The sequence below is a fragment of the Aythya marila genome (genome assembly GCF_965140915.1).
Source record: "Aythya marila genome assembly, chromosome: 3".
Classification (NCBI taxonomy): Eukaryota; Metazoa; Chordata; class Aves; order Anseriformes; family Anatidae; genus Aythya; species Aythya marila.
Window position 1 is genome coordinate 95473843 of NC_139044.1, and position 72089 is coordinate 95545931.

Here is a 72089-nt window from a genome sequence, read left to right on the forward strand (position 1 = left end):
GGCTGGGACCAATGACTGCTTTGTCCCCCAGGTGCGCCTCAATAAGTTCGAGAACCATCTTCTCCATGATTTTACCAGGCACTGACGTGAGACTGACAGGCCTGTAATTGCTAGGGTCTTCTTTCTGACCCTTCTTGAAAATCGGCACATTTGCCAGCTTCCAGTCTACCGGGACCTCTCCAAATTCCCAGGATTGTTGAAAAATAATTGAGAGAGGTTCCGCGATGACGTCCGTCAGCTCTTTCAGCACTTTCAGCTCTTTCTTTCTTTTTTTTTTTTTTTCCTTTAATTTATCCTTATCTCAACCTCTGAGCCTTTTTTTTTTTTTTTTTCCCCATCAAATTTTCTCCCCCCACTCTTCCTTTGGAATGATAGAGGGGTGTACTGGAGATTAGTTGGCTGTCTACAGTCCTTCAGTGACTGTTGTTAGCCACCAGAAAAAAAAAAAAATATCTAACAAATAAAAATATATATATTTTTTAAATAAATTTATTAAAAAAAAAAATCTAATCTAAATAAATCTGCAAACTTATGGAGGGTACACTATATCCCATCATGCAGATCATTGATGAGATATTGAAGAGACGTGGCCCCAATACTGAGCCCTGGGGGACACCACTAGTGACTGGCCTCCAACTGGATTTAACTCCATTCACCACAGCTGTTTGGGCCCAGCCACCCAGACAGTTTTTAATCCAATGAAATGTACACCCATCAAAACCTTGAGTGCCAGCTTCTTCAGGAGAATGCTGTGGGAAACACTGTCTAAAACCTTACTGAAGTCTAGGTAGACTGCATCCATACCCTTTCCCTCATCCACTGAGCACGTCATCTTGTCCTAGGAGAACAGGTTCATCAAGCAGGGCCTGCCTTTTATAAACCCATGCTGACTGGGCCTGATCTCCTGGTCGTCCTGTAAGTGGTGTGTGATGGTTCTCAAGATAATCTGCTCCATGAGCTTCCCCAGCACGGAGGCAGACCAACAGGTCTGTATTTTCCCAGATCCTTTTTCCAGCCCTTCTTGTAGGTGAGCATCCCATTTGCTAGCCACCAGTCTAATGGGACCTCCCCTGCTGGCCAGGACAGCTGATAATGATGGAAAGCAGTTTGGCAAGCCCTTCCAACAACTCCTTCATTACCCTCTGGTGGATCCCATCTGGCCTCATAGACTTGTGTACATCTAAGTGAAGTAGCAAGTCTCTAACCATTTCCTCTTATGAGGGCTTAATTCTGCCCTATGTTCCTATCTACCAGCACAGGGCGCCAGGTACCCAGAGAACAACTGGTCTTACTACTAAAGACTGAGGCAAAGAAGGCATTAATTACCTCAGCCTTTTCCTCATCTCTTGTCACTATGTTTCTCCCTACATCCAATAAAGGATGGAGATCCTCCTTAGTCCTCCTTTTCTTGTTTCTGTATTTATAAATACATCTTTTATTGTCCTTAATGGCAGTAGCCAGATTGAGCTCAAGTTAGGCTTTCCTAATTTTCTCCCTGAACAGCCTCATGACATCTTTGTAGTCCCTCTGAGAGGTCAGCTCCTTCTTCCAAAAGTCATAAACCCTCTTTTTTTTACTGATCACAAGCCACAGCTCTGTGTTCAGTTAAGCTGGTCTTCTTCCCCACTAGGTCATCTTTCAGCACACGGGGACAGCCTGCTTCTGTACCTTTAGGATTTCCTTCTTGAAGAGTGTCCAGCCTTCCCGGACTCCTTTGCCCTTCAGCACTGCCTCCCAAGGGACTCTGACAACTGGTCTCCTGATGAACCAAAAACAAAATTGATGTGGTTTATTGTTCAGTGGTGGTTGCTACAGTCATTGTAATTGTTTTGCAGCTGGTGTATGGTGTGAAGTTAAGCAATGACATTTCTAATTGCCTTTCATAATAAAGGTACATACAGATATATATAAAGTGTCCATTGGTCCAAAATGGAATCATTCATTCAAAACCAGTTCATTTGGTTCGGTAGAGGATTAACTCAGTATTTAGTGGTTAAAAACATCTGTTAACAAATGTTAGCAAAAAACAAGTGGTTAAGCATTTTCAGAGGATCCTCTCAAATTACAGTCCTAATGCCTTCCCTCTCACCAGTACAATAGTTCTGTAAAAGCCAAAAGCCAACATTGCTTCCCAGATTCCCAGCATTGTGCATTTGAATTTACTTTATTAAAACTTTTCATCCTTGCACTGCATGATGCTTTTTGATAAGAAAACATCAAATCAGATGTAGCATCTGGAATATTCCATTAACTATTTTGTTAAACTATTTAGATATCTGCATTTACAGTAAATGAAAATGAGATTAAGTATGATAGTATGACTTGTTTCATATAATTAAGTTATTATATATGAGCAGAAAAAATACAAAGTAAGTTGGGGAAATGACTATCTTGTAGCATTTATGTTTCAAAACAGCTTTTTACAGTCTTGCCCTTTCACCATGTTGTGCTTTCCCATCAGAATTGATCATGGGCTGCTGAAGATAAGGAAGGACCAAAGGAGGTTAACACCAGTGACAGGACCCACGGGAACGGGGTTAAGCTGAGGCAGGGGAAATTTAGGCTTGACATCAGGAGGGGGTTCTTCACAGAGAGGGTAGTTGCACACTGGAACAGGCTCCCCAGGGAAGTGGTCACTGCACCGAGCCTGTCTGAATTTAAGAAGAGATTGGACTGTGCACTTAGTCACATGGTCTGAACTTTTGGGTAGACCTGTGCGGTGTCAAGAGTTGGACTTGATGATCCTTAAGGGTCCCTTCCAACTCAGGATATTCTATGATTCTATGATTCTATGAGGTTCTAATGTCGATAGTTGGCTCTTATATGGTACCTGCACACTATCTCTAATGTTATTTAATATCTTCCCTGCATTTAAATGTTCAAATAAGTTGTCTTTATGGTTATGTAACTGGGATCACTGATTTATTTCTAATTCATTGAGAGATCACACCCAGTTATATGGGAAGTTACTTGCAACACTGTTGTAATCATTTAACCACCTGAATTCAGCTTGATTGCAACCAGAAGTGAAACCTCCTAGAACATGTTTTCTGTATGTAGGTGACCTCATAGCCTAACACACTAAGAAGAACTAAATTCTTCTGCATCTTATGGTGAATGAGAAGTATACAGATAATTTTACATTTCGTCTTTGACCTATTCATTGCACTCTCATAGATTAAATAAATGTGTCTGTATATGTATGTATTTCAGGCTCTAAATAGTTTCCACGTATTTTCTAGTACATATGCTTGTGCTTACAAAAGTAATAATTCTATTTTCAAAGTGTTTTTGACAATCTCCTTTTTATTATTTTCAACCACGTCTTTTGTAATAAAGACATACTGTAGCTGTATAGAAGTCTGATCCCCTGTTAATTTAGTTTACCAAAGGGTTACATCCAATTGACCAGCTACTACCTCCTTAAATCCAATTAGCTGGCTGTGACCTTTTCTATGGCTGTGTTTTTGTATTTTCCTTCAGAAATTGTCTTGCCTGCCTCCAAATAATTTCCTCAAAAAGTCTTTTCTTTAAAAGCCAGACAGAAAAATATTAACTTGATAATGCTAGCTAAAGTGTCTCAAGATTTTCTCTTGCCATTGAACATCAATTACTCATGAGTATGGGCTTTCAATAACTATCATTACTCAAAATCCATCTGAATTTGTAACTTCATTTTATAACAAGTATAAAAACAATCATGGAATTACAAATAAATAAATCTGTTTCCTGCTGCATGTTAGTCTTATACTAAAAACAAAAAAAGGGTAAAACCAACCAACCAACCACCACCACCAACAAAACTTCTCTCTCCTTAAGGTACTGAGGTCAGTGTTGCCAGTATAAACATCAGAATTTGCTGTGATTGTTAATTTCTTTTTCTTAAATTGCCATCAAATGGCTTGTTGGTATCTGCAGTTAATTCTGTAGTATACATTTCATTTTGAGATGGTTTGTTACCAGCTCAGGAACATAATGGCTGCCTGTTAAAGAGGATAAAATACTCAAGGCTGAATTTATCCCATCTAATTTGTTTACAACCACATTTGTCTACAGATTTTTAATCTGCATAGTCATGCGCTTGGGCTAAAAAGAAAAAAAAAAAAATAAAAAAGATAAACACTGCCAGGGCATGATTCATCTCATCCAAGTAGAAATATGACAAGTTGCTGATGATCCAGATTTATTTAGGGTTTATAAAAATGAAAGCTGAGCACGAACACCTGAGGAAGAACTTCATACTCCTAAGGATAAAATTTCTAGCATCAGGCATAAATATCCACAATGCAAACATGTCTGAGTCAGTCCATTTTGCAGTTAGTGGACAGAAATAAGTACCTCAAGGACGTAAGCCCTTTTCTTCCAAGGTAGCTACTACTAATGTAAAACTATATAAAACTGTATTTCTGCCAACAGTTAAAAAGAAAGATGAGACAAACCCCACCCTACCCACTCTATAAACCCTATAGATCTATCTTTGAAAAGCTGCAGCTGTGCCTATAATATCTGTAGCATTTTCTGCTGTAAATTTGCAGGACTTTATCATAAATTTATAAAAATGAACAAAACCAGCATTCAGACTTCACTTCCATGCTGAAATTCAGCCTGTCTCAATGCAAATTATTCATGCAAGCAGAGACCATTGTAACACCACCTTTTAAATAGAAAGTATAAAAGGAAATGTGCAGTCTTCATGGTTTTTGTCATTCAAAAAAAAAAAAAAAAAGAAAAGAAAAAAGATATAATCCAGGTTAGAATATCTCTTTAATAGTTGCTTTGCAAAAAGGATTTTGTTTGTTACTGTACATTGCTTCTTCAGGTGATGGAACAGTTTAGTGTACTATTTGCTATTCCCAAAACACCAGATTGAAATCAAGCCTTCATTCTTAAACTATTTTTACATTGCTTTGTGCTTTTTTTAACTCCATTTCTGCAAAAACCTATTTCAGCTCACACCATCTAATTCCTACTCATATATAGCTCCGTTAGTGCTTGATTCATTCTGATGATTCTTTTTTTAGTTGCTATCTAGCTTTTCAGCAGAAGCAAGGATAGAATTTAATCCAATACTTACTACATTTCTCTTCTACCAAATAAAAACAATTAGGTAATACATGGGAGAGGGTTTGGATTATAACTGTATTCTTTTTCCTAACATACTTACTAAATCTAAAACAAGTACCTCGGACTTGTACCATTGTGGACTGGTTTGCCCAGCTTCTCAATGACTGTAGTCACTGGAAGGATACTCAAATGGTGAATTTGGAAAAAAAAAAACACACCACCACCACCACCACCACCAACAACAACAAAAAGAAATATAGAAAAGAAAGTGACCTTTCTATCCCTCTGAATGACTAGTTATAGTTTCAGACCCCTATGCTATCTTGAAACAGCACAATAACACTGAAGGAATATATTAAGCTCCACAGTCTAGACTCTGATATTCCTCTAATATTAAAGTGAGCTATGGAACTGAGTCAGAACAAGGTCTTTTTTAAAATCAGGTCTTTTTTTAATTTTTTTTTATATATTTATTATCATTTATTATTCTGGAAGATCAGAGAATTCTAACATCTTCCAGCTCCAATGTGTACTGTACATATTTTATACTGAAACAACAAATGCAGTTTGTTCACAGATAAATCAATCCTATATATTTATACTGGAAAAAAGTCTGTTCAACCCTTCTAGGACTAAAATGTTCCTGCTGGTGAGAAGAAAAAAAGAAAAAAGAAAAAAACGATTAAGAGGCTGCTAAAACTAGCAAGAGCTAAGAAAAGAACTAATCAGCTTCCAGCTCGGCATTTCAACACTCACTGCCAATATGCAAGATCTACAATTCTGAAATAAACACAAAATAATGAATCTTGTTTAAATTGCAGTTCAATTTTCTTGGAGTAACAGAGAGAAGGTTTCCAGCTAAATATATCTTTTCATGGAAAACACAAGCAATAACAATTCGCATTATAATGTTATACAAGAACTAGTAAGGTTTTCTGTAGTGGTTTCCATCTCAAAAGACACAGAAAATTGAACAAATACTCCTTGTGACCAGTTTCCACACAGGCTTCAGTCTGACTCAAGATCCATGTTACCATGCAATGCTGTGGCAAAGCCTATCTCTTCCTCCCCACAGCCCTGGCCTGGACCCCACTGGGGCTGGTCCAGCCTTGTCTTGGCTTTATCCCCAGAGAGAAGCATGATGCCTGGGGCTGGAGCTGTCCCAATGCCCCAGCTACCCTGCTCCTGGCAGGTGGTGGGATGGGCTCTGGTTCCAAGCCCTGCCTTGCTGCTGCAGAGAGCTCCCACTGCTCCTGGACCCCCATGGAATTTCCATCCCTGACATTTCCATCATCAGACCTAAATCTCCTTCTGAAACCTTCTGAAAAAGATCCTCACTGCTCATACACTTGCACCTGAAGCTTCCCCCTCCCTCTGACCTTGTCTGCCTCCTCTGCTTCTACTTCATTGCTCCGTTATGATCCATTCAACATTGCAATCCCCCACCAGTGGCAGTTCCACTTCCAATAGTGTTAAACGCCTGGCACTTAACTTTAAGTGCTAATTGCCTGGTAATGAAACCTTTAATCATCAGGTGATTAAAATTTTAATCACTAAAAGGCCTGTGGAAATCCACTACATAATGCTGAAGATTAGTTTCTAAGTTTCTTTAACATGTGCTTCTAGTGAAAATTGCCTTATGTTGTAGAGACCAACAGACTACAGCATGTGAAATTTGAAGTTCTTCAGCAACTTCTGTGCCAAGAAAATGGTTAAGGAAGTGAAAGATACAGATGTAAATGTAGACTATAGTTAATTTTAGATTATTATATTAAATGGATTTTTCTTTTTAATCTTCAGGTTTCCAAGTCACTAGGAAAAAGATATTCTTGCATTAACCTCCTAGCAACTAGACACAATCTGCTTCTCCAATCAAATTGTAGAGGACAGTTGAAAATCTAGCTTGAGAAAATATCTAGAGGAAGCTTTAACTACTTTGTTGTACTGAATGAGAAAGAGTAGCTATTGTGCACATGGATCAGATCTTTTCATCATAAAAAATTTGCATTTGCACATGGATTCCAAATTAACATGCTAGACTGTAATGACACTAGTAGTTCAATGAGCCACGAACTAAGAAGGATTTACCAGACAGAACAAGCCATCTGCTACAATCTACTGTATCCACTTTCAGAAAAAAAGAAAAAAAAAAAAAAAAAAGAAAAAAAAAGTCTATATTTGAAAAGTTCCCTAAACTCAAAGATGTCAGTATGCACATTTCAGATGTCTGTCTTGGCATTTCATAACCATATATTAGCTGGTGCAGAGTAGGAAATCCTTTACCAGTCAGACAAACAGACAGAATAGATTTTCAAAACTGCATTTAGGAGCAATGCAAGTATCTCTGAGGACTTTCAACATTCTCCCACAAAGATATGTTTTTACAATACATTAATCATCTGGGGTTACCTTACACTAGTAGCAAGAAAATATAAAACATGCATCAGAACGGCAGCATCTGACGTCAGGCAACTGTAGCTAATACGGAGTAAAGAAGAAGCTGGTCTGCACTTCTAAACCTTTGCAAATAAGCTTTCCTGACATTGAATTTGTTGCATTCCCTTATTCCATGGCTTTATTGCTTTTCAGGCTCATAGACTGCTTTTCCTTATGCATGTCCTTTGCTTTTCTAGCAAAGCAAGTGCTTCATGCACTCTTTGTTACCATGCTGTAGCTTCCTGTGATCATGAGCATACCAAGCAATGCAGCTGCTAGAAGTCTTATTAAGCATAATACAATTCTGTGTGAATATAAAGACATGTAAGGCAGATAATGGCTTTGCAGGCTCACAAAAAAATTTGAATGTATCAGCATATTGCTCCATCACTTCTGAAGCATTAAAAAGCATTTAAAGCATTTTTAGTCTTTCAGATGAAGAGTATGATGATAATTCTTTACCTCTATGCTATCACAGAAGTATCAAGAAATTGAGAGGAAGTAATGGAGCTGAAAAAAGTTTTCACATGGTCAACAGGAAGCTTTGCAGAGATAGATATGCAAAACACAGCCTCACACATCTTAAAAACAACTGCACAGATTTGCCTTAAACTAAGCCTGAAAAAAAAGAACAATTTTTCATCTGGAAGAAACAAAATATTTTTAAATCCAAAAGAATGGATCAGTGAAAAGCATTACATATTGATTTATAAAATAGCTTAGTGTATTCCAAACACGCAAAATATTTTCTGTAATGTTATGATTTAAATGTAAAGGGAGAAAACTCCCAAATACAAGCAAACCATGTGTTTGTTGTTGTTATTATTTTTGTTTTGTTTTAGTAATCTTGTATCAAAGGCTAAAAGTATTTACTGCTGCCTAATTTACAACTGTGTTTCTATTTGCCTATACATTAGCTTCATATTATTATTGGTTTATCAGTGATTGGAGACATCGTCAGAATGAAAGGCATTATAAAAACTAAATTTTATTCTATTCTGGTCCATTTGTAAAGGTCAACTCAGCAATGAATCAATGCAGTACTAGAAGGGGGCAGATCTCCAGAGACTGGAGATATCAAAAGGGCTGACAAACTGTGGTGTTTCGCAAAATCAATTCACTACAAGAGACATGTTATGCCAAATCCATGCCTCCTACACTAAGCTGGTCGTATTGCATTGATATCAAGGGAGTTGAACCTGCTTACATCAGGTTCAAATGAGACTCAACACGACAGTCGTCTGGGATACAAATTCCTCCTAATATATGGAGTTATACCAAGGATCAGTCTGGCCATGTTGCTTAGCATTGCAGGTTACTTGCCTAGTTGTTTGTGTGATGATCACTACGAGTCATACACTGCACTCTGCATAGGACCTTTTGGGTCTAGTCTTTTTGGGTCTAGTTACAGATTTTTCATCTGCAGGACCTCCTGTGTTTTCTTTTATATAAAACCCTGCAGAAGAATAGGCCAGCATTATAAAGGGTCTCATCTCACTTATGATCTGTTACTTTTACTAGATCAGGTGCAAAGCAATAGGTTGACAAATCAAAACCAATATATCCTTTGTTAGAAAACATCATTTAAAAAGACACCATTCTATGAACATTCTGTAAAACAAAACGTGGCAAGGGTTAAGGGCTAGTGGAGACTTTGGCATTTAGTTCTTTGAAGCACTAGTGTTCCTGGTAGTTGAGACTGAAGCCACTATAAGTAGCTTTATTTCTGCTTTTTTCCTTATTAAATTTATTCAGCTTGTTTGCAATGCCAAATTCTATACTGTTTTAACTCTTTAGTTCCTCTTTTTCATCTTGCTATAAAATTTCCTATAAAACTTTTAAACATTCTGGTGTTTCAGTATGTACATGATGAAGCTGTAATTGTGTGACCTACTCTCTCTAAACTATTAAAAATACTACACATTTCTATTACTAGAATAGCTTCCTTCATCTTCAAGAGTCACACTGCTAAGAAGTTTTTTTTTTTTACTAAGCTTATTATTCTCTATTTTTATAGTGATCTGGTTGATTTCTGGTTTTGCTTATATTAGGGATTGGAGCTGTGTTCAGTGTGTCTGGCTCTTTTAGTTTCAGACTTTCACTTCATATTCCAAACATTCTCTCTGTTTTTCACCTGTTTTAGCCCTTGATTCTTCCTTCCACTAATGCATGGGGCTCTGACCATGTGTTTAAGTCCTCTTCTGCCTGAAAAAACTGAGTTGTTTGCAGATTTTTTTTCTTATCAAGGCAGTCATAGAATTCTCTAGAAGCATGTGTATATTGGTGTATTTTCATTTGCTCATGAAATTCAAATTTTGATGTAACATCGTGTCTTATTTTTTTTTCTTTCTGAAATTGTGGTATTCTTATCTCCATTCTTTTTGTCTCCCTCAGTTTTCTTGCTCCTTTAGATTGTCCAGCCTGAGGCTCTTGTTTATTAGTGCCAGCTATCTTGACTTTAACCACACTGCACTTACCTCATAGTTCCTGATTTCTAGCTCAGAGACTCCCATCAGTGATTTTGTTCATCTGTCCAGACACATACTTTCTTCTGTTTATTGGCATTGACAAAACTCTGGGCAATCAGACCTTTTACCAGCTGGACTACAAACTGAAAATATGTAATATACCTTTAATAGTTGAAGTGTGTGTGTAGGTGGTGACTGAAATGACTTTGTTTTCTAATCTATATCTCCCCTAGTAATTCAGCAAGGCTCTTAAAGCACTACCATATTGCCACCTTAGGGAAAGTCAGGTCAGTACTTAGGTTTATAAGATGTGTGCAACCTGAGCACATTAAGTATATTCAGTATTTTGTGATTTTCCAGAGGAAAATGTGTTGGAAAGAAATGCCTACTAGCCTTCATGTGCAAATGATCACCAATAATAATTAGGGATTCAGACAGAACTGACATTGCCAAAAAAAAACCCAACTAATTCTTATTTCTTGGTCATTCCTCAGAAATATAAGCAGAAATATGAAAAAAAAAAAGTCAGAAAAAATATATTTGATTACCAACATAAATTTAGTAGCAGGTACTTACAGTGTACAAAGAACAAACGGAATGTGCAAATCAGCTTCTATGAGTCCCAGTGAAAAACTCAGTCTGAACACATACCTAAGTCATTGAAAGGCTCTCTTGCTTTTGTACATGATACTAGTATTCTAATGTCATCTCAAGTGATATATAACGGAACCAATTGGATACATGTAGAAGGGTGGCTAAAATAATGTCTTCTTTTTTTTTTAGCAGAAAAAAAAAAAAAAAAAAAGGAAAGCATCTTCTCATCTGATATTTTTTCTTATTTCTTTGTACAAGGTATTCTACTTCACAGTGGTCAGTTTCTGCAATGACCATCATAAAATATAAGTGTAAATAGATGTTACAGTTACCATAAGTATAGAAGTATACAGCTACCATAAGTATAGGAAATAATATAGGAAATTTAAGGTATCAACTGCTACTGTATAGCTTTTTATATGAAATATTATACTGTAGCAAAGGTTATTTTCCTTTTCAACTTTACCATGCATTTCTGGCTATTATGCATCTGTCAATCAATGTAATGATTCTGGATTAGAAAACTGAACATAGCAGGGGAGAAAAAAAAAAAAAAACAAACCTACAACAAAACTCTTCGTCTTTTTAAAAAAAATGAAGCTTTCACATACAGGGAAGAATTTTCTATTTCTGAAGAAGGGTGAAGAGCTAGCACATTTACCTCTAAGCCTCTAAGCTCAATGGTAATTTGAAAGGCAGAAAAGGAAGCAGTAATTTCAGAAGTGAAATATATAAGGTCATTCAGAAGCATGGGCTATGATATATAAAGCCATTCAGAAGCAGTGGCAAAGCAATCTGATGATGATCTGCAGATGCGGTGTGAGCTTTCGGCCCTCCTAGCACACTGCCAGATGCTTATGCAAATTATCAGGCATTTTCTCATACCTATGGGTATCTTCCCTTATGATCTGTCTGTACCAACCAAAACCATATTCTCCAGGTACACTGACACACAGCACTCTGTGAAACACACATATGCTTCTATCATCAGAGTTAACAGGGAAATTTTAATGCATATGTATTGATTGTCCACTGTTAATTCAAATGCAAGTGAGAATAAAAACAAAATTAATTAGACTTGGAGGAGGACTTTGTTTTGATCTCTGTCCAATATGAATCAGAAATAATTCAGCTGAAGCCAGCAGAGGCAGCCTTGTACTGAAACACTGTAAGTGAGATCTGACCCAGGCCCATGGTGTATGTTACAAAAGTCTGCAGTATTCCCTAACTGGGATCTTTGAAGTGTTTGGTGTTCTTGGCTCCTCTGCCGAGAGAAGAGGGATTTCATTACTTGAAAGTGTGAACTGTAAAGATTTTAATAGCAATCATTGGATATTTGTAGAAATGCACATTTGTCTCTTTTACCTGATCTTAGCTACTGATTAATGCACATCATGTTACATAAGGCAATTGACAAGGGGATCTCCAAATGTTTTCCTGTGACTGTGGCTCTGCTGAAGTCAGTGGATTTATCCTTGTAGTAAACTCATCCTTTTTTGCTTATTTGTGTACCTCTGCCTCTTATTCTGTACCAGGACAAATAGCCTGCACATTCAATACCAAGTAGTGAATCATATCCTTAATCATCTTGTTTAGTGAACTTTAATTTTGGCTTTTTATTCACAGATATGTATGTGAACTGTGATACATGAAAAGTGTATAACGCACGATACTAGACCATGCAAAATTTGATGTGTCATATTACCCCTCCTGAACTCAGCCACAGTTCATTGTCGGTGAAACGTTGTACAATCCCACTGGCTTCCCTTGACTGGTTTGCAACCCCTCTAAAGTTGGCAATTTAGTCAAAGGCAGAATTTGGTAATCCGTTTTTAGCATGTGTCAAGGTTTTGCTACTCGGTTACCACCAGGTGGTAGCATTTTAAAGCATTGCTGCTATTTTAGAACAGCTATCCTGTATTATTTTGGCAATTTTTCTGTGGTTTCTTGTAAAGGTTAACATTAAGGAGGTTGGCATGGTAACCCACTTAGAGTGGATCGAATTGTCATGTGGAGAGTCCAAGCATGAATTAAAACATGGAAAGGTTTCCTTCTGGGCAGGGACCAGAAAGACTGGGATTGTAGGTTGTCCCAGTTTACGTTCCCATAATACCAGAAAATGGTTTCAGCACCAGGAAAAAATGCAGTAGAAGAAACTCAGTAAAAGAAAAAGTTTCATCTTGATTTTAATATGATATTAATTTATGGGAGAGATTTTATTAAACTCCATAATACATTGTAATGGAGGCAGATACTTTGATTTTTCAAGGCATAGCTAACCATTAAATGTCTTCATACAAAAACATTGAAATATTTTTGTACATCGTTTGAGGGAAGATAGTGGATTTGATGGCTCTCTTAAATAATTTCTTTTTGTTCACTTGAAGAGTTTTGCATCGGTGGTTGATGAGAAAGTTATTTTCAAGCGCTACCTTGCTGACTGTTCTGATTATGTTTTAGGTTTTGTTTGCTGATTTTTCTCCTGCCCACATTATGAGCCAGAGAATAAAAAAGCCTTTGTAATGAAGGAATAACGAACCAGCACTGTAACTAGAAGTTTTGATACTTGGAACACCTTTTGCATTTTCCAGTCAGCTCTTCCTTGCTCTTTATCCTGAATGCTTTTTAACAGTTCTGACACCTCAAACACTTTATTTTGCTCAGATACACTTTCCCTCTGGCATGTGCTCTTAAGATGTCCCCCTCCCAAGCAATAGTCTGAGTCCAATGAAAGTCATCCTCTGGATGCTTCTCTAGGTCACTTCACTACTTTATCTTGTTAACCCAATGTTGAACCCTTGCTTTGTGGAATTAGAAATGATTTAGAATAGATAAATGTGGGACATTTGAGCCTGAAATGTGACTACTAAAGTTTACAGGGGAGACTAGACAAAAACTGATGGATTATATGTGTTCAATATTAGAGACCTAGCCTACAGCAACAGGGCACTTGTCAATAGGCAGGATCAGAGCTCGGTTTCTGAAACTGTCAGGGGCTAAGACCAAAAACATACCATTCGTATTATGCTAGTATATGTTCTTATCTTTTCATTTTTTATTTCTCTTCTTGTTTCCAGTTTGAGAGATAAAGTCTGGATCAGTCTACCTTACTTAGGCTTGTGTATGTTTTCAGTGCCTTCTGAAGCAATCTGTCTTACTTAAGTGTATCAGATCAGTAGTAGCATTGCCAAGACAGGCACCTTTCAAAGTCTTCTGAAGGAATTGCGTAGAAGCCATGCTGAGACAGAAGCCATTTAGATTAAAAAAAAAAAAAAAAGGATGAAATGCAGGCCTCAAATAAGAAGCAGTTTTCTGAGAGCAATGGAAAATCAAAACACATCATTTACATTGCATGTGTATAGAATATGCAGTAGGCAACAGCTCTGCAGGGATAACTACAGACTCTAAAGCTTTGGAGAGTATAAGATTGTATTGTGTCTTGCTGGAATATTTCAGATCAATGTTTTGCAGCTTGGGCAGAGGTTACTATTTTTAGTGGTAGACACAGTGGTATTGCTATCTGAGAGAATTTATTCAAACACAAATAAATAAATCTAACTGCTTTTGCTAAATCCAGCTTATATCTGTTGAGTCTTGCTTCTTATGTAAATTAAAATATATAAGATGAAGATTGTCTGTGGCTTTTAACTATTGTCTTTTATTCTTTTCTTTCTGTTAGGATCATTTCCTCCAGTTTTGAAGACCACCATCTACTTCTGTTTCATGGCTTATAATCATCTAGGTAAGAAAAAAAGTGTTATTAAAATAGATGTAACTTTATTCCCTAGAATTAACTGTATTCCCAAGAATTCAGTTCCATCAGAGCTGTAGGACTGTGCTTGTAGAAACGCTTCCCCTGAAATTTGAACTTTAACATATACCAGCAATTATCTTTCTTCCATAATGGATTTTTTCCTTCTCAAAATAATCATTCTACATGTATGCACATCCTGCAGACTGTTCCATTTTCATTTCTTTCCCTATCAGAGAAATGCATTTCAGTGTTACCAGATTTAAAATTCATTTTATGCATTAATTAGAAAAGAATGCAGCTCTTACTCTGCATTAGGATAAAATGCAATTTGCCCTCTTTTACTGTGTGTTTCAGTTAGGAAACTTAATCTTTTAGCTAGTGCAACTGAAAGTTCTGCCTCTTATGTTGCTGCTGCTGGCTCAGTTGGAATGCAAACAGCCTGTCTTTGAATTGTTTTCTCACTGCAGACTTGTGGACTCTTTAGCCTTTCCTATAAGAAAGCAAAATTTGGAGATTGAAGTGTGTTCAACATGATTATACGCTAAGCCTAATTAGAACTAAATTTCTAATAGGAAAAACAAAGTCTAATGTTTTCTTGAAATTTCTGTTTTAAACATGTGAGAAAGATCCTATACATCTTTACAGTAACTGCATGGGTTCTAACGTCCCTTTTATCTACTACTGGACTTTCATGGGAATTGTTCATTGGATATTGAATGATCCTGATGGATGTGGGAAAATATTAATATTGATATCTATCATAAATATTAGTGAGCTTAAGAGATTTCAGATGCAATTTTAAGAAGAAAAGTCCCATTATGTGGCAGACAGTATTTTAAAAATAACTTAAAACTAAAATTATGGTTCAGCCCAAAAAGTGTTCATGTTTATATGTGTTCATGTGTTTTTCTCTTGGGATTAAAAGCATTAAATTATGTAAAATACCCAGTAAAGTAACCTTTCTTTTAATTTTAACACATGTATTTGTGGTAAGTGTCCCATGCAATTGGTAATACTGATGTTTTGAAAGGGATATCTGCTTACTGATATTCTCTTCAAGAAATTATTCAGTGAGGTTTTGTTGTTGTTTTCATGGCTTTTAACTTACTTCTTGAAAACTAATTAATCAAGTGTAATCATTAGGTTGTGTGAAATATTTATAAACTGTAATTTCCATTGCTGCAAATGTTCTTCAGCATCTCAGTACTGTCTCTTAATGACAAGACTAAGGAGAGGGAGAAATACATATGTATAGGGAGCAGTTATCCCTTTACTCTAAACAATGAATTTTTCCTATGAATATTATATTTCTACAGAGAATACTTCAGAGATGTAGAGATGTTGATATTTGAAGCTTATACCAACATTTGGCCTTATTTATTTATTTATTTATTTATTTTCTGAAACAATTGGCAGGAATTATACACTAGGAAATTATACACAGGAAATGTTAACTCTTTCAGGAAGGTTTTAATTGTACTTGATAATAAAAGAAATCTCTAATGTTTTTTGGCTAATATTAGGTCTCAAAATTGTGATGATGGTATTCAAAAGCATTACAATCCACAGTTTAGAGGATTCTATTTAGTTTCTCACAGTATCTGTCTTGTTACTGAGAATAACTCTGGGATTAAGACAGGCCACTTTTACCCTGAGAAGCTATTTAAGAAAACAGCTTAACTTCTGGGAAAGTGCCACAAAGTGTTAGTCTGAATGAATTTTAGATAAGCCTAGAGATGGCTCTGCTGTAAATAGTAAACAATTCTGCTTTCATTGGTGCAGACTAATGCAAACAGGTCTGTAATGAGCAAATCAGAAAAGCAAACTTGAAAATGGCAAGAAAGAGCAAAACAATCTTCAGATCTGTATTGTTTTCAGAAGCATGACACCAGAAGCAAAATGGTGATACCTGAGTTACAATACAGAGCATATTAATCAAGGATTAATCAACAAGAGGAAAGAAAGTTTTTCAGTAATGATTGTTCATTTACCTTTACTAGATGGTCTTATTTACCAGTTGACAAATGTCAAAATGTGTATAAGAAGTGAACTGAAGCAAATTATGTTGCCTAAGAAACACAAATGGAAGAGAGTTTGCGGAGCTAAGAGAACAGTTCTGTTAAGGTCAAATAAAAGCAAAATTGAAATGTCTTAGTTATTCTTAGGGAAAAACAAGGAGGAGTTGATAGAGATGTAAGCAATTTTAACTTTAGGATTATTTTTACTTACCTATAAAGCAGCAGAAGGTTTTGCTATTACCAAAGGAAAAAAGTTTATTTAGAATCATAGAATCATAGAATCATTAAGGTTGGAAATGTTGTGCTTTAACCCAGCAGGCAGCTGAACACCACACAGCTGTTTGTTTACTCCTCCCCACCTCCCATAGGATGGAGGGGACAATCAAAACAAAACAAAATAAAAACAAACAAACAAACAAACAAAGGTAAAAAATCATAGGCTGAGATAAAGACAGTTAAATGGGACAGAAAAGGAATGGAATAATAATAATGATAAAAGAATATACAAAGCAAGAGATACACAATGCAATTGCTTGCCACTCTCTGACAAATTCCCAGCACTGCTCCCAAGCAGTGCTCCCCCTGCCCAGTTTTATTGCTCAACAAGATGCTGCATGCTATGGGACGTCCCTTTGGCCAGCCTGGGCCAGCTGTTCTGGCTGTCCCCTCCCAGCTCCTTGAGCATCCCTACTCCCTTCGCTGGCAGGGCAGCATGAGAAGATGAAAAGTCCTTGGCTCTGTGTGAGCACTGCTCTGCAGCAACTAAAACATCGATGTGTTATCAGCATTATTCTCATTCTAAGTCCAAAACACAGCACCATACCAGCTACTAGGAGAAAAATTAACTCTATCTCAGCTGAAATCAGGACAGAAACTAATCAAACAATGTATTATAATTTTCTTTAGTTTCCCAGGCTCAGCTCCACACATCAGTTATACTGCCTTAAGTGACCTTTTGGACCTCACTACATAATTTATTAAATCAGATAAAGCAAAAAAATCAAGATTTCAGTAATGATTAATTATTTATTTAAGTATCAGTGGATTTGCTCTTTCTAGTGCAGCATATTTATCTTATTCTGCTGGATTTACCCTGCTATGCAGCTGAACTCCACTACAACCTCTCTCTCACTCTCCCTCCTCAAAGTAAAAAAGGGGAGAAAATATGATGAAAAGGTCTCAAGGGCTGAAATAATGACAGGGAGCTCACTCAACAATTATGGTCATGGGCAAAACAGGCTCAGAATAGGGAGATTAATGTAATTTACTGCCTATCATTTGTGGACTACAGCAGTGAGAAACTAAAATAAAACTAAACATACTTCTCCCCCCTGACCCCTTCCCATCCACCCTCTCCTACCTCCTCTCTTGCGAGCAGCAAAGGGAAATGGGTCATGGGTGCTGCGGTCAGCCATTGACTCCATGGTCACTCCCTGCCCCTGCTCCCCATGGCGTCCCTCCCACGGGATGCCATCCTTCCCCAGCTGAGCCTGCAGGGGCTGTCCACAGGCAGCAGCTCTCCAAGAACTGCTCCCACATGGCTCCATACCACGGGGTCCATCCCCCACGAGCAAACTGCTCCAGCACGGGTCCCCCATGGGTGGCAACTCCCCCCAGACACCCTGCTCCTGCGTGGGCTCCTCTCCACGGGCTGCAGCTCCGGCTGGGACCTGCTCCTGTGGGGGCTCTCCATGGGCCGCAGCCTCCCCCAGGCCACATCCACCTGCTCCACTGGGGGCTCCTCCACCAGGGCGCTGCATTGTGGAGATCTGCTCCATGTGGGACCCATGGGCTGCAGGGGGACGGCCTGCTCTGCCAGGGGCCTCTCCACAGGCTGCAGGGGAGCTTCTGCTGCGTGTCTGGAGCGCCTCCTGCCCTCCTTCTGTACTGACCTTCAGGGCTGTAGGGCTGGTTCCCTCCATATTTTCTCTCTCCCGACTCCCAGCTTCTGTAGCACACCATTTTTTCCCTTCCTTCAATCAGCTCTCCCACAGTCTCACCCAGCATCACTCTGTGGCTCGGCTCTGGCCAGCAGCAGGTCCCCGTTGGAGTTACCTGGAGTGGGCTCTGAGCTGACATGGGGCAGCTGCTGGGCTCTGTTCACAGAGGCCACCCTTACAGTCCCCTGCTACCAAGCCCTTGCCACATAAACCGAAGAAACTTATACACGCATATCAATAAATATCTGTTAACTTTTATAGCTTTTGTATTTTATATTCACTTTCAATGATTCCTATATATATGCTTCACTAATCGTGTTACCAAATGCAAACATCCCTGCAAGCCAACCATGAGTTCTTTAACTATCCCTTCTGTTATTAGCTGAATTTCCAAACACAAGCAATGCTAAACAATCCATTTTGTAAAGAAAAACAGGGAGGCAGCCATTGAAGTCATTGACACCATGCATTTCTATGGGATGTTAGTGTCACACCAGGAGCAGGTGAATCAGTGGTAAAAGTACAAATGAGTGTACTGGCATAATTAGAACCATTTCTTGAAAATCTGGAATGCCAGTCAACAGACGAGCAGTTAGTGTCAGAGTCAACCTACAGTGTAATTGTGTACTGTTGCTTGCAAAGCAAATAAATAAATAAATAAGGATTCTAGTACCAGTATTTATTCTCTGTGAAGACCTTTATGTTTCAACACTGGAAGTAAAGCTCCCTGAAATCACTGTAAAGTTTCCCATTGGCTTCAGTGGACATTTGATGAGTGTTTTTATGCATTGATTGATTTCATGCTATTTTGGCAAACCTTCTTTACAAATATAGCTTGATAAACCTCTCACATTAGTTAATGTGAAAGTTAATCAGCTTTATCTACGAGACAGGTGTCTCCATTAATTTCAATAAGATGACACAAAGGTTCCCAATTATTGTTGCTATAGTTTCAGGCATCTTTTCTTTGGAAACTTTGTATGTCCAAATCAAGTTATCTTAATAACATGTTTGTTTTACTGTCATATTTTCTCTTCTACCTGAGAGTCTAAATTTTCTTGTTATCTGGTCATTTTGTTAATAATGCTTTGTGGAAGTGTAGTCATTTGTCCTACTATCTAAAGCAAAATTAATGTAATTTATTTCATTCTACTCTACTTTAAGACCTCTATTCAGAGTAACATATATCCTGTTTCATAAAACTACACAGAATCATAGAATCCTTAAGGTGGGAAAAGACCTCAAAGATCATCTGATGTAACCATCCCCCTAAATTTTGAATTTCAAAACAATTACATGCAATAGTTTTGATTCTCATCAGGAATAATTCAATGCCTTGAAGTAAAAAAAGCTACATCAATGCTTATGGAATATAGCAAGATATACACTGTATATCAAGATATGTTTGCAGGTGGAACTTGAAATTATAGCAGGGGAAATAAAACACAAAAAGCAAAACATGGGGGAAAATGGTTTATTCTACTTGTATATATCAGAGACAGATAAAACTATTTTTTTTTTCTTAATTTTAAAAATTGGTCCGTTTCTAAAACTTACAAGTCAAAGCATTTTCAGCTAAAAAATATCAAACGACTTAATATCAAATATGGTTTAAACATGACTTTCTACATTCATTTTTTTTCCATGACAACATGGATAATTCAAGGTGGATTTTCAGATTTTAAAAATATATTTTAATCCTACCACAAAATGCATACACTGGATGTATATAAATTACATTATAAAAGGTAGACATTTTTTTCTTGTCGATTTGGTAGAAAGAGCAATAGCAACAATAGCCTGACTGCTGAGCAAAGCACTCAAAAATAAATGAATGCCTAAGTTAAAATTGCCTTTTCAATATGAGTCTTGTGCATATTGGTTTAATATTCTTTCACTGCTCTCTGTATCTGTATTTCTACCTGTGGTATATTTCTGTTGAATCTTAGTTCAGGTAATGAAAGAGACAGTGGTGAATTGTTTACTAATCATTCATTAAATAAACTTCTTCTACATTTACATGTCACCGGCATTATTCTCAATATGTACATACATTGAACAAATTATAAATGTGATAAGAATTAATTTTATATTATTCCATTTGCTATTTACTGCTTCAGATATTTGTTGCTTACTGCTTAATTTCTACATGGTATTAGGTGAGTCAGGGATAAAAAACAACAACACAAAACCATAGAATGTTATGCAATTAACTTGTCTGACAGAACACTGGTGCAATAGGACAGCTGTATTTTGAGAAGGCTCCTTGTCTTTGGAATAACTTGTGCACAACTGCAAAAGCATGAAAGCTTTAAAATTTGAGGGGAAATTTAAAGGAAAAGTATCAGAAGAAGAGATTCTGTCATGGAGCATGGTTCAAACGTCTGTTGAAAATGCACCTTGAGTATGATGACTACAGAAAAGACGTGACTTGTGTGATATAATATGAAGCTGCCTTTAGATTTTGTCAATCGTGTGATACACAGTAAAGCAGTTTTACTGTTGGGGGGTTGTTTTTGATTTTGTTTATTTTGTTGTTCTCATTTTTTCACTTGGTAAAAAAGGTGGAAGACAAAACTGGCTGTTTACAGTCATGTTCATCAGTACTCTTCTTGCGACTTAGATCATTTAGATTGGAAGGCCACAAAGATGATATGGGACCTGGAGCATCTTCCCTATGAGGAAAGGCTGAGAGACCTGGGTCTATTCAGCCTGGAGAAAAGAAGGCTAAGAGGGGATCTCATCAATGTGTATAAATACCTGAGGTGTGGGAGACAGAGGGATTTGGCCAACCTCTTTTCAGTGGTTTGTGGGGACAGGACAAGGGGTAATGGCCACAAGATGGAGCACAGGAAGTTCCGCACCAACATGTGAAAGAACTTCACAGTGAGGGTGACAGAGCACTGGAATAGGCTGCCCAGGGAGGCTGTGGACTCTCCTTCTCTGGAGATATTCAAGGCCCTACCTGGGCAGCCTGCTCTAAGGAACCTACTTTGGCAGGGGGGGTGGATCTGATGATCTTTTGAGGTCCCTTCCAACCCCTTCAATTCTGTGATTCTGTGATTTCAATTAGACTATATCCCATTTCAGTGTCAGATAAAAATGCATTGGATTTTTAACTGGAGAGACTCTATACCATCCTACACACTATCACACAGGTTCATTTGCCGAGGCGATCGGCTCCGGGGCAGACGCATTCTGCAGCGGAGCAGGGGATCGGGCCAGGCAGGGCTAATTTTTTCCGGCATCGAGCCTACTTGAGGGAGCCGCCAGGACCCGGCAGCCCTCGTGAGGGAGGCTGACGAGGCGAAGGCGAAGTCAGCAGCGCCCCCTCCCCAGCCGTTCAAAAGCTGCCCCTAGGGAGCGCGAGCGACCAGGAGCGCGGCGAACAGGGCGGGCAAACAGGGCGTGGCGCGTCAGAAGGGAGTGGCGCGGCAGTTCGCGCAGGCAGGGCGCGCAGGAAGGGCAGAGCGCTCCCCCTACACACAAACAACACCTCCTTAACAACAGCCGTAACTAGGTGATAATGGTCGCCACCAGGCACAGCGCGCTCTCCAGAAAGTCGGTACACACGCAGACCGACTACCCGTTAAAAAATGCAGCAGTTCAGGTCACCGGATGCAAGGAGTGTCTGAGCCTGTTGCTGCCATCGGCGGGAGGCAGAGAAACTGCGTGCGTGAGGTGCGAGCAGGTGGATGATCTGGTCCGCATGGTGGCGGAGCTCAAGGAGGAGGTGGAGAGGTTGAGGGCCATCAGGGAGTGTGAGCGGGAGATAGACTTCTGGAGTAACTCCCTGCAGGGCCTCAAGGGGAGGTGCCGAGGTGAGACTCCTCAAATGGGGACGGACCCCCCGCCCTGTCCCCGTCGGGCAGAGGGAGGGGATCTGGGAGCTGAGGAGGAATGGAAACAGGTCCCTGCTCAACATCGCAGGCGATGCCCTCCCCTTCCGGCCCCACCTTCCCAGGTGCCCTTACGCAACAGGTTTGAGGCCCTAGAGATTGAGAGGCCGGTGTGTGAGGAAGAGGTAGCAAATGTTCCCAGGAGGATGCCTGGGGCGAGGAGGTCAACTCCGCGCCTCAGGACTGCCTCCACCAAGAAAGACAGGAGGGTTATTGTTGTTGGAGACTCGATTCTTAGGGGAACAGAGGGCCCTATTTGTCGGCCTGACCCTACCCGTAGGGAAGTCTGCTGTCTCCCTGGGGCCAGGGTCAGGGACGTTGCCAGGAAGCTTCCTAACCTGGTACGCCCCTCTGACTATTACCCCCTTTTAATAGTCCAGGCGGGCAGTGATAACATCGAAGAGAGAAGCCTCAAGGCTATCAAAAGGGACTTTAGGGGACTGGGTCAGTTAGTAGATGGAGCGGGAGTGCAGGTGGTGTTTTCGTCCATCCCTATGGTGGCAGGGAGGGGTTCAGAGAGGACACGGAAAGCCCACCTGTTAAACACGTGGCTCCGGGGCTGGTGCCAACGCAGAAATCTTGTTTTTTTTGATCATGGGGCACTTTACTCAGCACCTGGCCTGATGGCCGCAGACGGCTCCCTATCTTTTAGGGGAAAAAGGATCCTGGGCCAGGAACTGGCAGGGCTCATTGAGAGGGCTTTAAACTAGGTAGGAAGGGGGATGGGGCTGAAGCTAGGATTGTTGGGGCTGTGCCAGGGGGAACAATGGCAAGGCCGGAGGATAAGGCAATGGCCCAGCTGAAGTGCATCTACACCAATGCACGCAGCATGGGTAACAAACAGGAGGAGCTGGAAGCCATTGTGCGGCAGGCAGGCTACGACTTGGTTGCCATCACGGAGACGTGGTGGGACCAGTCTCATGACTGGAGTGCTGCAATGCCTGGCTATAAGCTCTATAGAAGGGACAGGCAGCATAGAAGGGGTGGTGGTGTGGCTCTCTATATTAGAGAGTCTTTCGAGGTTGTAGAACTCGAGGTTGGGAATGACAAGGTCGAGTCCCTTTGGGTTAGGATCGGCAGGGACAACAAGGCTAGTGTCCTGGTCGGGGTCTGCTATAGACCGCTGAACCAGGATGAGGAGACGGATGAGGAATTCTACAGGCAGCTGACAGAGGTTGCAAAATCGTCAGCTCTTGTACTCGTGGGGGACTTCAACTTCCCTGACATATCCTGGAAGCACAACACAGCCCTGAGAAAGCAGTCTAGGAGGTTTCTGGAGAGCGTGGAAGATAGCTTCCTGACGCAGCTGGTTAGTGAACCTACCAGGGGTGGTGCCCCGCTAGACCTTCTCTTCACAAACAGAGAAGGACTGGTGTAGGACGTGATTGTCGGGAGCTGTCTTGGGCAGAGTGACCACGCAATGGTGGAGTTCACTATTCTTGGCAAGGCCAGGAAGGGGACCAGTAAAACCACTGTATTGGACTTTCGGAGGGCTGACTTTGAGCTGCTCAGGACACTGGTTGGTGGAGTCCCTTGGGAGGCGGTTCTGAAGGGCAGAGGAGTCCAGGAAGGCTGGGCGCTCTTCAAGAGGGAAGTCTTAATGGCGCAGGAACAGTCTGTCCCCACGTGCCCAAAGACGAGCTGGCGGGGAAGAAGACCGGCCTGGCTCAACAGAGAATTGTGGCTTGATCTTAGGAGGAAAAAGAGGGTTTATAAGCTTTGGAAAAGTGGGCAGGCCACTAAGGAGGACTTTAAAGAGGTAGTGAGGCTGTGCAGGGACAAAATTAGGAAGGCCAAAGCTCATCTGGAGCTCAATCTGGCTACTGCCGTTAAAGATAACAAAAAACGTTTCTATAAATACATCAACACAAAAAGGAGGACTAAGGAGAATCTCCATCCTTTACTGGATGCGGGGGGAAACTTAGTTACAAGAGATGAGGAAAAGGCGGAGGTGCTCAATGCCTTCTTTGCCTCAGTCTTTAGCGGCAATACCGGATGTTCTCTGGATACTCAGTACCCTGAGCTGGTGGAAGGGAATGGGGAGCAGGAAGTGGCCCTCATTATCCATGAAGAACTGGTTGGTGACCTGCTACAGCACTTAGATGTGCACAAGTCGATGGGGCTGGATGGGATCCACCCAAGGGTACTGGGGGAACTGGCAGAGGAGCTGGCCAAGCCACTATCCATCATTTATCAGCAGTCCTGGCTATCGGGGGAGGTCCCAATCGACTGGCAGCTAGCAAACGTGACGCCCATCTACAAGAAGGGCCGGAGGGCAGACCCGGGAAACTACAGGCCTGTCAGTTTGACCTCAGTGCCAGGAAAGCTCATGGAGCAGATCCTCCTGAGAGTCATCATGCAGCACTTGCAGGGGAAGCAGGTGATCAGGCCCAGTCAGCATGGCTTTATGAAAGGCAGGTCATGCCTGACGAACCTGATCTTCTTCTATGACAAAGTGACGCGCTGGGTGGATGAGGGAAAGTCTGTGGATGTGGTCTACCTTGACTTCAGCAAGGCTTTTGACACCGTCTCCCACAGCATTCTCCTCAAGAAACTGGCTGCTCTTGGCTTGGACTGGCGCACGCTTCGTTGGGTTAGAAACTGGCTGGATAGCCGGGCCCAAAGAGTCGTGGTGAATGGAGCCAAGTCCAGTTGGAGGCCAGTCACTAGTGGCATCCCCCAGGGCTCGGTGCTGGGGCCGGTCCTCTTTAATATCTTCATCAATGATCTGGACGAGGGCATCGAGTGCACCCTCAGTAAGTTCGCAGATGACACCAAGTTAGGTGCGTGTGTCGATCTGCTTGAGGGTAGGAAATCTCTGCAGGAGGATCTGGATAGGCTGCACCGATGGGCTGAGGTCAACTGCATGAAGTTCAACAAGGCCAAGTGCCGGGTCCTGCACCTGGGGCGCAATAACCCCAAGCAGAGCTACAGGCTGGGAGAGGAATGGTTGGAGAGCTGCCAGGCAGAGAAGGACCTGGGAGTGATGGTGGATAGTCGGCTGAATATGAGCCAGCAGTGTGCTCAGGTGGCCAAGAAGGCCAACGGCATCCTGGCTTGTATCAGGAACAGTGTGACCAGCAGGGCTAGGGAGGTGATCGTCCCTCTGTACTCAGCTCTGGTGAGGCTGCACCTCGAGTACTGTGTTCAGTTTTGGGCCCCTCGCTACAAGAAGGACATGGAGGTGCTTGAGCGGGTGCAGAGAAGGGCGACGAAGCTGGTGAGGGGCCTGGAGAACAAGTCCTACGAGGAGCGGCTGAGGGAGCTGGGCTTGTTCAGCCTGGAGAAGAGGAGGCTCAGGGGCGACCTTATCGCTCTCTATGGGTACCTCAAGGGAGGCTGTAGCGAGGTGGGGGTTGGCCTGTTCTCCCACGTGCCTGGTGACAGGACGAGGGGGAATGGGCTTAAGTTGAGCCAGGGGAGTTTTAGGTTAGATGTTAGGAAGAACTTCTTCACTGAAAGTGTTGTGAGGCACTGGAACAGGCTGCCCAGGGAAGTGGTGGAGTCACCATCCCTGGAAGTCTTTAAAAGACGTTTAGATGTAGAGCTTAGGGAAATGGTTTAGTGGGGACTGTTAGCGTTAGGTCAGAGGTTGGACTCGATGATCTTGAGGTCTCTTCCAACCTAGAAAATTCTGTGATTCTGTGATTCTGTAGGTTCGGTTCCTGACTCTGTTCAGGGTGGTATGATAATGAAGAGTGGATTTACTGGTCTATGGGGCATTGAAGTAAGAACACTATTCTCTGCATCAAGGCAAGTATGCAAAGGTAGGAAAAAGTTGTGTAATCAGTGCAAATGACCTTCACTATGTGATGGCATGACCACACTCTCAGGACCAGTTGCCAGGTACCTTTAAGAGTGTGCAATGTCATTTCATACAATATTACAGATAATGATAAATTGCTTTGTCATTGCATACATACAGAATTAAATCAGACATGGGCACAGAAATAAAAACATGGACATTGAGAAATAAAAAAGAATTACAACAACTAAATAGCGGAATTTTTAATAAAGCTATATATTTTTACAATGTTAGCAATCTGCCAAATGCAGACTGAGCTTCAGTAAGTCATTCAGAAATGTACCTGCGACCAGAAATTGTAATACAGATTTTCCTTTGAGAATTTGTTTAACCAGTTCCAGGGTGGAAATCAAAAAAGCCAAAGCCTGTAAGAAGAGAGTAAGTCAAGCAGAAAGAGTGAGTCAATGAGCTGAAGAATTGTACTCTGCTGTTTGTTCTCCTCTGCTTCCACGATTTCATTGCACGTGGTAGCACAGTGGATGAATACAGCCGGAGTGGGGGGTACTATTGAAGGACTATCTATAGCCTGGCTTAGTTAGGAATTTAGCACAGACTAAAGGCCATTCCCAGCAAGCTGTTTAGATGTGACCCTTTCGGAGAGTAAGAGAGTTTAATAATATGGAACTTGCTCTTCCATCCCATTAGTCTCAGTATGAAGGAACAGTCGCACGTGTGTGTATTTTACGATAGGTAAAATTGAGAGACTTGATCTGCTATTGTGAAAAGAAAGTTCCTGTCCTATTTTGAGTGCCAGAGCTCAGGTAAAAGAGAAGGCAAACTGAAAAATGGGAGACAGGAGCAGGAAGGGAAGAGGAACCCAGTAGCTGAGTGAGACCACTGCATCTGCTGGCAGCAACAAAAGATCTCAGCTCAGGTGACTTTCATATACAACCTAGATAAGAAGCACTTATTCAGAAGTTCATTTCCCCCTTCAGCCATAAAAAGGGAAACATCCAATTAGCTTTATTCATTAAAACAATGGAATAGACGCAGGCAGCAAATGTTCAATCCTGATTTAGTCACATAGGCTTCAAGGAGTGACACATCTCAAACTCAGTTATTTAAGGTCTTTGTTGTCGTATGTGAGTGGAATTTTTATCTTTCAGGGACTCCTAAATCTCCCCATTGATGGTACAGCCATACTAAACTCTCCATTTCTACTCTCTGAATCACCCTGTTGATGCCACATCCCTAATTTTCGAGATGTTGTCATACGGAAGTTAGTTTAGACTAAATAGCTCCAAATATCACACCTTCTCCTTCTGAGTCTTGAGGCTCAAAAAGAGAGCGCTGAAGGCTTTCTTATAGGAAGAATTATATTATTCTCTCTAAATATGTTCACTGAGACTTCAAAGACACTCAGAATGGCCCTCTAGGATGCAAATATTCAGGCCGCTTTAAACACAGACATCAGTATGCATTCTATATGTAATTAAACTTTCAGAATTACAAGAGAACTTCAGGACTGGTCAAGCTGCTACAGTTAGGTAGAGCCCCGGAGGGCTAAAATCTTGCCAAGAAATCATTGGAGCAGAGCAGTGTGCTGTCCATGTCCACTTTATCACAGACAAGGTCATTTATTTATTTATTCATTTATTTTTAAAAAGGGGAGGATGATGAGAAAGCTGGCTGTGTTGACTCTGTGCCTGCTAGATAAATTCTTATGCCTGGGGAGTTTCCAGATGCCTGGTGGGTTTCTAGCTCCTTTGCTGTGATGCACCAACATAAAACCCCATGAATTGTTTTCCTAGCTTGAACAAGTAGATAGGGGACAATACTATTTCTGATTCTGTCCATTCCCTTTTCAGTTTTAATGTGGTTTGGAAAGCGTGGAACATGAGCTCTGAAGTCTGGAAATTAATAGGCACCCTTAAAAAGTTTTTTCAAGAGTAGAATTTGGCTAAAGGTTAACAGAGTTAGGGGTCTATATGTCATTATTCACTCCCATGCTGGGAGCTCAACACCTCATTAAAGCCAATGGAAGCTAAGTCAATAAATTCAGAAGATCCTTGAAAGCAGTTCAGCTGACCATATCCAGCCTCTCAGTGGAATTGTGCACCAGAAGGTCACAGCCCTCCCATAAGCCCTCTTTTCTACCTGTTAGCCACCTGCAGATATCTTGGATAATACTGGGCATCCTACTGGATGCCTACATTAGGGCAACCAATCACACAGTCATTACAATTAGGTTTAGATAAATTATTCCTTAGGTTCCACTGGCTATATTACCTAGAGATTTAATTTTAACTGCAAAAACATCTATGGTCATTTGAGATACCCTGAGGTATATCTGTAGATGTGACATGGGGTGTATGTTAGACTCATGCCCTTGAAGAACTGTAGAGAGATCCTGCACAGGAGACCCTAGGGCATGTAAAATCTCACTGGACAAAGAAATTGATGCCTAGATCTTTCTATTGGGAGATATCTGTGCAGATATATATGTGTAGACAGATGAACTGAATTTTTCCTCTTGCCTGACCCTCCCTGTAATGTGAGCCACCAAATTTGAATATGATTTGAGTATGAACCTCATAATTTCTCTCTGTTGTATTTATTATAGAAAGGTATGAACTGGTTTAAAATGATGAAATGACAGACAATCCTTCCTTCATGGGCAGCATAACATGAGACAAAACGTTTTGTGAGCTCTTTTTGAGGTAATACAGGTTTTTTTTTCAAGTTATCTAGAGATAAAATAATTCACCACATGAAAGTACAAAGAATATACTAAGACTAAGTAAGATCTCCTGGACTCCTTACATAGACAATGTAAAGATCCAGAAGGAAAATCATTTCAGTGTAAAAGAGGATTATGAGATAGGTCTAATTAATTATTTACATCTATAAGATGTGCCTATTTTTCTCTATTTATTAAAAAAGAACACAAATTTTACCAGGTTAGGCTTAGCCTTCTCAAATTCTAGATGCCAAGATTAGGTGAAATGAATCCCACCTTTTCTTCTTCTGCACAAAGAAGATACAATGAAAGGAAAAGCTGTGAAGATTGTTTCTTAAAGAAGTGGAATTTGTGTCTCACCCTAACTATTTTAACATTCTTTCAAAGGTACATTGAAGTAGAGATAGGCTCAAAGAGCACTTTCAGGTCTTGCAATAAATAAATAAAATAAAATTCATTGGTTTTACCAGCTAGTAACAAAAATGAAATGTGTTAAAGTTCATTCGGTCACATCACTATATCAGTTCTAAATTTGATTGGAAACCTATGAGGTGGTCTATGCCCAGCTACCACAGGTTAGATGTTATAGACAAATATTCATATCACAAAAACCACTGTCACTGCTGTTTTCCATCCAGCCGAGACTCTGAAATTGAGCTGGCAAAGAATGAACTACAGTACCAAGGACAAGCTTGACAAACATTGCATTACCAGTAAAGTATGAAAAAGCCTCTATGGTGGCTTTTCTACTGCTGTCCCTACTCTGTGAAACAGACAGCATCAATCTTTAGTGGTGTCAGCTGAACTATTACATCATATATTGTAAATCATAGGTTGGTTAAATTGCATTTCCATTTGTCCTTCAGCACTTTAAAAACATAATCAGATTGTTAACAAGAAGTTGCACTTGTAAATTTTATCTTAAGTTTATATTAGTTTCTCATGGTTCATATTGAAATACACATTTAAACAAGAGAGAAGAGAAAACCTTGCAAATAAGCTGAGAATGTAAAATACATTTCTGTGTGGTTATTGTTCCTTTTTAAAACACAACCTGAAATCATCTTCAAACCCTGATTTTGACAGGCCACATAATAGCCTGCCAGAAGGCATGTCTTTGGTTTCTTCAGAAGGATCTGTTTTGAACATTTTGTGTTAGGCAGAAAAGGAAAACTCATATAATCAGCAACCATCAATATAATGCAGCGATCTCATGCAGGAAGACTACTCTATATTTCAATATCCCTTTAAATATTCCCCAAATATATCAATAATTAATTGCTAACACCTGGCAGGATCCATCTGGCAATATCCCTTCATTATTGGTTGACTGAATACTGGTTTTGTTCAGCATTCAGATGCAAGATCACGTGCTGATGATTTCTACTGAGTATGTAAAGCCATGAGTATCTATATACATGTATCAACCTCAAAAGCCAGGTGTTTCTCAGACATTAAACAAATTTGAAACCAGTATCCCAGTTGAAGATTTTTTTTTAATTAAATTAGAAATATATGTATAGTTACCAATACATTCTGTGTTAAGTGCATTTTTGTAACATATCATCTGCCTATGAGAGAGAATATTTTTAATAAAGGACATTTACTAATTTATATTGAAATATCCTGTTCCTAAAATACTCTCATACTATACTATATATTCTACCACAAACCATTAGCTACTGTTTTTGTAGACTAAATGAAAGACAAAACTTGTTTTTCAGTAAATGTCAGTACTTCCAGGTAGTGAGAACTTACCTTGGATATTGAATTTATGTTAATGATACATTTGCCAATTAAGGGTGATTAATTGCACATTTCTCTTCCACTATTCTAGGGAACTAGTTTCTAAGCTTGCTACTTGCCACAACTCTGGCAGTATTTTCATAGTAATGTTTTATTTTATTCCGGCATCTTTCCAGCATCTTGATTCTTAAAAACTACTCTTATTACATAAACTACATAATTACTAATTAGGAGGTGAACAGTTGTTTGCTACGTTCTAACTGTAATGCAAGTTCATATTTTCTCAAGTTATAAAACATCTTTAAATAGAGATGTATTGACTCTTTCTGAGTATTTGTCCCTGCTGAACAATTAAATAATTGAAGCTGAACAGTCTAATGACTTGGAATATTCAAGGTGTTTACACAGCCATTAGTTTCCAGAAGTTTTTAGCATACAACTATCCTTTGGTCTTTATCCAGCAGTACTATCTTACTTTCTTTTTGTACAGAGTAAATGATTTAGATTTACAATTTACAGAGTATCAAGCTACTCCTTCAGTCTTTCCAATTAGCCAAAGAATCTTTTTCCTTCTCTTTCTGAACTACAGAAAGAAAAACTAGGAACAATCCTCTACTCGTGGAAGAATGCCTGGATAACATATTTTTTCTCTTCTCTCAATAATTTCTCTGCAGTTTCATGCTTTCAGATAATCAAGCAACAGTCAAATAACAGTGCGTGAAGCAGTAATATGCAACAGCTATCAACCACAAAAAAAAAATATATATTCCTGGAAATCACTGGAATTTAGCACAAATATATCACATCCTCAGTTCCTGTTATTCAATCTGAATGTCATAATGAAAAGCTAAAATCCTCATTCTTTGAATGAAACAAATTTCATTGAAAACCACTCAGGTTTCCCAACTTGCATGGTGACTCACATGTTTGGTTCTCAAAATATTTTAGCAAGAGCATAAAAGAAGAAGTTTTTCTAAGCTCTACAAATATCTGATTTCCCCATTTCCCTTTACTCACTCTTTTTGTCTTCCATTTTTGTTTTCATTCCACAAGCTCTTATCAGATCTACCCACGATGCCAAATATGTCAACAAAAAGCAGAAAATCACAGCACCAGGTCTTCTGTTGTTTCTGAATGATTCAAGAATATTAACTTCTAGTAAGAGTTGGGACCCTAAAATGCCCAAACTGACATTTTTTATCCACCTATAAGGATAGAACTCTAAGCACTGACACTGCAAAGATGATTTTCTAATTTTCATGCAGTTCTGATTTGATTTCACCAATGATAACAAGAACCAGAAGGCTATTTAAGAAATAGCTACCATAGGGAAATCCTCAAAAGGTTCAAAGATTTTCTGTCTTGAAGTACTAATATCTAGCTGGCACTCAGAGGTAAACCTTTTGAGCTTCATTTGGCATAATTAAAATAATTAATGAATATATATAAAACAACTAAGATAAAAAATAGCCTTTTTATTATTATTATTGTTTTTGTTTGTTTGTTTGTTTGTTTTTAATTTCACTGCAGATTAGCTTAGCTAATGTTTCTGTCTACTTGATTCTTACTAATATAGTTTCAAGTTATAGACCTCAACATGGACTATGTATATTAAATAATAAACTAAAGGACAATCTGCCTTTTATCACTTGTATCACAGTTTATAGAGTGTTTAATGATACCAAAATTCTTACTAGTGTAATAAATGTAATACAATCATGTTATATGAAGATAATCTAAATTATGTCCAATTTGCCTTAAATGAATGTGGTAAAAATATTTATATTCAACATCATATTATCATAGCAACATATTTTTCAAAAGTAGCAGTCTGAATAGCTATAGATTTCTTTCATACCTCATGTACTTTAATACCTCAAAAGGGGAGCAGAGGGGCAGGGACTGGCACTGGTCTTTTCTCTCTGGTAACCAGTGACAGAACTTGAGGGAATGACATGAAGCTGTGACAGGGGATGTTCAGGCCTGGTGTTAGGAAAAAATTCTTCACTGACAAGGTGGTTGTGCACTGGAACAAGCTCCCAAGGGTAGTGGTCATGGAACCGAACTCAGGAAGAAAACTCTCAGATATAGGGTCTGATTTCTGAATGGCCCTGTGTGGAGCCAGTATTCAATGATTCTTGTGGATCCCTTCCAACTCAGGATGTTCTATGATTCTATTATTCTATTTTTCTTTCTAATATTGGAAAAAGTGATTTTAATTTTCAATTACAATTACATAAAGTAGGCACCCACAGATTATGGTAACATGAAAGGCAATATGTTTTGATATTTACAAAATCATTTTTACTATTAGGTCACAGATGAATAGGTAAATTTCAGAAGGCTGCAAAACCACAAACTGTGACTTCTTAAACAGAACACTTGTAAAGATTATTGCAGATTACTTTGTCTAGCATCAGACCAAAGGAAAACGTTGAAAATGCTGATTTATGGTTTAGTCAATAAAGAATTAAAGTACAAGAACATAATTAATGTCAATAAACGTGGTTTTACTGAAAAAAGGGTATTAGATAAAGCCTGGATACTGTATTTTCCCAGTAATGCATTGGTTATGGTTTACATAAATGGGAAGGGATTTTGTAAAGACTTAATAACCCATGACATTACAATATTAAAGTAAGACTGAACAGTAGTAACAGAACATACATTTAATGGATTAAAGCATGTCCTTTGACAATTTCCACCAAACAATATACTTCTACTTGAGGTTTTTTTCAGGAGTCAGTGCTAGGCAAAATGTTAACAAATGCTTTTGTGAGTAAGGCAGAACTAAATATATATTTGTTGCCATTACAAATTCAATGTATTTTAAAATAGTGTTGGTAGAATAAAATTAAGAAAATGACAAATAGTGATGAATCTGTGTCCATAATCAACTATCTCAGATGATTTTATTTTTTTTCAGTAATTGCAAGGCTTCAAACAAAATGTGTTTTCAAACAGTGAGAACTATACATCTAAGACCAGTGACTGCAGACTGTTGTGCGTTATGTGTTATGTACCCTGAACAACAATAACTGAAATAGGATATGACAGCCATAATGGCCATGGAGCACAACAAATGCACCTGGTGTGACATAATGGCAAAAAGAAAGAAGCAGACAGGAAGGACATGGTCAGTTACATGATTTAGCAGTATCGATCATCCTTATAACAGAACACTAGCATTCTGGTGGAATTCAAAAATAGGTATAAAAATATTTTCACTGTAAGAGATAGCAAACATTGGAACAGGCTTCCAGGAGAGGCTGTGAAATCTCAGTCCTTCATATCAATATATTCAAGCCAAAACTTGGCTGGACAAGCCCTGATGAACCTGATCATCATTGTTGAAGATAGCCCTGTTTTGGGCACGTGGTTGGATTAGATAACGTTCTTTCAAACTAAATTATAATATAATTTGGGGTTATATACTCATATATACTTGTATATACTCATTCTTTATCTGTTATAAATAAAAGGCTGAAAGGTGCTCTGGTTATTATTTATCTTCACAGGCCAGAGAAATCCTGTTTACAAAGTGTGTCTTTAATCTGATATACAAAGATAAAAGGAATTCAAATGAGTGATAAGTAAGACTTTTTAAATTGTAAAGGTGATCAATAGTTACAAAAAGCATAAAGGAAAATATTGGATCTCAAGTATCTTCATATTCACTTCATCAGAAGTGATTTTTCTTGAATTCACAGCATATATATGCCTCAATCAAATACCAGTTATTAGGCTTCAAAGAGGTATACCTGAATGCAATTGATTAAATTATATTATCTCAAATCTGCAGGTCAGGTTAGGTAACCTAAGGGTCTCTTCTGTATTCAGAGTTAGCTGAAGCAAATAATTTTTTGTTGAACAGTGTGAATCAATGCATAAAGATTACAGTAGTTTGGAACCTGACAATTAGCATATTGTTTGCTTGCTATTGTTGGGATCTTTTACTGTAACACCAGGAAAAAAAAAAAAAAGAAAGAAAGAAAAAAAAAAAGATCCTCTCTGCACAGAGGAAACAAAAAATTTACAAAACAGACTTGTTTTTCTCTAATAGGTAGAGTCTGTCTCACTGTGTTCTTGGGATCTCAAAGTGCATTTCAAAGCTTGCTGCTTTGAAACATGCTAAGAAACGCATTCTGTACTGGTGGGCCAAATATAAATACCTTAGGGACTGGCATAAAGAATAAACCTATCCAGACAGCAGCATTTTCATAACCTTTTTTCATGTTACCTCTCTTGTGCTCTTCTTACAAATACTCTCCTCCAGACTCAAAATCACACAATGTTTTAACATGCCTTCATGAGCATTTTCTCATGAATCATCGTGGTATTTTTTTCCCTGCACTTTTTTGGAAACAAAATTTTCTTTGTACTTGTAGATATCAAATAAAGGGCAAAAGATAAAGTAACTGATTCAGTATCTTTGAGAAACATTTGAACTTTTACTTGTTTCACACATCTTGATTTTTTGCAGTAGGAAGCAGCATTTTTGTTTGTAAAAAGATAATATTTACATGTCTTCTGAAGAAGCGTAACATAAGTTTATCATGCTGCAGTAGCAAAACATGTACTTTCTGAGAGTATAATCTTTTCATGCGTTTAGAGTTATCTCTGTGAAATGCTATTATAAATAATGAAGTTACTATTTTTGCCCTTCTTAGGGAATGGCACCAATTAATTTGACTAGTAACCTCTTCCAAAAAAGGGAATTAAACTTATGTCAATGTTTTCTAAAGTGTGATTATTAACCTCTGTACTAATTCAACTGGCAAACCAACAGAGTATACGCTGTACTTCAAATATTAATTTTCTTTGAACTTTTTTTAACCAAGTGTTGCCTTTGGGGCTGCATTTAAAGTTATAAGGATTGGGTTCAGCTGTTTTAATTAAGAATATTCAATTAACCCAAACAAAGCTGACTCTGAAGCCTAATATTTCCAAAACTGGTAGATGATTACCAAGTAAATAACTATTGAATTTAGAATAATTGATTTTTTCCCCTTGAAATCTTAAGTAAAAATAAATAAATAAATTATTTGTTTATTTCCTTATTAAGCAATCAGGCAATTAAGACACTATTTAGCTGCTGGACTGACATTTGGTAATTAAAAATAATGATACTGTAATGTTGTAGATGTGGAAATCATGAGTATCCTATGTTGTTGTTTTTTTTTTGTTTGTTTGTTTTTTTCTCTGAAAATTCTATCATTTTTAGATGAAGTATTATACTGCAGCTTTGTAAGATCTTAAATTTCTTACAGCTTTTGTACTAATGCAAGGTCAGACAGTTTATTTATCACTGCACGTTGGCTCACAAGACTACATTTCCTAGACCAATGTGTTCTGGGCTAAGTACTGCGCCTTTCAGCACAGCCAGTCTGTCTGTGTGCCCTTCAACAGTCATGGCCCATTGAGCTCCTTTCCCTTTCCTTTTCCTGCCTCAGAAAGCCAGCTGCAAGAATCCTAAATCCAATCCCCAGAACATCCAATCCCCATGGCTCTCCTTTCTTAATTCTAAATCTCTTTTCACCTGTTTCCAAATATGTGACTCTCAGGTTTTAGTGTACACACATGCATGTGCCTGTTCTGGTAAAATGCTAGAGGAATTTAACCGGCTTCAGTAGGAAAGTTAAACCTGGCCAACAGAAAACTTATTGGGAATGGTTTCTGTATAGGAAGAACAGGTTAGGTAGACAGTAGGAATGAAACATTGTGCTAGGATTCATCCTGAGACAATGAATCTTCTTCCTCAAGTACTTACTCCTCAACAGAGCTTGAAAGCTTTGTTTGTGAAACGCTTTCATGCAGAGATGCACATCTCCCCTGAAAAACATAACCCCACAAGAGTCAGGAAGACTACAAGGAAAGGAGGAAAGAGCATAAGCAGACTTTTCCTCCTTTCAAAAGTCATGTTTTCACAGTCGTAATTTCACAGATTCCCATTTTTCTGCCTTGAGCTTTAAATTTCCAGCAGTCCACAGAGTGCAGCTGGTGATACATGGCTGTAGTGGGGTGAAAAATTAACTGATGATTTGAGAAAATCTTGTAGGCTAATTCTTGTGTGGAGAGAGCTGAATAGTGAACTGATTAAGGGTATGAGATTAATTATAACAAAGAGCCACTAACCTATGAATATATTGGAGTGTGTCTGAAGCTTGGAATATATGGCAACGGAGTAAAAGGAACCCCGATAAATAGGAAGGAAATGAAGAGAGTTCAAAAAACACTTTTAATTTTTCCCTCAGCAAAAAGGTAGATTTCACATGTAAAATATCTATTTAAAATTCCACTGTCCCCAATGGACTTCTTGCATTCCATTTTTATTATTATTTCTTATTAATCAATTATATTTAGAGATTTAATGCCACTCAAAGTTCAGACCTCAGTGTTGCCTTAATATGAAGTCTTCACTGCCACAGCTGGATCATGGCTTAATAAATAAATAAATAAATAAATAAGTATACATTTGATTTTCTCTGAGGCTTTTCTTGGAGAAAGAACTACTCTAGCTTTGAGGACTGAGACAAACCCCAAAAGCTTAATTGGTCTCCATAGGAAAACTTATGTTTAGGATGCAAAAAGACACCAACTACAGAAATAAAAAAAAGAATATGACAGTGCTGGGCTATTAGCTGACTAACTCATGCCAGTGTGAGCCAGTATGGACCCTAATTGCCTTGATATAAATCCTTTCCCAAGGCAGTAAGAGTTATAATGAGAAAGCACTGTGTAGGACTCAGATTTTTTTCTTAATTTTTGTAAATTTACTTACTTTTTTACTTTTTTTTTTTTTTTTTTTTTTTTTTTTTTTCTAGACAGCTGTCTGCAAAGTAAATCCCATTTACTGCAACAGATTTTTTCTCCTTCAAAGCACTGATTTATTGACTCTGTTTGGACTGATATGCATTTTCTTGCATTCTATACAGTAGTTTAAAAATTGTCATGAGGGCTTTCTCTTCAATAGGCCTTTTGCTCTGAAGAGATTCAAAAGAGACCTTGTTAGTTCTACTGTAATGAAAATACTATAAGATTTTTCTTGACAAGTAATCTTATACCAGTGGAATTATACCTTTAAAATAATGGTTTATTAAAAGTTCCACCCAATTTTCTATAAGATCTTGTAAAACTTTGTGCAGCTGCAAAAACTGGTCAGAAGAAAGTATTTAGTTAGACTGACCCTGTTCTTTGCTTTGAAAATCATGTCCTTCCCTATACTGGGAATTAATCTTCCTGAAATCTGTATGCTACTGAAAGGATAGAGTATATTTAGCTGCCTTTTTTCTTGAAGGAAAAAAAAAAAAAAAAAAAAAAAAAAGGAACATCTTCAGTAAAAACAGGCCAAAAAGAGGTTGGGAGTTATAGCTTTGGGAGGTACTATGCTAATTTAGACATTAACCTGGAATTTTGTTCTTTCATTTCACAAAAGTGCTCTTTAATTTCTCAGTAATATAAAGCTATCCAGAGAGAGAACAATCTTCTCTTCTCTGCTAAAGCAGTTGTCTTACAGGAAACAGAGGGCTGGTGTTAGACTTTTGGAATTATTGCTCAAATGCATGAAATAAAGTACAGAGTAAACAGTTCACCTTGTACTATATGTATTTTTAACTCTGCCAGAAGAAATTGCTGTACACTTTGAAATCTCTGTCTTTGCACATTTCAGCTATCTGCCAGGTGCTGATAGCAAGAATCAAAGATTTCTGGTAACTGAAATTGAACACTCTAAACTGGAGTCTGAAATCAGGTTTAAAATAAAAATGAAGTAGCAAACGTGGTTTTAACTAAATTTCATTATGCTTCATTAAGTTTTTCCCTTCTATAATTTTTCATAGATCACTCCTCAATAAAACATAAGTCTTAAATCCATGAGACACTGGGGGACAATTAACTCTCTTAAAATGAGAAAGTAGAAAACAGAAGATATTACCATTACCTAGAAGATTGTATTGATCTATCTAATGCTTTGCCCACTCCAAATATCTTACAGTGGTGTCATCAAACTTGAAATTTTAGAATGTGATTGCTTATAACAAAGTTACATTTCCCCTATTGTATTACAGTCATAAACAATCATACTGAAAATATCCATGGAAATCTCTGTTAGGTAAAAAAGATTCATAATAAACTATTAATTGCCTCCTAAGTTGTCTCTTCTGCCATATGTAAGAACTTCATTTTGTAAATTGTAGACAAAGAACTTGTTCTTGCTGTAGTTTCAGCTTTGCTGAAAAAAATATTATAGGGCATTATTGATTGCTCTTGTAACTGTACAACTGTGTTGACAGTTTAAAGCACAATACAACCCACTCCTATCTCCTTTGGTATTTGTAACAACAGCAATCAGAACTCAGGTGCTAATGAATTCTTACACTATATTAATGTAGAATATTTAAGCATGTTAGGATGGGAAGATAGCAGGTAGGTTGAGGTACGCTTCCTCAGCTAAAGGAAGAGTCCCAAAATCATGTACTTTTCAGAGAGTTAAAACTGACTTACACCAAGTAATTCCATGAAACTGAGATTCTTCCTCAAATTGCCAGTTTTTGCTTAGCGGTATTCAAGATATAACTTTCAAGTCATAGAATAGAATAGAATCATAGAATATCCTGAGTTGGAAGGGACCCATAAGGATCATCAAGTCCAACTCCTGACACCGCACAGGTCTACCCAAAAGTTTAGACCATGTGACTAAATGCACAGTCCAATAGCTTTTTAAATTCAGACAGGCTTGGTGCGGTGATTACGTCCCTGGGAAGCCTGTTCCAGTGTGCAACCACCCTCTCGGTGAAGAACCTCTTCCTGATGTCAAGCCTAAACTTCCCCTGCCTCAGCTTAACACCTTTCCCACAAGTCCTATCACTGGTGTTTAAATCTTTAGCACTAGCTTTATTGAACAGAATACATTACTAATGCATCACAAGGGCTGTCCGAGGAAGAAAAGTTTGGCAAGAACAAATGCTGTGTACATTTTTAAAATTTCTTCCCTTCATATTAAAATGTTGCAGCACTCTGAAGAAATTAAATGGATTAGATGACCATGTTAGACCCCAACCCTAAACTTCTATGTTTATTAGAGCTATTTATGTAAGCATATTTAGGTTGCCCATTGATGATTTGTTATCATTTTATATAGTTTTATATATATATAAAGTATATAATATATATATATTTATGTATATATTATATATATATTTATGTATATAATATATTATATATAATATATATATTTATATTATATATGTTACATGTATTTATTTATATATAAATATATGTATAATATACATATATATATGTATATACATATACATATACACATAAAATATACATGTATATATAAAATATATATTATATATATAACATATATATATTTATATTATATATATTTATATTATATATATTATATTTATTTATATATATATAATGTATATATAAAGTATATATATTATATTTTACCAAAAAAAGCAAATTAAATGATACATCAGTCAATTATCTGTTCAGATGTCAATTGATATCAATCAGGGAGTGACATCTATCTCATCTATCTTGAATGTTATTATTTTATTTTTTTGTTGTTGTTTAAAATTTAAAGTATTGCTGCTGAAAGACTTTGTTCACCAATAACATTTTGCGTCATCTTGGAATCGTTAGTCTACCACAGGCTTTCTTAATAACTTTAAGTAAAGATCAATAAAAAAATTGTCTCATTAATTGCGATTAACTAAGTCAAGAGCAAGAAGGGCAGTTCAAGACCAAATCAAGTATCTATTTAATCATTTTTTTAATTTTTTTTTTCTAAATCTGTATCTGACAATCGCACATGGTGGATGTTTATGGAAGAGAATAATATGGTAATACGGTGATATTCCCTAGCAATCATACCTGCACTATCATTTAGTATTTAGCTTTCTGATATATTCTGAGCTCTATAGGAATATTCATTTTTTTAAAAAAAATGTATTCCCTCAAACCTTAACTAACAGGGAAAATCATGTTCCTAATTAAAACATGGAACCATGCAGTATTTGCACATAGGAGTTCTGAGTCTATGCAGCCTTCAAAGGTCTCTTTCTTATACTTGGATAGACTGGAACAGGAAACTAATACCCCACACAGTTATCCGTAGTCCAAATGTATTTTTGATACCCAATACAAATGATATTGTCAGCTAGAAATAAACTACATGTTCAAAAATGACACAATTCGTCCTTCATATCTGAGAGTAATACAGTATCATAACAGTGAAAGTGAACAATTCAGCATCAATTTACTTTAATATTACTGATGAAAATTATACCATTATACCATTATACCATACCATACCAAACCATACCATACCATACTATACCATGCATTTTTCTAAAGATTTTGACCTAGTTGTGCAAAATATATTTTCCTGTGAAATTTCTGACTGTAGTTCCTCTTACCATTCCAGTTAATGGCCATGTGTAATTACTGATTTGAAAGGAACTTAGGTTGTTTCTTTTCAGCTACATTGGTGGTTTTTGTTTCGTTTTGGTTTGGTTTGGTTTTCTATCACTGTCATTTACCTCATATTCTTTCTCTGGAAGTAATATTTCCCTGACTTTATTCAAAATCATGATACAACATCCTAGAATTGTGCTTATGATCAAATGATCAAAGCTTTCGCATCTTGCTGCTTAGGTTGGTATAATGAAAACTTATTTGTATGGGAACACTTAGGAAAATTAAGACAAATAGCTAACGATATAGACTACTGTGCATTAATTAAAGGACATTAAACAATGTGAACGATCGCAGTTAGAATGTTAACTTCAGGCTGTTCCATGTCAAACTGGCTTGAATGGCAAATCCAGTTTAATTTGTCCCCTAGTGTCTGCCTGCTCCTGCCTCTGCTCAGTGCTGCCCCATCGATTGTTAGTTTTTGTAAATTCACACTAAGTTCACACTCTCCAGGCAAAAGCATTTGTCTTCTGGTTGTGAGAACTGAACCTCACATTCAAGTACACTCCTACTGGCAGTAGTTAGGCCAGAGGGGGTGAGAGACACGAATGGTTCCTTTACCTCTCAGGAAAGGTATCTTCCTGAGAGGTGAGTGCTGAATGCTGCCTCAGAGGCAGGATGTAAAGGCAAGGCCTCTTCATCTATTTTCTGCTGTGTTCCAGGAACCTTGGTTTTATACCTTAAAAATAAGCACAAAGAAGATACTTGCTTCCATCACTAGTTTTTCTTCCTCATAGGAAAAGCCTAGGGGAAAAGAAAAAAAAAAAAGTCTGGCTAACTTACCAGAGTCAAAAAAGGCCAACAATACCACTTTACTTGGAAACCATTGTGTACTGCATTAGTTTTATCTGCTAACATTAGCTTATTGTTTGTATACATTGCACATTGCAAAGTGCATCTTCTTCTATAAAGACAAAGGCACAGCCAAGCTGCAGATGCTCTTATTAAACGTTGCATACATTACAGTATTCCTGCTAGCTTAATGATAACCTAAACAGTTAATTTAACAGTTAATTACTGGGAGGATCATAGAGAGAAAACAGTAATTCTTAAAAATATACTAAGTCTAGTGCATAAATGTGTATTGAAAAGACGAGAAAAGGTTAATGATAAGAGAAAATGAACAGATACATGATAATATTAGTGTTAGGTTTTACAGAGCAGAAACATTGTCTGAAAGCAGGCAAAGGAAACACTCAAGGGAAAAAATATTGTTTTAATATGAGAACAAAAAGAAGAGAAGAGAAACTTAAAGGCTTATAAGCTTATAAGTTAACTGAATTTAGCAGGAAGTAAGGAAGAAATAATATCTATTTCAGTTGCCTGCAACAGAAGCTAGTTATAAAATGGAAAATGACACTGTCAAAAGTGATCGTTTCAAAAATCAGATAGAGCTGAAATAAGTTGATGTTCCAGATAATAGCATGAGAAGTTCAGATATTAACTTAAAAACTTCTGTCGTATTTTCTTTCTGTGGTGTTTCAAACACCATTTAAAAAAATAGGCCTGGGAGCTAAGATTACTAAAACATGTCTGTAAAAGATCCAGAGGTCATTAAAATCCTAACATTTATGATGCTGTTTGTAGAATAATTGTGGGAAAGATATTTGCATATTAGTAATGATAGCTTACTTGTGGTGAATATTATGGCAAATACTTTTAAATAGTATTAATGTGCTCTCTCAAACCCATAACCACCTGAATTGGGTTTATTATTCAACACAATGAAAACACAAACTTTGCTTCAGATGAATAATGTAACAACTATTTAATTTAATCTGTTTATATACATGCATATATATGTTTATCTTACTCTGATTTTAAAATTCTGCCACATTCAAAGTTAAAGATCACCTGACATTTATTACTACTGAAAAAATACTCTTGAGCTGTGACTTTTATCTATTTCAGCTTAGAGGCATATACATGCATACAGTTGTGAATAGAAAACCACATAGCAAGTCTTAAAAATGTTTTGAATAGAAGACTCTTTGTAGTTTACCAGTGGTTGGCTTACTTTCCTTTAAAACCCTTAAAACTTTGAAGATAATGTTGTTACTTTGAAAACTTTACAGTGCTCTGTTCATTTGTCGACCCATTTGAAAATATTCTGTCAGGGTCTTGGGAGACAACCTCTGAATGAGGTGGGTCTGTGAATGGGACTGGCTGCATTAAATTTTTTATGCTGTGTGGATCCTTTCCTCTTGATGCAATATTTTCCCTTTAAATATCAGTTTGTAATTGATGTCTCAGGTGTCTCTGATGTCTCTGATGTCTAACCTCTTGCCCTTGGCTGAACTTGATAAGCAGATGATTCAAACAGCTCATAAAATTCTTGCTGGGTCATTGAAAAGAATGACCACACTGCTGAATTCCCTGGTGCAGTGCCATGTGGCATTACTGACTGCTTAGAAAGGGATCTGATTTGGTGGGTGTCCATAGCTTTCAAAGATGGATATGCAACCTGGCTTGCTCTGTTCTTTATTCTTTTGGCAGAATTGTATGCACTTCACTATTACTCTGTTGAACGTGTTGAACTGATGACAGATCTTGAACAGACCAACCAGACCAGAACAGATTGTGGGCAGCCAGATCCAAAGTTCCTTTGCTTGGGCCTGACAGTCTTGTTTAGAAATGTGTAAACCTGCAGTCATGGAATAGCTTGCACTAACAAACAGTCTTGGGGCCTCAGAGCAATGATTGGATTAAAGTTTTGACTCTGAACTTTCCTGTAGCCTCAGAGTAAGTCACTTCATTCCTATCACAGTTTCTCTACGTGTAATATTGAGGGAGTTTAGGGACTCTAGGAGGTTAGGGAGCTTCAGGCTTCCATGACTTGTAACTCTAGGACAGTAAGCGGCACAAAACCAGAGACCTTGCGGACAGATCAATACCATCAAAAACATCAATACATTGTCTTGGATCCAGGTGTGACTCCCTGTTCTGCCAGCTGAAGCCTGAAGCTCTCTACCCTTGCACCAGAGATCTGGGATGGCCCTCCCATACCTCGTGAAGTACACAGAGGAACTGGTCTAGATCTGCAAACACTCAAGAGTGGCAGTCACACAGCAATCACTGATTAAAATTTCACACTTCTCAATCTCCTGACAGATGATAACTGCCATGAAATAAGGAAGATGCACATTTTATTTGGTAGCTGATAAGCTTTGGGTGCTTGCTTCATTTGAAAAGTATTCGATTTCAGTGTTGTCTAGCAAAGTGTGGGATTTGGGTTTTAAAAGACAAGTTTGGGATAAGCTTGGAAAAGTCTGGTAGTCTGGTTTCAATACAGTTTTTATTTAAAAAATAAATACCAAATTTTGTATTTTGGCCACTGGCATCTAACTAGTTGTTTTCTTCTCCTTACTATGTGAAATTTTTGAGTTCACAACAAAAACAAACAAAAAACACAACAACAACAACAAAAACATCTAGACAGATTCAACATTTACCCTCTTCTGTTTTCTTAAACTGAGCTTCCATAAACTGCAGGTAATCTGAGATTCTTTGCTTAAAGTAGAATTAGACAGATGAAACTGTTCTCTAAGGCTAATTTGCAGACTATTCACTTCCTCAATCTTTATAAGAGCTCTTGAACTTTAAATGACATTCTTTTTCCTTAGTTGTTGTGGAAAAGAAAAGAAAGGAGACTGAGCTTTGGTGTTATTTGGTATCATAACTGTTTTATGAACTTGGCAGTAAGCAAGTGATACTCATCTGTTATTTAAAATAAATGTTCTTTTGATAAATGGCATCAGCCTAACACTGGAGAGAGCTCTAGCTGATGAAGTGGTACTATAGACTTCTACCTCAGTTTAGGTTAATGAACAGGAAAATCTCTAAAATCTATACTTTTAAAAATTTAAGTGATAGCTCTGTCCAGCTTTTTCTTTGGCAGATTTCCATTTATCATACACTTTAACACTGATGCTGACCTCCAGCATATGGCTATGGGTCAGGTAGATGAATTTCAACACAAATCAAAACTAAAAGGACTCATCTGGGGAGGTGATTGGTTTTGGTTAGGTTTTCATATTTAATGGTACAGAATCATCAATATTCTTAGCACAAATAAGAGCACATAAAAATGACACCAATCTGTTTATCTTGCATTATTTATTTTTAAAGAGAAATGATGGATGTGTTCAATTTGGTGTTATTTAAAAGGAATAATTTGTATTTAGTACCCTAATTAATTTGCATGTCCTGATAATCTAACTTCTAGAAACATAATCCTGAGATATTTAATAACAAAGAAACAATTAGGTCTCTGTTTCAAACATCTAGACATTATTAGAGTTGATTATCAACATTTTCTTTAATTTATATAAATATTTCTCAGATAACTAGATTTTCTAATGAACTGTGCAACCAGTAAATAATGTGATGTGAAATTTTCCTAAAATGTATAGCCCCTTTTATTAAATAGACTCTATCAGCCTACAGCTCTGCCCATGAAAATTCACTGCTATAATTTATATACTTCAATCATGGGTACAAGTGGGGAAAAAATTAAATGCACAAAAAGGGTCCATGTCAAGTTTCTCTAAGTATTTCTGTAAAGTCTGTGCTGGGCTGCCTAGAAATAAATAGGCTATTCAAATACTCCAGATTGCAATACATTTTAACATATTCTGCAGAAAATGAAAGTGTTTCAATTGAGTAGGAATCATCATGAATTTATTACTACAACTACTACAATGGATCTTGTGAGATCTTTTCGTTGTTGTTGTTGTTGCTGCTGTTGTATTGTGGGTAAATATATGTTATAAAACATGAAATTACCACAACTAATTTATTTTATGCTCCCTTTGCTTCTGGCTGGTTAGTGCAAATCATATTTTGTGCTAGCCAACTCGATCAGTTAGTTCACTGTTAGGATCTTGGTGACAAAGATTATGGACTATGCAATACATTATTTCTTTCTGTTATTCCTACTATTTTTAAAATATTCATTTTTCTTAGTCTCAAATACAGAATGAGTTTTCAAAGAATGTTAGGGCACAGAGTCTGTGTCTGTGGGCTGTAGCAGATGAGAGAGCTTTAAAATAAAACAAAACAACAACAAAGGCAATTTTTCTGTTCTTATTAATTCTTCATTTTGTAGATACCATGAAGTTATATCCATACAGGTTGTAACACTTGTGTGCAATATGTTCAAAAATGCATAGCAATTTGTCTGGCATTTTGGGCAGGAAGAATGTGGGGTTATTTGGGATTATTTGGGATTTTAGTTTTTATTTAAAGCCATAGTGTTAAAGATATGAACCAAAGTTGTGGATTCTTTCTCATAAACTTTGAATGATTAAAAAAAAAAAAAAAAGACGAAGAAAGAAAAAAAAAATGAAAATTTTAGCCATAAAAAAACTTTTCTATGGTCTATTTTTCCTATGTACAAGTATTTCATAAACTATCTACCTACCTGCCAAAAGGCTTTTCCAGGAAAATAAATCTAGAAAAATATGCTGATGCAGTTTCCTAAATATTACATATCTCCCACAACTTCCAAATAACATTATCTTAAAATGCAGAATGGCAAAATAAATGTGAACCAATTCAGGAAAACACGTAAATATTTAAAATTAAATGTGCCTACAATATGTATTTTTTTCATGTTAGATGTCACTTATTTGTTGGGTTTACTGATATCTGAATTTTTTAATGCCTTGTTTTTCATTAAAGAATACCAGAAAGCTTTAGAAGCATTAAGTAAAATTTCATAGAGAATAATCCTGCTAAGAATTGTATGTTAGAAATGGAAAAATAGCATCATTTAAGGTAAAGGGCTTGCCCCAATTCACATTGCATTTTAGTAACAAGGGAAGGAACAATTCATGGGAACTGTCATTCCTATTCAACATTTTCTATATATATTATCTGAATACATGTCAAAATGCAGTATCACACTTTTTTGTGCTTTATATGCATATGGGCGACCTCTTGTATAAGTTAACCCTTAGAAGGTGTAATGATTACCTACAAAGTCTTAAGCATAAATAGATGGTTCGTTTTCACCTGTTCTGTTGAACCATATCTCTCTATAAGTTTCTCTTAATTTTCCTTAGAAGTGAAACATTTTTGTTGTCTCTAATGAAAGCTACTTCTGCAAGTCTTTTCAGTCTCTATGTGTGTATATGTGCTTCTTTTTAATTTCTGCTTTCTGTGTTTTAATTACTTAGGATGAAATCAAACTTGGTTTTCTTTAAAGCCATCAGTAAGGGTTCTTGTAATTTTTATTGTGTGCATCTGCACACAATAATAATAATAATATCATGAAACAATATATTCACCTGCCTCCTCAGGGAATGTATTATTACAAAACTGACTAAGGTATTTGGAGTTTGGGAAGCACATGCTTAAACCTAGTGAATTTGGGAACTGACAAGAATTAAATATTTGAAACACAAAGAAGGTTGCAAAGCTTCACTTTCAGTCATTACTTTCAGTGATTACTTTACCAATTACTTATTGATCCTGTTCTCCGTTGGATTTGTTGTATGTTAATTGCAGACAATAAAAAGGAAATATTTGCTTGACTGAGATACAGATTTACTGAAAGGACTCCAGAGATTTTAGATTCTTCTTTCTTCTTTTTCTCTCATTTATTCCTCTCAGTGTGGTGTGGCAACATGAAGTATATAAAGCTGTTGTGATTAAATGTTTTCTTGGCTCTGCCCAGTTATTTTGAAACTGGTCCAGGTAGGTAGTTGTCCAGAAGCCAATCAAATAGTAAAACCTGTTAGTTGAGATTTCATGTAATATGCCCATATTTCTAATCTTGTTCAATAGCTGGAGACTATTTCTCCAGATATGATTCTCATTGATTAAACTGATGTAAAAAGACAGCTTATGTGTCTCCTCAGTTCCATCTGCCAGCATGTCACCTTTTCTCTTGCACTTGTCTTTGGGATAGAAGACATTTTTTTCCTTGTGTTTCTGCCATACTTAACAGTGTGGCAGGCTGGTTCATTTTGGGGGTTCTTAACCCCTCCACCCCCCAAAAAAACAAACAAACAAACAAAAAAAAACTTACCACAGTACTGAGTATAGGAAGCCAATAAATTTCCCAGAGAATCTGTGGATGCTGCATCCCTGGAAGTGTTCAAGGCCAGGTTGGGTGGGGCTTCCACTGGTCTAGTGGAAGGTGTCCCTGACCAGGGCAGGGGGGTTGGAACTGGGTGATCTTCAAAGTTGCTTCCAACACAAACCATTCTGTGATTCTATGATTCACAATGTGAATCATAGAAATGTTGTATAATGTCGTTGTGTAGATTCTTATTTCATAGTTAGTTCTGCAAATCAAGTGATGGAGGGTTAGCTTGACAAAATGACAAGAGCTTTATATACTTCATTCTATCATAAATACTTTGTGTTTGAAATTAGAATGGCCAGCACAACAGGAATTCTGTCTTACTATGACAATCAACAAATTGTGAAAAGGTATAGTATAGCTCAGGCATGCATGACTGAAAAACAGATTTACAATGTTCTATTAGACAGTTGCAGTCCCTGCATGTTCAATGAAGAGATTCACAACCCCATACATAATCTGTATATAGAAACATGACTGCTTTTATAAAATGACTATGCAATTTTAAATGCAGAAATCCACTGTTGTCCCTTTTTTAACTGCTATGGGCTGATGTGATAATTAGTAGGTCACAGAGTCAGTCATAAAACAACAGAACCCTGGTATCTTACTTTGTAGGAAACTACATGAACTGAATTTCATGAAATGTACATTTCATGAACTGTAATTTCATGAATTACATGAAATTACATTATTCTTCAATTTAATAAGAAAAAAAGAATGTAGCCACCAAGAGAATGAGAACTTTTCTGAATGAAAATTACAATGAATACTGTGCATTGTGCTTCAAGCAGCTCAGGTCTGTTGCTATGTGTTACACATGCTTAGAACACACCTAGTAGATTGCATCTTGAGGAGAGGCATTTCAGTTATGAGAACAGGCAACCTGTTGGCAACGTGTTTTTTTGCATCTCAAGAGGTCTTGATGGTAGCTTTAAATGTGGATAGCACTATTATTTTTTCACCAGACCAAGGAACTGTATCAGTGGTGTCAGCGTAGTAGTGAATGGGACATGCATTTTGTATGAAGTTCCATGGTTCTTGTCTATAGTTGCATATCTGGCCAGGATCTAACTTAGGAAGGAAAACAAACTGTGTAGAGGCAGCTTCTTCATGTTTCACTATGTTGTGAGCTGCAAGAGACAAGGATTCATGTTGCACTATGAGCTGCTTCTCCATGAAGCATCAGAACAGATGTGCTGTGGATAGGTTTTATGGATTTCTGAACTTGGAACCCAATATAGTCAGTTTTCAGGAACTCATTTGCTATTTTTGGTCAATTCCAAGGTGTTTCTGTATTCTCTAGAATCTAAGAATGTGTCAAAGAATCTTGAAGCAAAAAGAGACAAATATTTCTGTAGTATGCATAGAAGCACCACACAGAAAGAATGTCAACATAAAGTATGTAGGAGTACAAAACAAATTGCATTATAAATTTGTTATTTCAAGAATATCAAAAAATCTGAAATATGATAGGTAAAATCTCTAATTTTAAAACCAGCCAAAGCATTTTTTGTGCGTGTATTCAATAGTCCAGTCAAAACAAACTTACACTTTTATGTTTGTGTAACTGGTACAACAGTCTGTTATATGGAATCTTTCATTAATACCTCATTCATAGCATGCTAGAAATTTATGCAAGAATTTTTCATTAGCTGCTCATACAAGAGATTTTTTTCTGGTTTTGGTGTTAACCTTCACCAATTATTTGTATTACCATTTAAGTTTAGAGAGAAATGTTGAATGCAAAATAAAAGCAAAAATCTAATTGAAATTATGATAGATTCAAGAAACTATTGCTCATACATAGAGAAAGATACGACACATGCACGGTGAATCTGATTTATGATTGATGAATTTGTCAGCCCACCTTCTGTTAAGATTGATTTGATACATCTGCAAAAAGAAGTACAAATGAAAAGTAATGATATGAATATTAAAGTTACCTAAGGCAAACTTTTAATATCAAAAGGTAATCCATACATACATCTAATCAGAAGTTTTACATAATGACTGTACCAATATATAGGGTATAGCATGTTCAATTTATCCATGTTTAAATTAACACACATGAAAAAGTAAGAAGGCAACATTTATTTTTGAAGTTATGAGGAAATCCAGGTATGACAATTTGTAGTGACCAATGCTAACAGTTGCAAATCAGCAATTCTTTTCCCCTGACATTTGTGGTTAGAAGGACTGCTCAGGCAAATACATAATATAATGTTTGTGTAGTGAAGGCATTGGGGAGTTACTTTTTAAAAACACCACATTCCAGTTGTACTTAGTATTTATCCTACTCTCAGTAAAATGTCAGTCACACCAAAACTGGGATGACCTTAGTGAGGCAGGCTGAAGCACTAAAGGCTGGATTCTACAAAGACATCACAGAAAAGACTCAAGAAGACTTATTTCTGGATTTCTCTCTTTTACACCATCTCCTCCTTATGAACCTTGTGATTCATTTCTGGACTGCCATACTGTTGTAGCAGAAGAAATGAGGTTTCATCCTTTCAACTTATTCTAGATCCTAGTAATTAAGGTGCTTTTCAGATCAGAAAAGTTTTCCATAAGACAGAAAAGACAAAGAGAGACAGATGGAGACAGTCAGACAGAGACAGACAAAAAGACAAAACAATGAACCAATTCTTTCAAAGGAATGATATGAAAAAAAGGAAAAGTGTTATATGGAGTTGTTGTTTGCCTGATTTCTGTACTTAACAGCAGGAGAGTAGTGAGGTTGCACCGACTTTCCAGTGTTTTGGTTTTTTACTTTGAAATATCAAAGTGCTTTCTTTGATTGAACTATAGTGTAAATAAAAAACTTGTTGAAAATTGTTGGCATGTAACTACATAACTTCCTGGAAAATCTAAAGCTGTTGAAGAGGAAAACTGCATAAATTCCTTGTGTCTCTTGAAAAATTCATACTATATTCATGGCATGGGAATTTTTAAAGCAATTTATTAAAAATCAATTATGTCATTTCTAATTTAAACATAGGTTTATTTAAAATCAAGATTAAAATGTGTCAGAAAATTTTAGTCATTTGCAGATAACAGTGAAATGTTGCGTACACTTCTGCCACTTGGACAGCTTATAAACGTGAGGCTCACATACAACTAAGAGTGTAGGTAGTTCTTCACTCCACCCATTTCCCAAGATACCCAATGATAAGCAAACTTATCTGACAGCTAGTAAGTGAGTTATCTCTGCCTGCTGTGAGACCAGGCTAAGCCTTCCCCAGGAGTAAACATGTTAACTTTCGTTTAGCATGACTGATAATGGTCATTACGTTAGCTTCTAGAACACATCTGGCTCATCATGAAGGCAGAGCAAAGAGTGTCATAGCGAGACCCTTGCCTTGAGACAGGTTTGTCATGAGACTACAGCTTTAATGATGATATTACAATGTAAGATGTCTTCTCATCTTAACATTTTATGTTATAGTAACCCATGAAATGACAAAGATTCATGATTCATATAAATTAGATTAGTTCAAAATACATTTTAGTGAGTTGTGATTGGCACAAGACAACAGCAATTAATCATGGTGATGCAGTAATGGTTTTGTGGTGACTGACCTGAAAATCTGCCTTCAAGAGATAGCATTACAATTATCATCTGAACTCAGTGTCTCCTTTCAGAGAGACAAAGCACATTATCTTAATAATTTCTTTTAATTTCTGTTTCACAGAGAATACAGTAAAGCAATGACAAATTAGATTTCATCTGTCACAGAAACCAAAACAAGGAAAACAATCCTTATCAATTTGACAATATCTCATTAATGACCTGTTTTCTCCATTGCAAATTTTGTTTCACTTTGCTAGTGCTTTCCAACTCCAGACATCTAATACTGATTTTTTTTTTCTATTTAATGCTATTTAATGTCAGTTTATCTGAATCATTTGCTTTATATTATTTTATTATTTGCTTTATGTTATTAATATTACATTGCATATATTCTTCCAAAAGAAAAGAATGCTACTGATGTGTTTTAACATTACTACAGCATGAAATAAATACACTATACTCCATACCAACAAAAACAGACGACCTCAGTTACTGACATAATACATCATGCTTATTTCGCTTCCTGCTGTGAACTTTTAAATTTTTGCTATGTTATAGCCCATTTTGCCATCTAGTTGAAAATCAATGAAGAGGGAAAAGGCAAGTTCTATCTATAGAGAACCCCAACACTTTTTATGAAAACCAAATTTAGCTCAGTCCCTGTGATGTCCTATAAAGGGCAAGGCAATATCTAGATTTTAAGAACAGAATGTTCTTACTTCTGCTGTTAGTACATGTCTGTCTGGTCTTGAAGTACAAGTTAGTGAGACTGTGTTTCTGTAAACTAAAAATGTATTATCAATGTGTATGTCATGCATTGGATGATGGTCTTTCATCTGCAACAATTGCGAGTACTCTATAAAAATTTCATGAGTGTATAATCTCCAAACAAGAAAACAGTTCTTAGATCTTATCACAATAATATTATTCAGCTTAATATTTTGTGATACCAGGATGTCTCTGACAAAAGAAAAAAATGCAAGTCTTGTTAAGGTCCAGAAAGGCCAGTTGTAATGACTGTCAGTTGAAGTCAAAAGATGTCACCACAATTTACAATTCCAGCAAACATAATATTTCAGTCTGTGTATTCAATTAAATATATGCTGAAATTACAGATTAAAAGTAATTGGGAAAAAAAAAAATATCTGGTTGAAGTTTCAATAAGGACCAGTCTAGTCTATTGTCTGAATATTCTGACAATAAAAAATATTTAATGCCCGTTACACATGTGCATAGGAGCCCTGAAAAGGCTCTCCTCCTGCAACATTACTCACTGGAGGAAAAAATAAGTGTTCTCCAACTCCACAAGCAAAATTTATTCTGCCTGTGGCAAGTAAGCCAGTCAGAAAGCCAGTTCCACTATCCATCTATGGTCTTTCCTGCTGGCCCATTAGAGCAATAAGAGACAAGCAACAGGGTCAGCAGGGTCAGAAGTTGGCTCTGATTGATGGTGCTCAGGGACTATCATGCTCAGGTAGCAAACCCTGTAAAAGGGATACAAGCGCTTCATGGAGGGAGGGATGATGGGCATCCTCACAGGGCAAAACTCTCATAGGACAGAGTTTTGGTTGTGACTGGAGTGATGACTTCAATTAATTCTCTGAAGTGGAAGAAAAGGTGACAGAGTGTGAGGAATGTTGAGAAGAGGTTTGGTTTGGGCTAGTAGCAGGAAGGTGCCCCTCTTCCACATCTGCTCAAAGTAGAACATAGGCAATGACCAGCAGGCTCCTTATCTTGTCCACCACTGCAATCATATGATTAACTGCTTGATTATATGCACATAGTCCAGTAAACTCTGAAACCAGTTGATATTCTTTTTTTAAAGTGTGTAATACTGAAAGTCACTGCAGCTTACACAAGTTCACTCTAAAACTGCACAAGCAGAACACAGTAATCTTTAATATTTGATAAATATGCAGAAAGATTGGACTTAGTCCCTATGTCATAGTATCATGTGACAAAACTTATAAAACATTGCTGTTCTTAGAAAATAAATCTGTCTGCACAGTGAAACTTGTGGGATAAACTGAAGTTCTTTTTCATTTTAGCTATTTTTCTAATAATTTCCATCAGAAGTGATGATTTGTCATACTATGTTTCCATAGTCAATCAAAGAAAACAGGGAAGTTTTCTACTTCTGCTGATTTTCTAGCTAACACAAGCAGAGCTATCTGATCTAACTTGGCATGCATCTGCTGGCCCAAAGAAAGGTGGTATCTTTTTACAAAAATGCATGAAAATCTATGGCACTTCTCCAGTCTGATTACAAGCATTTTGCAAGGAAGATAAACTTAAGTTTGATTTGGGACTGCACACAGAAAAAAATATACCTACCTACAGTAATACCTGCATGTTTTTACTCATGGCACCTGCTTATCTTGGTGAGAGAGACACAGACATGGGTCAGGGTCACTGTTTTGTGTCATAGGCATGTAACCATCTTACTATGAGGCTCTAAATCTATTTTGATCTAAACCATGCATCTCTCTGTTAGGACCAAATCATCAATCAACTTCCACGAAGCAACTGTGGGTTATTTTTGTTTGCTTGAAAAAAATAAATAAATAAAATTTCAGTTGGGGCATAAAATGAGGTAAGAACAGGCCTAGTTATTTCTTTTTGTGTGATTACACAATTAATGATTTTAATTGTGAATTTAAAACTTGATCCTAAAAACAGTTATTTATTTATTTATTTTAAACAGAAAGAACAGGTCACCATATTAGATCAAGTGGTGACTTTTTTTTAAACCATTCAAACTTTAGTGGTTATTCCACTCCTTAGTGCATTTCAACACCTTTCTAAAAGCAGTTGTACTAGAAATTGTATTACCTTAAATGCAGGCTTATAACCTTATGATTTTGCTCCAAAGGATATTATGTTCATGCCAAAGTTAGAGGAGTTCTTTTGTGGGTGGAAGTCAGTGGAGTACTATGGAAATTAGAAATATGAAGCTGAATTATACTTTCCTTTAACACTTTTTAAAATGTTATTTTGTCTACAGTTTTTGTCCTACAGGCTTTGTTTTTATTCCACTAATCTATTTTATTATTTGTGAGGCCAATAGAACTGCTAGTAGCTTTCCTTCAGATTAAAGTTAATGTTACTTTCATATTAGGTAAACAGGAACTTTCTTAACGTTTTATCAAATAAGCACCAGGAAAAAAAGCATTCCATAAACAGGAGCAAAGATTACTTTCTCCTATAATGACAGGAGATAAAAAACATTGTGAAAGAAAGTTGTGAATGAAGGTCACTTTACCTATAACAGGGAACAGAATTAAGAGTCTTCCAGATGGAATACAAGATATTAGACTGCATTATCTAAGTGTTCAGGCTTTAACTTTGCAGACTAGCATAAGCAATATAAAAATGATCCCATTACACAGTTATTAAATTATTCTTGAATTATTTTTTTTAAATTATGAGATGAAATTCTGTTGTTTTCAGCATTGCTAACTAAAATAATGAGTCAGAATCCTGGCATTGGATTAAAAACCTAAGGGTCTTCTTAAAACAGAGAGTATTTTGTGGTTTTATTGTTTTGGTTTGGATTTGGCTTGGGATATTCTCATGGTAAGGTTTTTCTTCATATTTGCAGACTTTTCTCTAAAATAATATAAACTTATCTTTACTGCTCAAAATATGTTTCTATCTAATATTCCCATGCCTACAAATTCTACAAAATCAGATTCCACAATGCTAAGGAGTGACAGCCCTATTGTATACACAATATGCAGGTGCTGCAGATCATTAAAATTCCATTTCCCCTGCATTCATCATGGAAAAAAAAAAAACAAAAAAAAGAAAAAAAAAAAGTCTTCTCTAATAGAGCTGTAAATTCAATGTCTTTTTAACAAAGCTCGCTTTAAAGAGTAAACTATTTGAAGTAAAAACATTTGTTTGTGATATAGAGTTTTGTTCCTAGCATATTTCAAATACTCACACACAGACACACACACAAACCTTTAGAGATTGCTGGAGTAAGGGTTGATGCATATGCTGCACAGACATTGCTATAGTTGTAAAAGACAGATGAAATAGAAAATCTCTGGCCACTGAATACAGAATAGAGAGAATATTTGTACTTTATGTACTGCTTTAAACATATATACTACTGCTTTAAATATATATATAAATAATAGCATAATGTTAACCAAAAAAAAAAAAAAAAAAAAAAAAAAGGAAATTCAGCCAAGTCCAGAAGACTTAGAGAAAACAAACAAACAAACAAACAAACGAAAGCAGAGATCCAGATGGTTGTCTTAATTTAGATCTGCTCTTCTCCTTCAGTTTATTTTAAAGCTCATAGATATTGAGTTTTGAGAGTAGCTCATTCTATGAAATGATAAAAACAAAACTATTTTAAAGTCAAAATTTCTTACCAAAAACATAAGATGACTTTTTGGTCTTCTTTTCTATATCCACTTTGACAGCCACCAGCATGCTCTGCTTCTTAGGCAGAGATGAAATGACTAAATATACAGAGGGGTATTTCCTGAGTCCTATCAGAAAGGGAGTAATTTCTGAGGCAAGAAGAGATATTTACAAAGTTGTCTTTTATATGATTCCTCTAAGGACATTTCAGACATATGGTGAAATAACCTGAAGGTTATCTACATGTACCCATTGTAAAACCAGCAGGAAGGACTAAAATGCAGCAACAGATGACAAATAATTCCACTGAATCTCAGGTCTCCAATTTCTTTACTCAAATCTCAATTCCTAGTCATCTTTCAAGACTGTTAACAAATACCAATTCCATACATGTTTCTCTCCCCCAAATTAACCATCAGTTCCTATATTCCTATTCCAAGTTTCCTGGAACCAGAACACTTCCTTCAACACATACACTTTAATGAGGCTGTCTGAATTTATATTAGTCTATCTGAATTTTTGTCAGACAGATTCTTCTTTCACAAATCCTGGAGGAATCACTGAGAACATTCAGTATCCGCTCATTTTAGGTACCCACCTATACATGATCTATAGCAGCCCAGAGTGACAATTTCAGAAAAAGTCACAGAATCACAGAATCATCTATGTTGGAAGGGACCAAACTCTGACCTAACACTAACCAGTCCTCCACTAAACCATATCACTACGTTCCACATCTAAATGTCTTTTAAAGATCTTCAGGGATGGTGACTCAACCAGTTCCCTGGGCAGCCCATTCCAATGCCTAACAACCCTTTTGGTAAAGAAGTTTTTCCTAATATCCAACCTAAACCTCCCCTGGCGCAACTTTAGCCCATTCCCCCTCATCCTGTCACCCTGCACATGGACCAATCCCCACCTCACTACAGCCTCCTTTATGGTACCCATAGAGAGCAATAAGGTCACCCCTAAGCATCCTTTTCTCCAGGTTGAACAATGCCAGCTCCCTCAGCCGATCCTCGTAAGACCCCTCACCAGCTTTGTTGCCTTGCCCTTCCATATATATGTGGAGAATTTAGCTATCAATTTTTAGCAAATCTGAGCATGTGTGCAACATCCTTACAGCTAGATCAGACCTTGCTGGATATTAGAAAATTTGAAGAACAGTATAAAAAAAAAAAAAAAAAAAATCTTGCTGAAGATAAACTCCTTTCCCCACTTTCCTGCTGCCAAAGTCCAGTTTCAAACTATGGTTTCTTGGAGAAGATTCTGTCTTAATGTTTTAACCTAAAGCAATGTTTTTCCTCTATCACATTCTTGGATATGGTTACTTGAAAAAAAATTCAGGCGAAGTAAGCATCCTGCACAGATATTTTCTGCCTTGGTTTGGTGTTCAAAAACATAGCCAAATACATTGAAATGATGAACAGCTGTAAACAATAAGATAGATAAAGGGAAACCTGGTGAATAAAGTATTGGAAAAATATGAAAACTGCAATAGCCTGTGTTGGACACTCGTGATAAAAGACAGAATTTTGTTTGCTAGAGGTAGTTAGGCTGCCAGCATACATCTTTATTAATTGTATAACTCAGCTTTACTTACTATCCATACAGTATCTCCTCATATAACTCTTTTTTTTTACAGACTGACACACACACAGAGTTAATAATAATTTCTTCTCTGTTAGACTTTCTTAATTTTTTAAAAAATCTGTGAATCAAACCATCAAAAACAGATATTCAATATATGCAGTTAAGAGCAATAGGGTGTCTATAAATTTACTGGAAAAAAAAAAATAGATAATGAATTTCAGTTTGTTTAGGGGTAATGGGAATAATGGCCTCAAATGCTGTCCTAACTGAACTTTTACTCTAGGAAGGATTTTCTCTATATAATTTTATGTTATATATATAATATTTATAATTCTTAACAGAAGTTTCTCTAATCTCTACTTGAAGACTTCCAGTATTGGAAACATTTCACTTTCCTCACTGTTCCCGTGTTTCAATATTGTTATTAAAAGTTTATCCAAAAATTTAATCTCTCTTGCTCCAAATTAAGACCCCTGCTCTTTCTGTCATTCATAATCAATGAGCAAAACAGAATACTTTCTTCCTTGATATCCTAGCTTTGAGGACTATTATCTCCCAAAAGCTTTTCTTCTCTGGGCAACATAATTCTAATTTGTTCAATATTTCCTTATAGATTTTATTTTCTGGACTGCTGGTCATAATTATTACTCTACCCAAGGCTCTTTTCAGAAGGTCCAACTCATTCCTGAAATGCCTTTTGCAACACTGGAAGCACTATGCCAGCTAGAGCTTTTCCATTTTTGGTTGAGTAGACTGCTGGTCTGACAAGCTGCAGTTCTTTTTATATAATCACACATGGTGTGTGTCTTCTTTGCAATAGTGCAAAATGTTTCACAACAAGGCAAAAATTGAAATGCTAATGTTCAGCTTCATAACATGCAGTGCTCTTTCTATCCACCAAACAACTTCTTGCTCACATTTCTGTGTTTGTGTCACTGATTATTCTTGCCCTGGTTACTTTATATCTTGCTCCCAGTATTTCTCAGAGTGCAACTGCCTGAACATAACAGGGTACTGGGGTTTCAGTACAACAGACACTTTCTGAATTCCTACCAGGTCCCCTAACCATTTTTATTGCTCTTCTTATCACATTATGCTAATAACCATGAAATTAGTCTTAGGTGCTTCAAATTAAGTTTAAGCACCTAAGTCCACTTGAGAAATACACAAATCTGCTCACTTGATTAGTGGTTCATATACACATGAAAGAAGAATGTAATCTACCCCAAATTCCCCTAAATTGTAATTTAGGCATCTGATAACTATATGGCAATCCAGTCTACCTATTACATTATCACCATTTTAATACAAAAATAATAAGAATCTTCCTTAATTAGCTGACAGCATTTTATGAAACTAAGCTACACTTGCTTGTTCAGAAGTGCTTATTATAGGTCTTGAGCTTCCTATTAAGTGTAGAGCCTGTAACTAAAATGAAGGTCTCTGAAAAAGCCTGATCAGCCTTAAGAGTGAGGAGGAGTCAGACTGTAAGTTAGACTGTCTCCTAAACATGCCAAGGAAGGAATTAGCGACACTTTCTTCTTATGATCCAATAATAATTTAATCAATATAAATAAATATATATATATATTACAGCATTACATTATGACCGTCTTCAGACCAGCTCACTTGCAGTGGAATCCACTCATCCTTATAGCCTTTAATTTTCCAGTTAAGGACCTATACTTTGTAGAAGACTGAATCTTTAAAGCCCTTTCTGTTGCCCCAGGGACTAAATTTAGTTTCTTATGTCAGGAGAAAAGGTCTCACCCTTAGGCAAAGTAACACTTAAATTAGTTGAAGTGATCTCCATCATAAAGTTTAGTCACTAAACCAGGTACTGAAATCCTGCCAGAGTATGCATCTAATGAAGGTGCCATTTTTGCCTATGCAGATTTCCTCAGTGCCTGATTTGTATTCATGCCTATGCTGGAGGCCCCTAGTGGATTAGATTTGAAGATTCTAGTGAAATACAGAAATTGATCAAAGTAGCATAACTAAAGCATTCTTTATTTTCAAAGCTCCTTGCAAACATGAACTAAGTCAGGCACCTTCCACATTATAATTGAAAACCCAAGTGGCAGAAAGCTGATAATCTTTCATTGAAAACTAGTTAAAAGGCATGTGGCTATACACAGTAAATAAATGACATTATCCTTCTATATGTGGAAGCTGAATAGAAAAGAGTTGGACAAAGGAAGGGTGGATTCTGTCATGTTAGATAGTATGAGTTTTATTTCTCTAACAACATGTCTCAGAATGCTTATGAAATTTCAAACACATGAACCCCATGAAATGGAGAATTAAATTAATTAACTCTTGCCCTGAGTTAATTGCCTGTAATGCCTGGCTTTTACGTCAAAACATCCTGAATATGAAAACTTTGTCTCTGTTGTAATCTGAAATCTTCATTTGGAAACCACTTCATCCCTTCCCCCAGTTTCCAGCTGTTACTTTTGCAATAACAGTATTTGACATTAAGTAACAAGAAGTAAGCTGAAGAGAGGATGTTAGCTCAGCCAATGTCATATCCAGGTACAAGTGAAATCTGATGCAGACGGTGTAAAAGGAATGAGCTATGAACTGAAGCTGCGTTTTCGTGAATCAGATGCAGACAGAGATATTGATATGACTTGAGCTTCAGAAGACCCAGTTCAGACACTCACAAGACCTTGATTACTTTCTTGATACAAAAATGTGTTATTAAAAAACAACCCACAAGCTTAAAAATCAGGCTTTTATTATGTTATAAATAATGTTAATATAAAAAAGGATGTTATAAATTCAATGCATGTAGAGAAACTTTGCATTTTGTTTACCTGCTAGAAAAGAACATTCTTAATCTGTTGTTTCCTGGAGCTGTGTGGAATCTATACTTAAATATTGATTGAAAATTTAATTGGCAATTGTAAATGTAATATTGGGAATGGCAAAAAAATAAAAATAAAAAAAATAAATAAAAAATAAAGGAGCAGCAAAATCAAAAGAACTTCAATAACTATTTGAACATTGCCCATGAAGCTCCTGAACATGAAAAGAAATCTACAGAGGGAAAAAATAGATATGGGATGAAATATGTTTTTAAAAGTATCCTACTTGAGAAGGACCATTTTGAAATATTGAAGGGATTGCATTGTTTGTTTTCAGCTCTTAGAAACTAGAAGCTAACTCAGAATGAATTTTCAAAGTGGTCAATTTTGAAAGTATTTATAAATCGATGTAATGGTGTATAATTTTTTGCACTACCCAACTTTTATTTTTCACTTTTTTTTTTTTTTTTTTAACCCTTTAATCTTTTTATTACCTTCATGTAATATTTAAGAAAGAAACAGTTTTTGATCATCAAATGACATAAGAATGCAACAAAGTAGAAACAGCTCTGCTACATTAAATAAGAAACCAGTCAGAACTGGGATCCATACAAATGTCTAAGGAGAATATAAGAAAGGACATGATGTAATCACCTTTTGCTAGTTTTAAACCTGTTACTTCATAATTTCATTATTTTTTTTTATTAACAGTAGGGTATCATAAAATATTCTTATAACATAGGGATTAAGGAATGTTTAATTTCTATTAACTTTATCCAAATGGTTGCACAATCTTAAAGACATCTTTAATGTCTTTTTTTTTTCAGGCTAAAATTCCTCATTTACTTACTTGTCCCTCATATAGAAATTAATTCACTCTTTTCTTCATCTTCTGCAGTTCAACCATATCCTTTTTGAAGTGGTCTGGCCAGAACAATTATCAAGATATGATCATGCCGTGGATTGTATAATGGTGTAATGGTGATTCTTGTTCTTCCAGAAATTTATTCCCAATTAATTTTTAATATTTTACTTGTTTCTTTTATAACTACTGAGTACTGAGCTGATGTTTGTATAAAAATTATTGATTTCACTTGTGAAACTTTCACTATCCTATCATTGTGTATTTGAAATTAAGATGTGTTTCCTCCATACAAACCATTTTATTTAATATCAAGGGTTATTACATAACCCTTGTGTTCTCATTCACATCATTTTATCAACCAATATCTGATGAATAGCTTGAATAGTAGATTCTAGCTCTAATTCCTATGGGATTCTAATTGTGGCTTTAGTCATCTATTCTTACCAAACTGTTATTCTTACTTTTTAATTTTACTCTTTTAAACAGTTTATTTTTTTTATGAACTTACATTTTATTCAGTGCCAACCCAGATTTCTTGAGAGTTTTTGTTAAAAGGTTTGTCAAAAGTTTTTTTAGGGACTGGAATAGCCTGTAGCAACTTGATGACTCTTGTTCTTGCTCACAATGACTCCTTTAAAGAATGCTAGCAAATTTCTGAAGCATAGCTCATTTCTTCAAAAGCCAGTGTTTCTTTCTTTTCCAGCATGTTACATGTTGCTGTGATTATGTATGTGTATCTGTGCACTATCTGTTCTCTATTAAACTTTCCACCGGTTTTGTTTTTTCTTCATTTTATTTTGTTTCAGTATAGAAATCACATTTCTTACTTTTCAGGTTTGGTGGATTTTTTAAATATTTTTTTTTCTTTATATTTGTCACCACATTTGAATTAAAATTGCTCTGCTGAAGCAATTTTAACAGACAGCAGACACATCACAACTAAATAGGTCACCTATTTTATACTTTGAGGAATGCCATCTGGGTCTGTCAAGTTACCATTCATTTCTCTAGTTTGTTCTAGAATTTTTCCTAATGACACTTTAGTTTAGAATCATAGAATAAACTGTATTGGAAAATAACTTCAGGATCATCAACTCAACCATCAACCTCACTTACCGAGTCCCATCACTAAACCACATTTCTTAGTGACATTTCTTAAATACCTATGGGAATGGTGACTCCACCATTGCCCTGAAAAGCCCATTCCACTCCTTAACCACCTTCACAATGAAGAAATTCTTCCAAATGTTTGATCTAAACCTCTCTTGGCACAACTAGGTAAATTTTGAGACAGATCCTCCAGTAAGTTTCTCACAAACAAGGCTTCTGGCCTGGGTACTTCCTCTATTGTGAATGTAGATGCAAACAAGTTACTTAGCTTTTCTGCTAAATTCTTATCTTCTTTACCATTCCTTTACACTTTGATCACCTGTTGGCCCTACATATTGTCTGGCAAACTTCCTTTTTCAGATCTGTTTGAAAATGGTTTAATATCATTTTTTATGCATTCCGAAAGTCTTTTTAACAAAACCTATTTTGACCCATTTTATTGTGTTTTTAGATTTAACTCATCAGTGTTTTCAACCTTTTTGTATTTTTTTTCAATGTAATATGACATCAATATTTTAAAAGATATCTTTGTATGTTTAATACCTTCCTTTATTTTTCTGTTTACTGCAGTTTACTGAAACCATAGGGTACTTTTAGTTAGAAAAAAATGACTGGCTTTTTGGAGGAGTGTTTTTTTTTTTTAAGTCTGCTGTAGTAGTTGTGTTAATTTAATGTTAATGTGTTTAATGTTAATGTAACACTTTCTTTCAGCCTTTGCTGAATTATTTTTAAATAATCACCTTGCTACTTCTTAGCACTTTTTCATTTTAGGTACACCTCTGAATATCTTATCCTTCTATTGGGTTCTCAGTTGAACAAGCTTGAAGAGATAGATCAAAAGAGAAAGCTGTATCCCAATAGTGTGATGTGCCTCATTTTTAAGAACTAGTTGTGTAAAAGAATTCAAAATTAAGTACCTGTACTCTTTGTACAGTGATTTATTATAATCTTGTTTTAGTTTTTCCATAAGTATCCGGAAAGAGTAGCTCATTGAAAAGGGAATAGTTTAAAAACCCTGGGGGAGCACTAAAGACAAGATTACCCAATAAATTACATCTCTCTCTCTTCATCTGAGATGTTATAAAAAACTATGGAGAAATACGTTCTACTCAGTATCCAAAATCCCCTTTAGAATTGAAGAGTTATGACAATGGGAACATATATCTGCCCTAGGGTGTCCATCCACACTGTGAGCAGATGCAACCCCAGTCTAAATGACTGATGTCTAAACATAGGATGGCACAGCAATACTCTTTCCTGAGGTGGCAGGGCAGAGGCTCTGGTCTGTGAGGTGGAAAATATTCGCCTTTTCTCTCAGGGATTCATACTCCCAAAGAACGCAAATTCTAATAAAGAATTCTGCCTGCATACCCAATCAATCTTTAGTCTGCATTCTTCTTTCAGGAACACACAAACAGCTGCTAAAGAAGGCATGGAGATTATCATGCAACATTGTTCTCAAGGTAAAAGGAAAGTGAGGGCTACATTTCAGTCTCATCATGCCAGGAGAATAATGTAAAGTATTTTTTCTTTCTCTTGGATGATTGCTTTAATTACTGAGCTATTAAATGATAAATTGTGACACAAGCCTGGTGAAACTTTCACCAGGCTTGTGTCACAAGAAGTGGCTGTGAACACCAGCAAGTGACAAATTGGCAAGACATGTTCCAGAGAAGCCCTCTGGAGTGAATTCTGGTGAATTCTGTATTGGAAATCTTCATTGATTTTATTCACTCTGCTGAGGATCATTGTCAAAAAGTATAGAAATAAATAAATAAAATAAAAGGTGGGCTTGCACGTGTGTAGAAAAAAAAATAAGTAGCTTAGGAAACTTCAATGTTTCATATTGAGGTCTTCATAAAGTTTACTTAATTTCAGATGAAACTAGCGAAAACTGATTTCAGGCTTAGTTGCTCTAAGAAATAGTCTATTGTTCTTCTCTGGACACTAGATGATTTTGTCAGCTGAATAGTAGATACAAATTTATAGGCAAATTATATGTTTAAATATCAAAGATATTTTCATCCAGTATCATTTTACAAAATGAGGTTCATAGCTAATTTTTTGAGCAAAAATATCTCCTGAATTTTGATACAGATTATTTCATTTTCAATATTTTAATTTTATCTTTCAGTACTAACCTATATGTTTAACTTTAAAAGAATATGTTATTATATTCCTTTCTCACATCAGCAATTTTTTCCTCTTTATAACTGAAAGATTTTTCTGCAAACTGCCAGGATTTTCATCAGCATATAAATTTAATCATAACCTTTAACTAGAAAATTCTTAGATTTATAAAAACCCATAAAAATATGTAGTTTTTCATCTCCAAGATAATCAAGATAATCATCAAGGTCCCGAGGATATTACTTTGTCACATACACAATTTACAGGCTCCAGAATTTTATATATATATATATATATATATATATATATATATATATTTTAACGTATGTGTTTATAAGATAATTAACTATACTTGTTTATTATTATTGTTATAAATGAAGTCTTAACTAAGTCTGAATTCAGTAATATTTATAAAAGAAATATTTTTAAAAGGTATAAAAGACAAGTAAACAGCGCTGGGTGTGTGGGGAGTCTACGCTCCACCAACACGCACACACAAACATCAAACATTCTAAATATACAGAACATTGCTTTCACATACTAAACCCAAGTATGCCTATAAATCAGAAAAGGCAGCAAACAATCCTTTAAGTTCCATGACTTACTAAACTCTAGTACGCCTATACATATGTACAATCAGAAAAGGTAACAAACAATCCTTTAAGTTCCATGACTTTCCTTGATTACATTTTCCAATTACAATTTTCCATTCCTTTTCTTGATGTTATAAATGAGGTCTCAACTCAATCTGAATTTTGTAATATTTATAAAACAAAAATTTCTATAAGGTATAAAAGGCAAGTAAATAGCGCTGGGTGTGCAGGGAGTCTACGCTCCACCAACACGCACACACGAAAATCAAACATTCTAAATATACAGAACATTGCTTTACATACTAAACCTGTGTATGGCTATACATATGTACAATCAGGAAAGGTAACAAACAATCCTTTAAGTTCCATAACTTAACAGTCTCCATTTTCCATTCCTTTTCTTGACTACTAACAAGTCTCCATTTTCAATTCCTTTTGAACAATATGTCTTGCTTTAAGTTGTCAAGTAACTCGGTCTTCAGGCCTTATGTATCCCATTCTTCCCAGATTGAAGAAAAATATATCCATCTCCTTGTGAAGGCCAAGACGCCTGTGTCAAAAGGCACGTCCAGGTCAGCAGGGGGCGTAACAGCAAAAGCCTTCGATGGCTGTAGCAGCAGAGGGGCCGATGGCATAGCAGTTGGATCAGTAAAGGAGCCCGCAGCTCCCTCACTATCTGGCAAGCCACACGTTTCTGACTGTGGCTCCACATGGCTCTTTAAGGCCTCAGAGGTTGCTCACCAGGTGCCAAGCAATTCCACTGCAACCTTGCTATTTTTAGTTGCAGACTCCCACTCCTTGACCTCAGTTTGGTCCCATATTTCAGGCTCATAAACTGTCCAATTGGTAATAAAGAGAATAAGCTGTATGATTCCACATAATGTGCAACTGCTTACCAGCGAGGGGCAGTTGTGTGCACAGGTCCGCTCCTCTCAGCTCGAGCTTCTCTCCAGCTCCAGTGCGCCTATTTCCAGCAACTTTCTGTACGAGCTTCTTTGAGCAGTTTGCTGAGTTTGGCTGAACCTATCTTCATGAGGCAATCAAAATGCCTGTTCCCGTCCTGATCTCCGTTCTGCTAGCGTGTTCCTTTTCATTCCTTCTTTCTGCTTCTTTATTGATGACATAACTTCATCACATCGTGTTGCCTTTTTTTTTTTTTTATCTTGAGGACAGGCTCCCCTCTTATACCCTACTTCCCACAGCAGTTCTTTTCAAAACAACTCATTGGTCAAACAACTTTGAATGTAACAACAACAGCAAACACCCAGAAACATCCATGCCTTAACAGCTGGAGAACAAGTAACCAGAGACTTCATGGAGTCTCCTGAATCACCCTTCTTTGTTCCCTCTAAACTCTTTTACATTCCTGATGGCCTCATAGTTAAGAGTCTGATGTTACCATCAACCATGGGGCTTTCCGACCCCCATGGCCACACTCCCAAATCTCCCCCTTCTTTATTAATATCAACCATTTTCTCGACACGAATTACCACTCCATATATAACATTATTATTATATATATATATATTTTTTTTTTTTCTCAGAGAGCTAAAAATACAGTAAAATATACTTGTTTGCAATTTTATGTTTATTCTCTTCTGTCAAAATGAACTCATTGATGTTAGTGTGCCATAAAACTCTAATATCTAATAACAATTTATACTTACATCTTGAAAAAAAAAACACATTACAAAGTAACAGGAATTATTCAAAATAAACAGTAACCTTAGAAGGAGCTATGAGCATTTGCAAGTGGTAAATCTGCAACATTTGTCTATCTAGACTGGCAACACAGAGTAATTCCACTGAAATCTATATGTAAGAAGGACAGAAATCTAAACTATGTGTCTAATTTACTCTAGATGTGGCCAGTTAAAAAATAAAAAGAGTCAAGAGCTCCTGAACTACACACTAAGGTCTGAAATGCAGTAATAGATACAATAGATGTGTGAATAGTGACTATTACCTATTTTCAACCATTCTCTTTTGAGCAGTTGGTACTTTGGCTAAATCCCAAGTGAAGATTTGGTGTTCCTCAGCATTTTTCATGTAATGTGTAAGGGAAAGTAAAACTTCAGTGGTCACCACCAGACCAGAACAGGAGCATGAGTTATTTTCTTTTTACAAGTTTAGTCAATGTTTTCACAACAATACTTGCTAATGGCTGTACTTCAGAGAGACACAGGCATTCTGCAGCTACCTCCTCCTGTTCATCGCACTAGCCCTGTGCAGTCTGAGCTGTTTTCACATCTAAATGTTTGTTTTTAACAGCTGTGTCTGTGGTGAATTAAGCCTCAGTTGTAGCTGTTTAAATAAACACTTAGATCACAGTGTGGTACCTACACACTGAGCAGTGGTGAAATGGGTTTAGGAAACAGGAGTTGGTATTCTTTTAATCCAACATATAGAAAATATATGCAAGCTTTTCTTGTGTGTGTGTAAGTAGCTCCACACTTTGGTTATACGTCTAAAATGTAGAAGTTCAAAATAGGTTTAAAGTGTAGCTCCTACTCTGCAATTGCAAAATGATCTTATGATATGGCCTAGATATGTTGAAACCATGTCTCTTCCTACATTTCTCTTAATGTTTTTAAGAACCACGACTTTTTCAAAACTATATAAACTTTTATTTTATTTTATTTTATTTCATTTTCTGACTTCCTAAAAGAAAGAGAAAACAATGTCAAGTTTGCAGCATTTTTTTTTTTCATTATATATGAATATGCTGAATTTCACAGGTGTCAACAGGCACACAGAGGTGAGTCTTTTGTTAATCTGAGTCATATATACACCTAGAATTTATGATAATAAACTTTATATTTTTTTCAGCATTTTAACCATGAATAATATGTCGATGCAGTAAGTATAGTATGAGTGGGATACATCTCATTTGTCTTCAGTATCTGAAATGTTAAACATTTATTATAAACTAGGTACTAAATTCTTCTGTAGACAATGCTGATGGTCTCTACTGGGGTCTTTCATAGCACCCATCTTAGATAGCTATTTTTGGATTGTTTGCATTTTCCACTGATAATATTTATCTTCCTTAACAGAAGGTATCTGTCTTGAGACATAACTGTTAGCTAAATAATGTAAGATGATTATCTCCCTGAACTGTACTACATACTACAGAGTATAGAAGTATTACAGAACTCTATAACAGCTGTGAATGTTTCAAGTGATAGCAATGTCTCAGTTACTCCACTTCTTCCGTTCGCAGTTTCTTTTTCCTAAATCTTTCCCATCTCTTTGGAAGCACTGTTTACTTATGCAAGTAATAAGAGTATCAAGGAAGTTGCACAGAGGTGCAAAGAAACATACAGTGGTGGTGGTCACATATTTGGGCAGCTCTCCCCTACTGCTTTTCCTTTTGCTCTCCTCTGTCTCCCTGACTTTTAAGAGGGCTGCAAGGTACCACTTGATGCATTCAGCAATAACTGAGGCCAAATGGAGTTCATCATGATAGAATCATAATTGTTAATGATAATACATGTTTAATCCAATTCATACTCCAGTCTGATATGAGATTTGCCTTTTATTGGAACAATAACAGAGAATTGGACAATGTTCTATATTAATGCTTGTAAAATGCTCTACTTAACTCTCTGCCATAGGGACAGCTTTCTCCCATACATGGTTTTGTAAGTTTTTATTCTCTGGATATAAAACTTAATACAATTTGATTTAATCACCTTTCAAACAGAAATTACATTTTGAAAAAGAAACAAAAACCACCCTTTTCAATTTCAAATATCAACTTTATTTTAATGTAATTTTAACATGGCTTTTTAGCCTAAAAGGCTTAACGTAAATGTTAAGGTTTTTCCCTTCTTTATTTTTTTGCCTTTCCCTGTGAACAAGGAGAGAAAAAGAAAAAAGAAAAAAGAAAAAAGAAAAAAGAAAAAAGAAAAAAGAAAAAAGAAAAAAGAAAAAAGAAAAAAAAAAAGCATGAGAGGGGAGAGTTAGAGAAATACACTGTTCTTAATCATCTACTTAAATCAATGGAAGGTATGGTTTCCCCATTTCCCATATTATGCTACTACATTCATACTATTACATACATATAATAACAAACCTTAGTAAACAGTTGTAAAACATGGCATAGTGGGAGAGAATATAAAACCAGTTTTTCACATTGAAGGTAGAACAAGGGTACAGATCAAAATATATATTAAAAATAATGAAAATCTGTTCAGATAATATTTTCATAGGAATTTGGAAAAATTGAAAGGTAATATTGTTCTATGTAAGTGTGATTAATAAGTGCAAAGCATTCACTACGAATTTAGAAACAGACATAAGGCATGGAACCTAGGAACAAACTATTTAGCATCCAGAAAGTTAGCATATTATTTGATGTTATGGCAAAACTAATACATAAAGCTTTGACACAATTTTTGTTTTTAAAATTCATTTTTAACTGATATTCAAAGAGACAGAATTGAAGAATACTTTTTGTGAAATTATAAAGCTAAACTACTTGAAGTAGATATCGTGATAAAAACAAATGAAAAACAAATGTTTTTATATATATATTGCTTGTTTGGTTGGTGCTTTTTTTTCTTTCTTTTTTTTTTTTTTTTTTTGTGCCTGTCAAGTGATCAAAAATTTTATCATCGATATCGAAACTTACAAGACTATTTTTTCTTTAAAAAGTGTGTTAGAAGTTAAACATGACACTGATTCTTTTTTGTTGCTGTTGTGTGTTTTGAAGTCACTGGAATTTTATTATATGCTTCAATTTAAGTTCTTGAAAACCTGCAGATTTACAATAATGTACTTTTACAATAAAAATCTTGTAATGAAAATATATTTGAACTGCATATGAATATACTCAGCGCCACTCAATTCCACTGAATCTGGATAAAGCACAACTGCAGTTTTCCAGAATGGAGTAGTTCATCACCTGTTGTCTAGCAAATCTGACTACAACAATAACATAACTATGATTGTAGGCAACAGACATTTCATATAGAAAGAATAATCATAATCACAGATCAGGTGTTTTACAGTATGACCATATTAAGTGTTAGGATGGGCCTGCTGGTAAGAAAGAACAATGGGCCTACTTGGCATAACTGCTTGCAAACATAGCAGGTGCTGTGAAGTACATCTCACAGATCCCTGCTTTTGTTATAAATGAGGTCTCAACTCAATCTGAATTTTGTAATATTTATAAAACAAAAATTTCTATAAGGTATAAAAGGCAAGTAAACAGCGCTGGGTGTGTGGGGAGTCTATGCTCCACCAACATGCACACACGAACATCAAACATTCTAAATATACAGAACACTGCTTTACATACTAAACCTGTGTATGACTATACATATGTACAATCAGGAAAGGTAACAAACAATCCTTTAAGTTCCATAACTTACTAAACTCGAGTACGCCTATACATATGTACAATCAGAAAAGGTAACAAACAATCCTTTAAGTTCCATGACTTAACAGTCTCCATTTTCCATTCCTTTTCTTGATTACTAACAAGTAATCAAATTTTCAATTCCTTTTGAACAATATGTCTTGCTTTAAGTTGTCAAGTAACTCGGTCTTCAGGCCTTATGTATCCCATTCTTCCCAGATTGAAGAAAAACATATCCATCTCCTTGTGAAGGCCAAGAGGCCTGGGTCAAAAGGCACGTCCAGGTCAACAGCAAAAGCCTTTGATGGCAGTAGCAGTTGGACCAGTAAAGGAGCCCGCAGCTCCCTCACTATCTGCAAACCACACATGTCTGACTGTGGCTCCACATGGCCCTTTAAGGCCTCAGAGGTTGCTCGCCAGGTGCCGAGCAATCCCACCGCAACCTTGTCATTTTTAGTTGCAGAGCCCCACACCTTGACCTCAGTTTGGTCCCATATTTCAGGCTCATAAACTGACCAATTGTTAATAAAGAGAATAAGCTGTAAGGTTACCAGGACAGTCTTTGTTCTAAGGACGTATGATTCACCATAATGCGCAACTGCTTACCAGCGAGAGGCAGTTGTGTGCACAGGTCCGCTTCTCTCAGCTCGAGCTTCTCTCCAGCTCCAGGGCGCCTATTTCCAGCAACTTTCTGTACGAGCTTCTCTGAGCAGTTTGCTGAGTTTGGCCGAACCTATCTTCATGAGGCAATCAAAATGCCTGTTCCCGTCCTGGTCTCAATTCTGGCAGCCTGTTCCTCTTCACTTCTTTTTCCTGCTTCTTTATTGATGTAACTTCATGTTGCCTTCTCTTTATCTTGAGGGCAGGCTCCCCTCTTATACCCTTCTCTCCACAACAGTTCTTTTCAAAACAACTTCTCATTGGTCAAACAACTTTGAATGTAACAACAACAGCAAACACCCAGAAACATCCATGCCTTAAAGGCTGGAGAACAAGAGAACCAGCTGGAGAACAAGAAACCCCAGATTGCATGGAGTCTCCTGAATCACCCTTCTTTGTTCTCTCTTTATATTCCTGATGGCCTCGTCGTTAAGAGTCTAATGTTATCTCAATCACGGGGTTTTCCAACCCCCATGGCCACACTCCCAAATCTCCCCCTTCTTTATTAATATCAACCATATTCTCGACACGAATTACCACTCCATATATAAAAATTCCTCCTCTTCTTTTGAATATCATTAATTCGTGTCTTGTTTTCAAATTTGGCAAAGGCAAATTGAACTACAAGAGAATGCTTTCACAATATTCTCTGCAAGATTTATAAACAAATTTTTAGCAGAGGTTGGTATCCCATATCCAGAATATTTCACCCCACTCATTGTTCCACAAGTTGTACAATAATCATCACTAGCAGCATCACACGCATCAAATTTGATTGATCAAAGTAGATAACCAATCCTCTAGGTATATTTTCCACCTATTATTTCAATTGCTATAATTAGCATCCAACAGGGGTAGCTATGCCCTGATATACTTCAAGTTCCTGTTATGGGTCCCTTTTCACCTGACCCATCCTGGAAGCTTCAAATAAGTTCCGAATCCCTGGAGCCCTCAAAGAGGTTCCGAATCCCTGGAGCCCTCAAAGAGGTTCCGAATCCCTGGAATCCTCAAAGAGGTTCCGAATCCC